Below are 71,523 nucleotides of genomic sequence, written 5' to 3'. Positions count from 1 at the left end.
GATTTCGAAGGATAGGGAGGGCACCTGAATCGTTCATGCTTCCAAGCAGTTACGTCCAGGAGTTTAGTTATTTCAAAAGATGGACTGTTATTGAGGCTGCACTTTCTCGCAATATTTGTTGTGGGATATAGTTAGTATGTCAACGGCAAGGGCAAAAATGTCAAATGCAGCTGCAGAAGTATCATTTGATACAGGTGAGTTCTGATGAATTTGGGGTATGTCTGTGTGTGGACGTTTTATTTTGTAACGAAAATTTGAAAAATTAAGCACAATGTAAGAGACTTTGAATGAAAGAGAATTTGGAATCCGACAAAAAATTAATTTGATAAACCCCGAACTTTTAGGAAAAAATGAACTAAAAAAAAAAACCTCTGAATTTTACGAGAAATGAACTCCGACGACACTGAATCATACCCATAAGCCCATTGATAAAATTTCCGCCATCCGAGGGTTTTAGAACCAAAATCTTTCCAAAATAAACGCCTACGCAGCCTCATGCCAAATTTGTGTGTCACATTGTACCAACGTCTCGTACGATATTAACGAACACTCGTTAATATCTTTTTTTCCCTTCATCGGCCTCGAGAAGGCCGCCATTAGTTTGCCACAGACGCCGTACACTGAGACAACGGTAGCCACCAGGCCGAATTTCGAAAAAGGTCTATCGCCACCGTACTTCACGGTGACGGCTGCCGTAGGGTTAACGACGTTTGAACGGGTCTTAAAGGGTACTCCGGCCGTTTTGTGAGCTACCCCCAAAAAAATTGCATTCTCCGAATACCCGGACTTTAGTCTTCACGCTATGCTATTTATTGCCTCGAAACTCAAAATAGCTATTGACAAAACCGTAAATGAAGATGATGCCGAAACCAGCATTCAAATATCCGCACGTTCTCCAGTGGTGTGACGTCACAAATGGCACAGTCTTTCAGGTTGCGCAGGTAGTTTTAAACAGAGTATGTCGAGCGTTGGTTTCGTGCTTGTCAGTGAATGAGCTTCCGAGCATTGTTTTCCCACCATCAAACGTCTTGTAATCAGTTGGTTACATGATTTACTGCCCCCTTGGTACCATTTCCGTCGTCACACTTCAGTGTTGCCAGTGGGGGCTCTTGGTTTTGTGAAACACGATAAGAACAAAATGATAAAATTTTTTTTTTCTTTTTTTGACAAAATATTTGGGGGACTGATACAGCTGTGTCTATCAGTGTGTTGAGCCAATTTTGAGGCAAATGAACGCCCATAAAAAAATCTCTAGAGAACACCCCTTTAAAACCGACCCACTGCTTCTCCTTCGGCAGGTGTTCTTCACGCACAACGGTGTCAACGTGGGTCGGCGGGAAGTGGCACTTCCCCGCGGCGGTCTCTACCCGACGGTGGGGATGCTCAGCCGGAAGGAGAAGGTGAAGGTGGACCTGCACCCACTCACGGGCTGAGCGCCGCCCGCCTCCGCCAACTCTCCTGCGCCATCATCTCCGCTCCGAACTCTTGGGGGTGGGACCGATCGCTCCAGCGAGAGCCTCCCGGTTTTGTCGGACGTTTCGAAAATACCCTTCCTATAAACAAAAACTAAACTCCCAAAATTTTTTTTTTTTAAGTGCTCGGATAGGGGTTGTTACGTAAGTCACGTTTGGAGCGCGGGTTCTCGTACAAACTGCCAAATTTCTTCGACCGTCTCTGCCGCTAGGTAAAGTGGATTTCCAGTTTGAGCGCTGCTTTAGCAGATATAAGCCACTCACTGGTGCGTAACAACGTGCCAAGCATTTCCTCGTGTGCGCATTATTGTTTACGAGGCCCGGAAACTTCTGTACCTGTTTACCGCGTTGATGTCGAGACTGCGAGGGGTTAAGCTGACATCCGGGGGCCGCCTTTTTGTTCCTGGTGCAAAGGGGGCGCAGTTGGCGAACGTCGCGATTAAAAAGTGTGATGTCTCGTGCTCGAAGGTGTGGATTTGACGAGTTCGGGCATCGTCGTTCCGCCCCTTCGCGGACGTTTGTAATGCTTCTGGAAGACAGAAAAATATTTCCCACCATTTCAAGTAACTGGCAACTATGATTTTAAGCACTGAGTTGGCTCGAGTGCTTTCCTTTGAACCTTAGCTTGTTTTGTGGCACGAGATATGTGCACGTCACAGAAAACTTCCCGAAAAAAAAAAAAAAAAATTTTAGTGCTATATGTATCTTGTAGTTAGGAGGGATTATGATACATGCTTTTTTAATGTTGCGCTCAAAAATTTTTCTTTCTCTTTTTTTCGAGGAAAGTTTGCTCTGTGACGTACGCATCCTATCCAGGTACTTTCTTTAGTGGGGACACTACCCAGAAAAAATATATTTCTGCCAAAAAGGTTGATTTGAAAAATGCCATATTTACATCCACCAACATCTAAAGAGTATTCCCAAAAAATTTTATTAGTTTACACTGCATAGTTAGTTTTTTATAAATTATTTTTGGTCCACCAATGCTAAAGAAAAGGTAGAGGTTGGAGCACTTTGAACGTATATTTCTCAGTTCAGCTTTTTGGCAGCGAATCCCACCTTATAAAACCATCATTTCAGTATGAAACTATCGAGAGACTTAATATTTGCGGCTTATGTGCTGAAATTTGATGGAGCCGGTTACTATGAAATTAGATTTTGCATTTTCAATCCGTGAGGTTTTCCCGGAACTGCATTTCACTAGAGCAAAGGTTTTGCAGTATGCACGAGATGAAATGTACATTCTATGAGAAACAGTCGTTTATAACTTTGTCAAAAGTTTTCGAGCCAATGAAGAAAGAATTATGCGTAAAGAAAAGTAAGAAATATAGGGAACTCGCGAGTGTTCGATTAGCCGATGGGCGGTGCCACCACGTTCTGTTGTCATGGGAAATTTCGAGAGGTTTTTAACATACTCGGTCGTAAGCAGTCGCAAATGTGCAAATCAGCCTTTACTAAAAACTTTATTCCTTGAATTGCAGCTTTTTTTTTAAAAAATGCATATTCGGAACTCCAGAGTTTTGGCATGTATGGATAACAAGGAACACTCTCACAGAGTCTTGTCATTGTGCACTGAGAAATAATGTCAAAAATAATTATTCTTTATATGTTGGTGAGGAGTGCTGCACTGCGTAGCACTCATGATCCAAAAGTGAAAATAGCTGAAAGCAAGGTCAGTATATCAGAAGAAGCTTGAGGAAGACATCACCTAGACTGCTGGAAAGGATTTCCGACATTTAAGATGCAAAAATTAATTTTTAAAGCGTGTTCTTGAAACTTCAAGTGCATTTATCTCAGCTTCACTTTTTGGCAGCAAATCCCACCTTATAAAACTATCGTTTCAGTAGGAAACTACGGAGAGACTTGATATTTGCGGATTGTATGCCAAAATATTTTCGAGCCGGTTACTGTGAACTTAGATTTTGCATTTTCATGTTCCTTTATTATGAAAAATTGTAATTTGCAAAACTTGGCAAATGTAAAAAAAAAAAATTCATAATTTTTTTTTATCTGAAAAATGCATATTTTTTTATTTCTTTTTATAGTAACCGGCAACAAGCGTTTCAGTATGCATTCCACCAGAAAAATATGTGGTGATCAACACCATTTCTCAACGACAAATTCATTCAGCAGATTCCATGCAAAGCTACGCTTTACTTCGTTCTGGGGGTGTAGAACCTCATAAAATTGGTTCACAGGGCTGAAACTTTGCATGCCCTCCTTCTATATGGCTACAAACAGCACCTGCAAATTTCACGCCGATTGAGTGAGCGGTTCAAAAGTAGACATGCCCAGGTAGTGTCCCCCCTTAGTAAAGTGTTCATCGTAACCGACAACATCGGGCCTTGGTGTCGACTGCTTCGCAAGGCCAACTGCATTGCGGAGGGTGTTTTTTTCGTCGCATAAAGCTGAGTTTCTCCAGCTCAATCGTGTCGAGGAATGCCCGTCTCTCTCGATTGAGAGCCGAGGTACGCCTCCCGGTCTCGACGTTGACACAGTACAGTACCACAGAAGTTTATGGCCTAAACATCAATGTGTCGGATTGGAAGCGTCCGACACATAGTTACGTGTCGATTGGTGGCTCTGATCCACTGCAAAAGCGCTTAAGCCAGGAGAACACTTCACTAAAGGATACGGACGGCTGAGAAAATTTGGGAGCCCGGGGAAACTGTCGAGGGTAGCTCCTGGGTTCCTAGCGACCCCGTTTGAGAACCCGTGTCGTAGAGTGTCGGTACGATTCTGTCGTAATATTGTATTTTTTGGACTATAGTCCGCGGACTGTGCGCACTGAGAAGTTTACGTTTTAACGCAAAAGCGTTAAGGAGCTCGTGAAGCAGAAAAGTCGGTAGCGTGACGAGAAAATCACGGACGCGAAAATCCTGATTGGTCGATAGGGTCACGACATCTCAGCCACACGACCTCAAGTGGGAATTTCTAACTACGCTCACGTGAAACGTGACGTCACGCGTGGAATGAAAGTGATAGAAAGACGAGACATGTAATGCGAATTAAAGGTCGCTGCATGTCTCAAACGATTTCACTTTATGAAGTAATTCATTTGCCTTAAACGAAAAATTGAATAATTTTAGGCAGAATTTTATCCCACGAACCTTCGGTTGGGAGGCAAACACAATACTGACTTGGCCACTGTGTTCGCCGCACTTCCTGCTTACTGGCAGGAAGAGCATGAGAAGCGAATGAAAAGGCAACGCAAACGGGGCCCGATAACGCTATCGTGTTCCACTCTTAAAGGCGAAGCTTAAGTTTCCTTTAAGTTTTTATGTGGTGCAGACTCTCTACGAGCAAACTATAGTTACTTGTTTTTTCGAGGTTCTTCGTGACAAGGTGCGACAGATTTTGTGGATGACTGAGTATGTTATTGAGGATTTATGCGCAATAAGAGCTTTTTTGTGAGCTAATATAGTGGGCATTTGTCGAGGTTTGCGGCGTAAAAACATTTTTATGTGCAGACAAGGCATAGAAAGAATGTTTTTCCTATATAAGGAAAAACATTTTTTTTTTTTAGACTGAAATCCATTTTTGCAGACTACACAGGGACTATAGTCCAGAAAATACTGTGCTAGACAAAACCTGTCAACGATTTGTTTTTTTGGTGCGTTTTTTGTGCCGAACTTCACGAGTGCAACTTTCTCCACTTAGAAAGATGAGGAAAAAATACCTTTTATTACCGATTGCAGGGAGCGTGTTCAACTGGGATGGATTTTATATTCTAGCTTTTTACAAAATGATTATCGGTGGCTATCGAAATATAACCGAGAATAATTTGAGCTTTATTGGGGAAGGTGCTTTTAGCATTTATTTGACGGCACGCGACTACGAGACGTTTCTGGCATCCTGTGATTGAGACGCGAGGCTTCCTTTTCTCTTTGGAACAATGTACAAATATGCTTATAAATGACGACGGTGTGCGATTTGTGTGAATAGTAGAAATAATGTGAGACTGTAAACTGCCTACTGTAAATATTTATTGGCGTTAAGGTGGCGCGGACATATTTGCGAACTTTTGGTACCGTTCAGAGGAGCGTAGTCATAGTCACGACACCCCCGGTAGTTTTTCTCTCTCTTCGGTTGCTGTAAGAAAGCTTCAAATGTGGCGTGGCTAAGCCTGGCCTCTTTCATTGCTGGCGTGCGGCAGTTTTCAATTCCAGTCTGTTGCTCCATCTTGGTGCCGCCTCGACGACTTGTGAATGATGCATTTCATTTGAGCACACTACTATTGTAACTGGTTATGATGTCGTGGAATGGCAGAATGCGTGTTTTCTACGAGAACATTCTGTATAATGGTGACACCCGTATGGGCGAGGAACACTAGAGTTTCATATGTTAGTTATTCGCGTACGTTTTCAGTAACGATCGTCGAGATCAATGATGTGTCTATGCCCGTTTTCACCTCAAGAACCGTGGTAAAAAAAGTCCGGCTTCTCGCGGAGCTTTACTGATTTCCCCCTTTATGTAGAGAATTAAGATATATGTAGGTGAAATGTAGATTAGATATACGTTATCTTATTAAGACGTACACGTTCCAAACGTCAAAAGAACCACTTTTTCTTCGACAACCAAATCTCATAAGAACTACTTGGCGCCGCGCATCAACAATGCGCAAAACTAGCTTTTTTTCTTGAGGTGAAAACACATATAGCTAGGTACTTCAGATGGACATCCTTTTTTCTTTTGAAAAGCACTTCTGTGTTGTTGTTTTTATTTTTTGGAAGGGCAGAAAGTTAAAACTATAAATGTGTTTTACTGGTTTCTTACTTTGCTTAATGTTAAAGTAAATGAAGCAGTTTTGTCGAGACCCCATTCGCGGCTCGACCTTAACTGACTGGAAAATCTGCACGTTGCTAACAGCTAGGTACTAACTTCAGCTTGTATGTAATATATATAGATAATAGGATTGCTAGTCAAGGTATACTGTAATCACGTTTCTGCATCTGCTTCGCCTTGAAATGTTGAGTCATTGTGGTCTAACAGAGATGACTGAACACTTCATTTTGTTTAACCAGGTGTTGTGGTACTATGAAGGAAAAAACCAAAACATAGTAGTGACATAAAGAAAGCTCCGCACAGTTGCTTCTCTGTCTGTGCTTAGAAGCAGCGACAGATATTTTCTTCACAGTGGAAATGGATGTGTGGCCATTATAGGCATTAATGCGTGGCTGGTTCGAGATGCTATACATGGCTTCTTTTCTCGAAGAATTATTGCAGCAATTTTCACGGGCCAGCTTGGGGCAGCTATATCAGATATGCAGGCTTTATTTTTAAAATAAAAATGAATACTATGCCCATATTGCTTTGTCTTCATAATTACAGATTTCTTTTTTATCTTGGCTAGGGCCTCAAAGTCACCAAGTAATTGTCTTGGGTATATTTAGCCAGCGGGAAGTTAGTCAGCCCTAAATCTCTGTGCCTCTGCCCTTGATGTGAAGTTTTGTCAGTGCAGAACTAAATTTGTAGCATGTGGTCTTTGACATGCGTCATGCAGTAGTGATACGCGACTGCATGCCGGTGCGGCGCTCATCCAGATTGTAACGGAGAGGGGCAGGCATTGAACCCAGGATCCCTGAGTTCAGTCACTGAGAGATTATAAAGAGGTGACAAGAAATCTGAAACTCTGCCAAACTTGTTATCGCAGCAACAGCTAAGCAAAGATGACTGTCCTACCCAATCAGCAGTGTTTGCTTATCTCCCCCCAAAGGTAACTTGCCCCATTTCTGCAGAGACCACCACTTACCCTAACACTGTGATTACTAAAAGTGAGCTATCTTTCAGTGTTCTGAAAAAAGTAGCAAATCAAGCCAAAAATAGAGGGCGAGTTTCTTTTCGGGGATGGGACGTCTTTCCAAGATATATCACTGTAATAGGTATTGATGCAACTTTTTTTTTTTTTTAATACTTGGCATGATTGCAGAATGCTTATAAAAGGAATTAAGGCGGCTTCTAAAAATAACTGGCTTTTCTACTTGAATTTTATTATCTTCTTAACACAGAAACTTGAAAAAGTGCTTTCCTACTGCATTGCATTGTTCCATAGTGTTTTTCTTGTTTATTTTTTAAGATTTGGAATCATTGTTAAATGAGAAACCCAGCAAGCCAGTTACATTTTTTGTGTCTAACTCGGTTTACTATTAACCTTTTTCACAACTACGAGATGAAAACTCTTGCCGAAGAAACAAACTATAAATTCTCTTTCGGATGCATTTCTTTTTTTGGCAAACTGCATACTGGCAAAACCTGCATGCCCGAAATGGCTGCCGTTAGATCATACCCCAAGGGTGGAGAAATGAGGGATATGGGTAATTGATAAGAGCGTGTAAACATGACACAGGTTCTAAATCAGAAAGCAAGTCTCAAAACGGTAGTCGACATTTCATCGAAGGTCTTAGTTTCAAGACATCTTCTCGAAATTAGGGTGGGGCTGGTGTTTCGGGCAGGTTTTAGTTACAGCGTGGCCCGTTGACTTTTAAGCATTTGTCTTTTTGATGTTGGGGAGACCTTTTAATGCTGTGGTTGCGCAATGACTAGTGCTTTTTTTGTGCCGCCGGAACCGCAAGTGCCTTGTTAGCTTTGGTCAAAGTGCCCCTCGGTGGTTTGCCGTGCAATCTCTAGATTGTTTTTAACTAGAGTAAGGTTTTTCTCTCAGGTGGCTGCAGCCGTGCTTGTCGACCGATGGCACCGTCAGATTTGTGCTTAACAAATCGATCCAATTCGTTCTACCGCTGCCAACTTTAGTCCTTGCTATTTGTGACTGCTTGTAGCTAGGGTTCCGTTTTCGTGGGGTTTATGTTTCTCCGAATCGGGGATGTTTCTTCTCTGACTTTCTCCCGCAGATTCGGTGTTTTTCAGTATCGATTTTCGGTGTCGGGCAAAAAATTGCTTTTGTCGGGGCCCACGTCGAAGAAAATAGGGTTCCATAACCTGCACTGAACATGCGCGAGACCCCGAATACTTGGTAAACGACCCAGTACTGCTAAGAAAAATACATAAGAGGTGTGGTTCCAAAATAGCTTTGTGAGCTGTGTTCTAAGGCAATGCAAAACAAAGCTATAAATAAGAGATAGTTTTTGCGTGAAGCTCTGGTTTTTCTTATTCGAGGGAAGCTTCAATTCGAGGGTTTTTGGTTTTCCCCGGTTTGGAGGAGACTGGCTCAGGGATTAGGGGGGAGGGGATTCATTTTTGGGGTTTATCGGTATTTATCGAAAATACAGAACCCATACCAAGCAGTCGCCTTTGCTTGTTCGCCTGCCAGCTCCCCGGCTCTCGGTGAAATACCATCGTGAAGTGGGCGATACGAAAAGTGTGAATACCAATTACGTCGTGCCAGATGTTGGTGTACATTTTTTTTTGTAGGTATTGAAGAAAAAAATATTATACGGTATTATTCTGGCACAATTGCTTCCGTAATTTTTACATCTCTATATTTATTGCTAGCCTCTCTACGCATTTGATCTGTCTGAGGACACATTATGCCGAGGCATTTGTGCAGACTTGCCCGAATCGCTTCGGGGTAATCCAAGAATACCTCATTAAACAGCCTACGGTAAATCTTCCTCTCAGGGTAGTGGCCGACGGCTCAAGAGATGCGAGACGTTGCTTATCGGGTTCGGACTTCTCGCTTTAGGATTTGTTCTACGGCCACTGCCCCAATCTGACTGGCACGGAGCAAATAGGATGCCCTGAACTTGCCGCAGCCTGCTTTTCTTGAGCCGTCTGTGACCAGAGTAGTGCTGCTAGGGCTTTGCAAGTATTTCAGCTGCTCAGTGGAAACACTAGTATGCACTCCCACCCCATTTGAGTAGTCCTTGCTGCAAACATACTTTCTGTTTGGAGCTGCCGGACGGTACCGCGGCATTTGTCCCCAGTCTTATTCAACGGATTACGAACACTTACGCGAGATTCCCCATATTTTATTTAGAGAAGGAACACTAATGGTGCGATTACGAGGTGTGACATTTAGGATTCCTCATAAGTTTTGCTGTAGCCTTTTTTTTCAGTGCACTTAATTTTAGTTTTTCTTTGGCGGAGGACGTGCGTCAACTGCAGTAAACTGCGATGCATCAAAGTTGCAGAGTGTTTTCGCATAACGAAGTGGAAGACACAAAAAGTACCAAACTAGCACCAATCCGATGGAACGTGCGCAGTATCCAGCAGCTTCTCACGTAAGGAACCCTATGCGCAGATGGTGTCGGAACACGAACGAGCAATAGCCTTTTTTTTTTTCGCATGCTGCAGGCCAGGCGTTTGTTCCCTGCCCTTCTTGTTTTGTTACTATAGCAGAGTAAAAAGTGCAAGAAACTGCCACTTTTGCACAGCACCACGTAGTGTGCAGCCACACTTTTTGCTAGACCATAGGAGTGAATTATAATGTGGGGGAACGCTAAAGCGTAATAGCACCGGGCCATATTTATGTGAATTAAAAGTACATTGTGCATAGATGTATTTGCTTCAGTTACATATATGATTCAGACTAGGTATGCCTCCAGGGTTAGTTACCAAGTAATGCGCGTGTTCCAGACGATTGTCACTATACAGTCAAACCCGTTTTAACGAACAGCAGGAAACGCTATGATCAGTTCGATATAGCAAGTAGTTCGATATAGCAAAAACCATTTACGACGAACTTCCACGATGTGTTCGTTGTAAGGCAAGAGCTTCTCTTTCTTTCTTATCTCTTCACTTCTGCCTTGTAACAACGCACTGAAAAGTTTTTTTTGTTTTTCTTTTGCATGCATGCAGAGGTTTTTTTTTTAGCTTATCGCCTCTTTTGAATTGATACTCTTCGTAGGCAAACGCTTTGGAGTGAAAAGATTTTTTTTTTTCTATGTGTGCATGCAGAGTGTATTTTTTTAGCTTTCTCCCGTTCTGAGTTGCTTCTCTTCGGTCAATTTTGTTAGCAACTTGAGCTTTTGGAATTTTCTTTCTTTCCTACTTCTATTTTGGGGGAAGGGACAGGCTAGAAGACGATTGCTTGCACAGTTTTTGGAAGCCTTTCGGGGGGGGAATAAAGTTTGATATAGCCAATATGTTGTTCGTTATAAAAAACACTTTTTATGTGCATTTTTATTTAAATTTTCCGCGAGTTCGATATCGACAATAATTCGTTGTACGGGGGTTCGTTCTGAACGGGTTTCACTGTACTACCTAGTTTGATGTGGTACCTTCGACATGTCTGCTTCTATGTCAGCCTGCTTTTACTCTCATCCTTTTACCATATATGTTTGGGGACGAGTGCTCACGTTCATTGTCGCTCGATTCGAAAGTTGCATTTCGATGCTTGCACCGCTGCTTCGGTGGTTTGTTTAGTTTGCTTGTCGTTCATTGGCCCGTTCCGAAAATGTGCTGCTACCTATGCAAACAACTGAGCAGGTGTAAATAACTTGTTCCAGCTAGAGTGTGCCAACGTAGGAGGTTGTAAAAAAAATACATGTTTTATCAACACTGCAGTTCTTCATTCATAAGCAATTTTAAATGAAAATGTGTCATCTTATGTCTGAAAAAAACATGTTCTTTTGGATACATTCGTATCCTGTTGGTGGAATGACCATTTGGATGACAAATTATTAAGTTAATTGGGTGTTTAGTCTTCATCCAAACGGTTTTATTGAGCACAGGTTCTGTTTTAGTCTACTTATGCAGGACACGATTGTATTGAAGTTATTTATCTGAAAATAAATTTATCAAATTTATGAGCAAAACTTTATTCCTGTCAGTCTGTCATGCGCTTCTTCTATGGAGAACGGTTGTTCCTGAGAAATTCTTTGACGAAAACATTCTCTGCATAATTTGAGCCATGTTTTGTCGGCATGATGTGCAACTAAGGGTCTGTAGTAAGGTCATCATTTCTAGTCTTAGTGATCAGTTACTGCTGCATTTGCAGCGTATAATTGCTGCCATGTTTCCAAGTGTCAATAAACCGATTGTTACCTTCCGTTGTGCTTGTTCGTCACTGGCTGGGGAGAAGACGCTCGAAACGGATTTTGTGGATAACGTTGTTGACATTCCATTGAAGCATCTGCCATTTTCCTTCTTGTAATGCCTGTTCACTTATGCTTGAATTAATGTAAATGAACAGAAAAACAGGTAGCATCCATATGTTAACCACAGTTTTCAGTTTTACTAATTTCTTTTTCAAATAAAATACAAATTTCGGTTCACAAAAAAAAAAGAAAGGCTCGAGGTACACCTAAGCATTCCTTATGAGTTGTCAATGCGAAAGCATGCAAGCCGCTCGTATCGCTTCCTTATTTCGTCTGCTGCATACTTTTTGTCGCCGGTCAGTGCACGTGCTCCTCTGGTAACCTTGGACGCTCCGTGTTAACGGCGCGCTGATGGACATGCAGTGCTATGGGGTGAGTGGTCGTGGAAACTTACAAGCGCAGCGGCCAATGGGAGCCCCATCGACGTGCGCCAGCCAATGGAACTGAAGGCGAAATCGCGGAAACTAGGTGCCGTTTTCGCGCTTCAGACTGATGACGGCAGCTCGCTTCATGGAACCAGTTAATGCTTCTGCATTAAAAAAAAAATCAATTTATTGGTACTTGTAGAAACAGCACTAAAAAACACTGACAGAGCAGAAGCATGCAAAACAGCATTCGTCCTGTTTGCGTGTTTTCTCTGCCTTCGTCCATGTTCTAATGTTAACTGGGGGTCCCGTGGAGTGAGCGGACGTCATCGGTTTGAAGCGCGAAAACGGCACCTAGTTTCCCCGATCCCAAAGGACCAAAGTAAAGCTGATGGACTTCGCCTTCAGTTCCATTGGTTGGCGCGCATCGGCCACTGCACTCGTCAGTTTCCACGACCACTGACCCCATGGCACTGCATGTCCATCAGCATGCCCAGGGGAGCATGCGCGCTGACCGGCAACGAAAAGTATGCAGCAGACGAAAAAGGGAGCGGATGAGCGGCTTACATGCTTTGGCATTCACAACTCTTAAGTAATTCTTAGGCGTACCTCTAACTTTTTTTGCGCTGTTTCTACATTATGGTCAATGAAGATCAACTAGCCCAACTCTCGATGTTACTTATTGGTACTTATTATTTCCCTGAAGCTACAAAAGCGCGTGAAACTAACAAAAATAAATAGGTAATGAAGTGAATGAGTAAAATAAGGAAACACTCGGCACTACAAAAAAATGCTTTTCTAAGGATGCCACAATCCTTTCTGATCATAGTCTGCAGTATCTACATGCCAAGTAATGCTTCATTTATTTTTCTATCAACGTAAATGTAGGTATGTATAACATTTATTAGTAACATCCTTGTGACCTATCGCTATATTCTTTAGATACATTTACTTTTATCTTAATTATTTCTTTAGATGCTTTTAGCCTGCACTCAAGCTTACAGAAAAGACTGCTGAAAAAAAAAAAAAAAAAAAATGTTGACAATACCTGAAAAAAATGTTCTACAAAAAAAAAATAATCCCGCTTCACTATACATTTTTTGCTATAAAGGCTGCTTCACACGCTTTTGTTCGGTTGTAGCCAAGTGCACTGAAAGGGGTCATGAAACGATTTTCCTACTTCTTCCTCCTTAGCTTTAATCCTCAACTCAAATGCGAATTGTGAAATCACATCCTCGTGACATTCCTTCGGCACCGGTGTGATCACTCCTAGCTTCCACCGTGCTTTTTATGCACAGCATAGAACTTGTCATTCCCCAGTGACAATAAGTTCCGTCAGGGTGCTCATTGGCCACGAACGCGAATCCAAATATTCGTCGACCGATTGATTGTTGACGAGCGCATACGTCCGAGTGACGCAGTTCTCGTGTCCAATACGTGAGCTGGGCTCTGCTGACGTCAGTTTGGCGCCGGTGACGCGCTTCTGGAACCGCGGATGTATCATAGTGAAAAGGCGGAGAGCTTTCGAAGGCAAGAAGGTACAAAATAGTCCGCTATATTTTCAAATGCTCGTACCAAAAAGCTGCTCTCTCTAGCCTCTTTCTTTTGGCCAACAAAACAACATGCGATTAGTAAAGTCCCAATTTAAAATCATTCATCCCAACACAAAATTCGTTTCATGGCCCCTTGAAGCCTTGGGATCCCCTACAGCAGTTGTTCTCAAACCAGATTCCGTGGAACTCGGAGGTTCCGTGAGCTGGTCTCATGGGTTCTGCAAGCACCCAAATTGCAGTGCCCCCCTCCTCCTCTAGTATAACCTTCCACGGACCGAGCCAGGCATCGAGTTGGTGTTGTGGACAAAGCAATCTCTTCCTTCGCACTAACATGTATAGTATATATTTTACATTGTACTCCAGGTTAACCCCTTTGCCTTCTCATTCTGTCTTATTCCGTCGGTGCAATAAACTCTCGTTCACTATTTATACATCTTTATTGCCCAGTATTATCGCTTGGCAACAAGTGGGGAGGGCTTGAGGCTTGCTGGGGTTTCCTGGGACGAAGAAGTTTGAGAATTTGCTTTACGGCAAGAGAATGCACTGCTACCCTGGCACCGTCATGAGGCAACCCTGCAATCGCATTTAACTAGAGCGAAGGTTCTGCAGTACTTGCGAGAACAAAAAATGTATGTGCTGTCCATGAGAAATGCTGTTTTATAACATTGTTAAAAGATTTTTCAGCTCGTGGTGAAAACATGAAGCGTAAAAAATAAGTCTTGCAAGCTATCCTGAGAGGTCCAAACGTAACAACAAACTTGTTGCGAAGCGCAGAAACAGCAACGACACTGCAGTGAATCGAGCATCATCGTCGTTTATTCGGAGAGACCTCCCGTTTTGCGCGCTACAGAACAGGCAGCTTATGTACATCAATGTACAACAGGCTACGAGGAGGACGGGATCCCAAAGAGCCGATTGGAATGTCGCATATGTACACGCACCAAGCGGACAAAAACCAGAGGTGAAGCAATGGCACCAAAACAGCCCCAAAACGAAAACTGGAGGCAGGCTTTTTCGCCCATGGTGGTCGGTGGGGGGAAGTTTCTACGAGCTGCACCGCCGGAAGGAGCGTCGCCAATCGTCGAGTTCGGAGAGACCCTTGGATTTGAGAGCGTCGTCGGTCAAACTCGGTTAGTGTCTTCAGCCGTGGTCACCCTGCTAATATGTCGTACAAAAGACTGTCTGCAAACAGTTCGAAGCATACGAATGTATGAAGGGAACATTCTTGGACCATGCCGAGATGTTTCCACACATACTTCTGCCATCGCGTTCTACAGCAAACACAGTCTTTTGTTTGATGTATGAACAGTAGAACTTTGATTTATAGACTCTTTTTATGGCACAAGCTCGAGTCTACGCACCCTAATCAGCCTCAAAAATCCAAAATTAGGGTAGAGCGTGGTTGTTTTCCGTGCTGAAAATGAGACTAAACGTCGCGACGAGCCCTTTCGTATCTTGGAAAAAGGATGTGTCGTAACGCGCTTCCATTTCTGAGACGCATCTCTGAAAGGGAGCCAATTGCGACGGGCCTCTTTATATGAGTATCACTCGAAAAAAGGGGACATCAATATGTCTGATTGCGCTTTTAATGGGGGAGAAAGCTAGGCCACGCATGATCATACTTTTTTGGATGTTCTGGAATGCTCAGGGTACGTAAACTGAGTTTGCGCCGCAAAAAGGCAATCATTCAATCGAATTAAGACGTTCGTAAGGTCACCAGTGAAAGGAAGGCCCGAAATAACGGCGAGGCAGCATTTCATTTTGGATCAGGTTCGACAACACTAGCCTAACAAGAGGCAGGCACCCGTGCCTTTTCGACGCTGTTTCTGGGCTCCACGACGCCGAGAAGTTTCTGGGCTCCACGAGCGGTGAAACGTGCACTGAACAGTGCGTCGCCCAAATGGAGTAGTACCGCGATCTATGTGCCTTAAAGAAAGCCCAACACACAAAAACGTTGCACTCTAACTCCATTCCCCCATAAAAAAAAACAAAAAAACTGCAATCACTCTTTTTGGGCTTGGCTCGTGAAAATTCAAATAAACCTCAATTCAACATGCTCTCATTGAATTGAAGTGAAGGTGAAGGGTTTTGGATCGTATCCTTTACAAAACTGAGGTCGCAGTACTTCGCTATCCTCACCGAGCTAGCGAGGCGATTTGTGTATTAGGACAACGCAACTTTCTCTCCAAAACCCTTCCCCATATCCATGTTCATTTCTACCGACCCTGTGGTTAAAGAAATAAGTTGCTTTAGCAAATTCTTTTTTTTCTTTCTTCACACATTTGACATTTTTTGCGTGGTACAGATGCGGTGCTTCCTCCATTTGAAGAAAGTCTAAATTTCTTTTAAAATGGATCTCTACGTGCAGGTGAATCCATCTTGGGCCAAAAGGGGGCATGGAAAAAAAAAAGTATTTTCCAACAACGGATGCCTCCTTCGTAAAAGCTATCTCTCGAAAAGGCACAGGAGACGGGGCAACACAGAGACACCGTAACCAACACATACCAGATAATGAGGCGGCACTGCTGGATTTTCTATATCGCCCACGCCAGTGGCCAACACAGAGCACAGAATGCTTACGCAGCACTTTCTTTTTTGTTTTTGCAATATTGCAGATAAAGGGGGAAATTCAAGCAGGAGAGGTATATAATCATTAATATAAACAATATATTTTCATACATGCGTATATAAAAATAAAAAGAACATACAGTATGTTCTAGTAAAGCAACAACAAAACACCAAAGTGAAAAGAAAACAATAAACCTGTGCCCCATGCTGGTTTTCCATAGGCAATAGACAAAACGCAATGCTACAGCCCGGTTATGTAGGAGGTGTCGCACTAACACCGCCGGGTACAGGGAGAGATGCGGCGGAGCAGGTGACAATTTCATCTCACTCTTTCGAGGGGAGGGGGGAAGGGGTTTTTGTTTGTTTTTGGTTTCCGAGAAAGAGAAAAAAACATCCTGTACAAACTTACAGATTATATAACAAGCGTACGGTCGCCTACGATGCAAAATGGGTCGCACCGTACGGAAAAAAGAAAAAGGTCGGCTCAGCATACGCTGCGCTTGGCCAGTCTTCCGCGGCTCAAAGTTGCAGCGTCTGCAACCGTACGTACACAGCGTATAGAAACTACATTTGCCTCGAGTGGCAGGGGCTGCCCCGTTCTTCGGGGCGCTCCAAGAAACCTCCGCGACGCAACAGAGGCGTCGCGGACTACATGCCGCCGTCACCCGCAGCTTGGTCGGGTTGCTGGATCGGCTTGCGAGTCTTCTCTCCTTTCCTCCAGAGCACGATTTCCTGAAGGCAAAGGTGAAACCCAAATTTTAACATGGAACGCATTATGGGACTGGCTCCTGGCACTTTCGTGTAACACAGATACCTGTCGTGAAAGAGCGTTGCAAGATAAAACATTTACAGTTTTTGTTTTGCTTTTTAATCAACTCTTTTTAGCAAGATATAAGACAGGTGCAGCATTTTACGGCATTCTGAAGAAATGCTCAGTTTGGACACGTTTCTAGGTTTCGGTTTCTCATTGGAGAGCATCTTTGCACCAGCGGTCCTGCTCCCCTGCGGTCGCGGCGCGAAGCCAGGCCCTCACCTCCCTCGCAGAATGGAGGGAAGTAAGGTGCACGTGTGTTGCACGTCTCGGTGACTGCGGAGCAGGACCACGGGTGCAGAGATGCGCTAAGATAAGAAACCGAAACCTAGAAGCACGTCCAAATGTAGCGTTTTTACGTAACTCCGTAAAATACTGCCCCTGTGTTATAGCTAGGGTGACCACCCGTCCCGAGTGGCGGGACTGTTCCACATTGAGGGCTCGTGTCCCGCGTCCCGCAAGAAATTCCCAAATCTTCAAAATGCCCTGCATTTCACACTGTCGTAAAATTCACTACGCAACTCATGGCGCTGCTAAACGACGGGGCACGGGGAAGCACGATGGTACACCATTTTCTATGCAAGCATTGCAGGAAGCGACCATAAATCCTGCAGAACGACGTGCATGTGCCGTTGTGACTCTCTTTTCTTGGTGGCAAAGTATTGCGAAAATTGCTCGCCAAAAGTTAAAAAATAAATCATTGTAATTATTTTCAAATCGTGGTGTCAATGTAAAAACATTGTGGTAAAAAGTTTTTTTTTTGTGAAGACGATTACACAAGGTGAAGAGACTGCAATTCAGAACGCTCAAAAACAACAACATAAGGGTTCAAAATTTGTGTAGGAGCATGTTGGTAAAAAGAAGAATCGACAGGAAAGAAGAGGCCGTAAAAGATTTCTGCTTCTTCTATCCTTTTGATGCATTAAGTTCTGCTGCAGTCAATTTTGTTTTCAACTTACACATTTATTAACATATGTGACATTAAAACTTGAAATATATCACTGGGAGTGAAAGTTACTTGAGCTTAATTGCCACAATACAATTTGCAACCGTATAATATCCTTTCGGACAAGACAAGATATTAAATGTGTTAGAAGAGCCACATTTCGTGGCGTGTGTTGATGAATTTCCTCGGATAGTTATTTTATTTTTTCTACAATCTTTTTTTAACCCGAGACTAGCTGGGGCAGAAGGAGAAAAAAAAAATGTTTCATCCTCCTGCCCTTCTCATTTTAAAAAGCATCATGGTAAATTTCCACCAGCTCGATTGCGCACCAGCTCCTTTTTTACAGTTGCCGCAGTTAAAATATAATACCATTCTCTTACAACCCTCGGTCAGCGTGTCCCGCATTTTGCTAGCAGGAGGGTGGTTACCCTAGTTATAGCTTTCTAAACAGAGTTGATTTAGTGGTTTTCCATGAGGCTCAGCAAGTTTCTAATTGAAATTATCTGTCTATTTTCACTAATTAAAAAGTTAATTAACGCATTTTAATTAATTAGTTGACTGATCATTATGATTAGCCCCCTGGCCGTATAACTCACCTGCACAAACCACATAAGTGTAGCTTTCACAGCTTTTTTTAAACAAATCTCTTAAGCTTAAAAAACAAAACAAAAAAAAACACCCTGTACGACGGATTGTGCCAGTTGGCTATTTACAGGGTGTTTTTCTAAGGCTTTACAAAAATGTTTAAAAAAAAACGCTGTGAAAGCTGCATTATTTCGGTTTGGGCAGGCAAGCTACACAGCCAGGGAAATATAATATAGAGGGGGTAATCATCACAGTAAGTCCAACGACTAACTAAAATTTATTTTTTAATTAGTGAAAATAATCATATGGTTCCAATTAGAAACTTGCTGACCAATGGAACTTACCTAATCCATTGATTTCAGCTTCACTGCTCTCCATTGGGAGCGGGAAAACTAGGTGCCGTTTGGCTAGGCTTTTCGCGCAACTTCAAAGCTAGGAGCCACCAGATCGCGGCTACACTTGGAGAAAGGAGCTTAGGTGCCATTTGGCACGGCTTCAGAGCTGATGACGTCGGCTCGCTCCATGGGACCCAGTTAATGCTTTCGCATTAAAACTGCGCAGGGGTGTTTTTGCACCGCAGCCTTACGCCCGTTACATGAATGGGAACTTTAGCACGCCTCCATGCTTCCCACATTTCTAAAATGTACTCTTCCAGTAGTTTTCGATGACACTCCGCAAGTTTCTAATTGGAACCATATGTTTATTTTCACTAATTCAAAAATGTTAGTTAAATTAAATTTCAGTTCATTATCGGACTTATCGTGAAGATTAGCTCACTATATTACATCCCCTGGCTGTATAACTCACCCGTACAAACAGCAATAGTGTGCCTTTTGCAGCTTTTTCTATACAGATTTCTTCGAATTAAAATCAAATGCCCCGTATATCGCCGTACACTGCACACGAGTCTTGTCTGCCCCACCTGCTGCTTGAAGTAGCGTCGTTCCTCTTCGTCCACGAGAACGAGGTTGAGGTAGTAGCGCACCGAGAACTTCTTGTTGATGTCCTTCATGGTCGGCGTCAGGTCGTAGCCGGCCAAGAACAGACGGATCGGTATCGACTCCCCTGCAAGAACACGCACTTCCTTCAGTCCGCACGGCCAGCAAGTCGGCCAAAACGCGTCCCTTCGTGCACGAGGGGGGAGGTACGAGAAAGTGAGGAGTCTTTCCGCGCCTCAGATGGGAGGAGCGAAAAGCTGGGAGGGAGTGATCACATGCACAACCAAGAGAATAGCGTATGCTGCAACTTTGTCCACTTAACCCCCACCACTCTTCACAGGCATATGGTAAGAACTGCGCATTAGTACTATTGCAGCTTCAATGCATTTAACTGATGGCCTAAACCAGACAGTCCTTTTGAGTACCTAGTACCCTACACAGATACCTTTCAGAGTTGAATATTTACTACATACTCTACTCACTACAGCATGCTCATGAATCTGGATGAAGCCTTCAAAAGGACAGCATAAATTGGCTTGGTAACGTATCATGCTACGATTTACCACGAAGGTGCCTGAAGGTGGTGCAAGCATTCAATCAAAATTACAAAGAGCAAACTTACCCGAGTAAGAAGTAAAAAAACAATAACAAATTTTTTCTACCTACAGTGCCCGTCTGCTATCCACACACCCTCTGACTGGCGCAACAACCGACAGATGGCGGCGGCGGCCCCTGCGTAACCTTACCACCCGATCATACCAAAAGCAGACTATGTTTCTGAATAAAAATGGACGCATCTCCACGTGGTGAACGGTGTTGATTGGGGATTGTTGTTGTTGTTTGCGGTTTTAATGGCGCAAGAGCATCAATGGCCATACTGCGCCAAACAAGGTGAGTCAGTAAAAAAGGGTGAGTAGAATTAAACTATGGGGAGCAGAATAGTTCTAAAGTTTGTTTAAAAATCCGGTATTTTCAAGGAAATCAAAAAGACGTTTGAATGAGATTAGTGGCCGCCCACCAAGCAGCAAGGCAGGGTGGAATGGAATCCGATACTTGAAAAGATCAGGAAAAAAGAATTTGTGCTGCTGCCGAAGACCAGGACAAAGAAATAAAATATGAACAACAGTCAGAGGTTCACCGCAGCGCTCACAGGCTGGAGGTTCTCCACTAGTAGGCAGGTAGCTATGGGTGAGGTAGGTGTGGCCGATTCTCAGGCGGCATAGGAGGACCTCGTGGAATCTATTTTTATTGTAAGATGTTTCCCAGGTACCAAGGTCTGGCTTGATGGTGTGAAGCTTATTGTTAACCTCTACATCCCACTCAGACTGCCACGATTGCAAGACTGCAAGTCTTATAGGCATTTTTAAGTCTTGGTGGGGGATGCGGACATGTGACATGGAAAGATTTTGCGAAGAGACGGCCAGTTTATCTGCAGCCTCGTTGCCTGCAATGCCCACATGGCTAGGAATCCAGCAAAACCTAATGTCGCGCCCATCCTGTAGGCCCTGCTGTACCTTAACACGCACAGTCCGGGTCAGCCGATTCTTAGTTGATAAAACAGAACAAATAGCCCGAACAACACTCTGAGAATCTACAAAGATGATGGCTTTCTTAATTTTACTCTGAACTATATGGTCAAGCGCCATCATGACCCCATACAGCTCGGCAGTAAAAATACTGGCAAGAGTATTTAGACGAGCGACTTTGGAAAAACGAGAAGAGTATACAGCCGCACCAACATACATTGACGACTTTGCACCATCAGTGTAATAATGATTATAATCTTTGTATTTTTCCTTCAATGCAAAGAATTCCTGTTGTAAAATTAAAGGTGAGACTCTTTGCTTCCTGAATTTTGTGAAGCACCAGTTACAAAAAATGGGTTTGACATTCCATGGGGCAGTATGGTATGAACTATTCAAGAGGTTAAAATCAAGAGTCACATTGAGGGAGGAGCGAAGACTCTCGACACGAAAGCTCAAGGGCCGCACAACAGTTGGCTTATGGTTAAAGAGGCGAGAAAACCTAGTTTTGAATACAACTATAAGTGGGGGAGCTGGGGTTCGACAAAATTTTGTAAACATAGTTGAGGCTAAGTAGCTGTCGCCTTTTTTCAAGCGACATTTCATGACAGTCAACATACAAGCTAAGCACAGGGGAGGTGCGAAAAGCACCAGATGCCAAACGCAGCCCAAGGTGATGTACTGGATCGAGCATTTTTAAAGCAGACGGTCTCGCAGAGGCATAGACAATTGAGCCATAGTCAAGGCGGGATCGAATGAGCGAAGAATATAGACGAAGGAGACATTTCCTACCCGAGCCCCACGACTTGTGCGAAAGAACTTTGAGTATGTTCGATGCCTGCAGAGTTTTTTGCTTGAGTTGTTTGAGGTGCGAAACAAAGGTAAGTTTACGGTCGAAAGTAACTCCTAGAAACTTGTGCTCCGTTTTGACAGCAATGTTGTTTCTATTTAACAGAAGTGTAGGATCTAAACAGAGGCCACGCCTTAAAGGCCGGCCCGCAAGCAGAGAGAAGGAACCCGACCCTCACTTTCCTTCTCGCCACTGTAAAAGGAGGAAATCGCCTCTCGTTTCCTCCTCGCCATTTTCCGACTTTTTTTTTTTTTGCAACTGCCTGTTTTTTTGTTTTTTTTTTACAAGTTTGGGGTGGAGGAAATGAAAGCTTCAAGGATTTGAAAAGATTATCCAGAAGCCAGCCGGCACACCTGCGACAAGGAGCTGAACCAACCAAGTAGCTGTTTTGAGCGAGCTTGGCACTTGCTCTCCCCAACGAGTTGCATTGGCTCTTTTTTAAGCATTGGTTTGGAAGACGATTCTTTGCTGTTCTGAGAGCACAAATGCCTTGCTTTGCTCAAAGAAGTAGTCATTGAAGTATCAATTTTAATATAAATATCTGATTTGGCATCTTTCGTTGTTTAGGCGGATTCATGGCGACAACGGGAAGTACGAGCGGCGTTTTCTGTATATCAGGGATGGCCCTCCATAGACCAGTGATTCTGAATCATTATGGTTCGTAAACCGGCAGAGGTGACGGAGGATCCCATCCGTAGTGGGTCTAGTACTTTTCGGTGTAGAGCGTTTTGCTGTAGGGCATTTCGGTGCGGACTTTTTGGTGCATAGACATTTCAGTGTACGGACTTTTTGCTGCAAAGACTTTTCGGTGTGGGACTTTTCGGTGCGCGGATATTTCGGTGCACGGACATTTTGATGCATGGACATTCGACGCTATGGTTTGCTCGCCGGTATCTCTTTTCCAACGTACGCAGACACGCTTCACATCGTGTTTGTGCGTTGAGTTGATAGAGATAGTCTCCTCTATAAGGTTTTGGCTTTATTATTGGTCCTGCGTGTAGGATACGACCCAAACAGCAAGACGTTTGAAGTTGTTTGTGTATTCAGAACAATTTTAAATATATTCAAATGCGCCTCCTCCGCGTAATCGCATAGCTCCGATTGCTAATAATAAATTGTGATGACCTCGCACAACAAAAAAAAAAAAAAAAAAAAAAAACAATGTAATGATCACTTGTAACTCATTAGGGAATGAAGTAGGCGTGTGCGGGTACAAAGTAAGTGTAATCACATCAAATATCGATTTGAATCAAGTAAACAAGCCGAATTTGGTGAGTGCTAAATCAATTTTATTTGGTATCAAAAGTTTGCTCATTCTCGTACGAAAAAAAAAAAAAAACAGTGACCACAGATCATACACAGAGGATGATCTGTGGTCAACGTCTCCTTCCATGCCGTAATGATGTCGCCGGACGTAAAGAACTGCCTTACAATCGTGCTATACAGGGCGATTTTTTTTTTTAACGACTAGACATTTTTTTAAAAAAGACGTCAGAGTTACTCAATTGCGGTTTGTGCCTTATCTGTAGTCATCAAAAACACCAAATCATTCATTTTTAAACAGATGTAGTGGACGTGAAGTGGCTCACGACGTCCTAAAGTGCCTAATTTGGACGCGAATCGTGTTACCGCAATCTTTTCGGCCACCGCACTCCTCGCCCCTTCTACAGTGGCGTTGTCACAGCGATGCGCATGATTTGTCGCTTTGGCTTTATGGCGTTAGGCTGTGCCACGCGGAGATGGAGCCCACATAAAATCAGAACTATATTTTCGCGCCCAAATTAGGAGGACGCCGTATAATAGTGTACGCGCGTTACATCTTTTTTAGAATGGACGGTTTGGTGGCTTGCGATTATGGCCAACAACTTTCTAAATACAAGATACCGTTTTATTTTCTAATTAAAAGGTTAATTAGCGAATTTTAGGCAATCGGTCGGTTTTAGTTGCGTTCGTTATTGAAACTAATCCTCGCCTGGCCGTATAGCTCACCTACACAAACCGTAATGGCGCTAATTTTCACTGGACAATTTGGTGGCTTTCGATTACACCCAACAACTTTATAAATCAACTATCCCGTTTTCTTTTATAATCAAAATGTTCATTAACAAATGTTAGGTAATCAGTCGGTTTTTGTTGCGTTCTTTCTTGGACCCAATCTTCGCCTGGCCGTATAGCTCACATCCACAAAACGTTAATTTCCACGTCTTTTCTAATATCTAGTAGGTGAAAAAAAAATAAATAAATAAACGTTGTATATAAACAGAGGGCGGTTCTTTTCTTATACAAATAAAGCGTGGGGCACGCGTCTTGCATGCATCCCTTTTTTTTTCCAGCCTATGAAAACAAATCCCGGGACATTCGAAATTGAGTTTATTATGGGGCGGGCGATTTATCACGGGGTATTTTGTCATGTTTAATAAGCTTTATTACTAGTCAGAAGAAAGCCACGCGAGCCGTATCACGTTGCAAACAGCTAATCGGGTGTTTCTCAAGCAGCTCTAGAACTTTCCAATTGACATTTTGGTTCTTAATACATCTAAAAAAGTTTGGTACTTAGTCCTAAACATTTAATTTATTAGGCATAATTAATATACTGCAACTCTCGCAAGACGCCTGCCCAAAACATAACGTTGGTTTCATTGGCGTAAAGTGGCTGCGTCTTTCATTTTTATGCTTGGTCTTTAAAGATTCGTGAAAAGCATTCGCGACCTTATCTGTCAAGCCGCGTACGCGGACAGCGCGGCCTCCTCGGCAAGTTGTTCCCTCATCGAAGACGACAATGAATAAAAGGTACAATGAAAATATTAATGCCTGAAGAAAGCGCAAGCTTAAAATAATTCTAAGGGTGTCAGTTGATCTTATTTGTACTATATTCAAATTTCAACACTTGTCGCGGGCAACATGAAAGGAAGCACTGCACTCTTGGTGCAAACCAGTGCCCAGTCAACGGTCCTACACTCAAACACGCATCACCACCCGACCTGTTTGAAAAATAAATAATTTCCAGTACTTTTGGTAGAAAAGGCGAATTTTCTACTGAGCGTGATATTTTGTGAACCCAAAAGTCCTGTAGCCGAGATCGGTAGTTCATAGCTTCAGGAAAACGAAGAACGACGGATGCATTATTTACCGCGGAAGTACTGTTTTGACTTTGAATTCCACATAAAATTGTATATGCACAAATTGGTGGCACGATACCGAACTTGCTTGATTACTTTTCTTTTAAAGACAACATAACCAGGCATAATCTACAGATGTTGCAGAATTCATTTTAATTGGCGTGGAGCGCGAAAGACAAGTATGGACGTAAAGAACACAATAGAGCTCTGCATTTCATTTCTTTCCGTACTTGTGGATCGTTAGTCCGCACGACTATATTCAAAAACTGCCAAATCGTTTAAGCCTACCCCTTTTTATAGTTTTTTTCGTAGATGAATTGTGGCGAATCCCGGCTGGGTTCGGGTAAATATCTCGCACGTGTTCAAGGACACATTTCGGCATGATTTCCCGCCTGGTGACGACGTTGAGCTGACCGCTGTTCCGCTTCTTTTCTAAGTAGGCGGGGAACGCCAGACGCTTAAATTAGCCAAGCAGCCCCAAAACTTGCGGTAGGACACCTTCCGAACTCCTGATTTTTTTTAGAGATGATCGCTGGCCTTCGCCCACCCTGACAGAGCCCCGAACAATTATGATGCAAGGGCTGCAGAGGCTATATGGGCATTCCATTTCTTCATCAGCGAACAAATGCGAACAGAAGAGAATGAAAACTTCGTAATACCTGCTGTCTTTTAATAAATGGCATAATATGCTACTATTGCTAGTTGCACTATTTTACGCGAAGAAAATTGTGATTTTGCGGTTCAATTTCCGTGTTTCCCTTTCTCTTTGCTGATACGCAAGATATTTGTCGGGTGTCAAGTTTTCAGTTACATTTGTTGACAGAAACTAAATGCACGTTTGGCCACGAAGAACTTTTTTCAAAGGCTGAAGATAGATGAAATATACCATAAACCATTTCAGTTTTTATGGAAGTTTGTTTTTACTCTTCTAATACTTCGTTTCAGCTTCCGTCCGAGCGCAGCCAAAGCTACGTGTGGCCGGAGCCAATCACACGCGATCTTGCCTGCACTTTTGTGCAGGCAAGATCGCTGCGCCGCCGGTCGTCCGCGCCGCCCGTGCTCCGAGAGTATTTCGTCTGCTACGGGTGTATCAACGGTTTCGTCTGCTACAGGTTTAAAAAGAGCTCTTTCACGTTCTAAAATTAAGTCACGGGAAATGTCAGTACGTCGGCTGGCCGCTGTGTCCGAGCTTTCCACCTGTCTGGCATTTAGGCATAGTTTCGATATATAAGTACAGATTGCAAGGTGCCCGATGACCCGGCCGTTGATGTTTCCTTGTATGTCTGAATATACCAGGGCTCGAGGCACAGTCCTTTCCCCCAGTTTCTCGGCGTTCACCGTGGTCGCTAGGTAAAGGGGTGCCCTGATTTCGCCGCCTATCTGTGAATTGTAGTGGCCCGGACGTTTTTCTTGTTTACAACGCATTCGCGGTACGACGCGGCCGGAGTCTTCTGCCGAATTTGAAAGTAGACATTCATCACGACCGCTCGCGCCTGACGCCCAAACGTGCATTTGCGAAAGGACGCTCTGAACCGACTCGGTGAGGAAAGCAGCGAAGCACATGATTCCGCTATTATGGGAATGAAATGACACAGAAGAACTGAGCGCTGCAGCCGTGTTGCCAGCGTATGTGCGCGTTTTCACCAAACCACATGCATTTACATATATTAATAAAAATGTGAACTTCAGAAATTTAATTCCTTTCGTTGCAAATCATTCTCAACAGTAGACATCTGGAATGTTGTGCATTGCTTACGCACAAAACAGATATTTTAAAAATATTACTTTTGCAGACTACTTTGTGGTGCGCAGGAATGCTCTTTTCGAAGTTGTGAACCGTCCCTCAGCCTTTGGCTGCGCTCGGACGGAAGCTGAAACGAAGTATAGTAGCTTCAACGAGGCGGCCGTCACTCTAGAAAACACCTGTAGTACGAACCTATATATTATGCCCCAGAAATGGCCAGACTGTGTCCCTCTGACTGCAATATGTTTGACTTGTAATTACTCATAATAATTAGTTTGTACAAAAAAAAAAAAAAAAAGAAAAGAAAAAAAACACAATAGTGATACAATCACTCTTCAGTGTGCCGTTGTTAGAACGACAAATTTTCAACTCTCTGGGTAGAGCTGAAAGTTCGGATAAAAATACCCATCTTTTTTCCTTCTGCTGTGATGTTCAAGTTCCGTTCACTCGAGATAAATATGCGGCGTTGTAGCGAGTGTGGCCGCATGCGGAAGTAAAAGAACTTGTTGTTGGGTGTTGACTATCTGAGTGTTCTTTAGAACTGCAGAAAAAGAGCAAAAAAAAAAAAAGAAGAAAAGCGAGCCAGCCTGAACCCTTCCGAGCTCATATCCAGCCTGCCTAACTAATCCCTGGTGTTTGGGATTGAAGCAGAGAACCTTGAAGGGTTACGGAGATTTTGTCGGGGGGCCGGTAAGCCCATTAGCACTCGTGCGAGAAGACCGAAAAAAGCGAGGAGGAAAATGGAGGAGGAAAGGGGAGGAGGAAAAAAGAAAAGAGGGGGAATCTTCTGCCACGCTGAAGAAAATTTTGAGCGCCCGCCTTTAAAGAAAAAGGAACACAAACAGTTTTATCCGGAGAGAACCTAAAACCATTCTCATCAGCCCATGTAGTCATTTTATTTATGGCCAGTTGTAGCTGCCGCTCACAGCTAGACATATTACATGACGCTACAGATATCTGAATGTCATCGACATATAGCGAGTAAGATACTGAAAGAGGAATGACTTTGCTAAGAGAGTTAATTTTTATTGCAAAGAGTGTGGCACTAAGGACTCCACCCTGAGGAACACCATTCTCTTGAACAAACCAGTCTGATAAAGTTGTTCCCAACCTAACTCGAAAAGTGCGTTTACACAAAAAGCTCTTTATACACTGAAGCATTCTACCGCGTACTCCGTACATAAAAAGGTCGTGCAAGATGCCATACTTCCAAGTGGTGTCATAGGCCTTGTCTAAATCAAAGAAAACAGATACACAATGCTGCCTGTTGACGAATGCCTCGCGCACAAAGGTCTCCAGCCGCACCAAGTGGTCTGTTGTAGAGCGCTCAGGACGACAGCCACACTGATTAATATCCAAGATATTATGTTGCTCAAGAAAATAAATAAGACGTCTGTTAATTAATCTTTCAAAGGTTTTCCCCAGACAACTTGACAATGCTATTGGTCTGTAACTTGCAGGAAGGGAGGGGTCCTTGCCAGGTTTCAACAGCGGTATAACTTCAGCCCGCTTCCATTCAACAGGGAGGTAGGCATCACACCACAGGCCATTGAAGTATGTGAGAAGAGCACTAAGTGACTCTCTAGATAAGTGTCGGATCATGTCGTAGTGAATTCTATCGGGACCAGGGGCAGAATTCTTGCGGGAGTTGAGAGCCACTTCGAGCTCAACCATTGTAAATGGCTGATTGTAAGGTGCGGACGCTCCCCCTGTGAAGCAGAGCCTCGTCTTTTCCATGTTTGCCTTACGCTTCAGGAATGCTGGAGAGTAATGTGCGGAGCTTGAAACAGCAGCGAAGTGAGTGCCCAACACGTTAGCCTGGTCTAGCAATGAGGCTCCAGAAGACGGAAAAAGGGGGATTGTAAAACAGCGGTATTTCCCCTCGACCTTGTGAAGTCGGTCCCACACTTGCTTTGCTGGAACATAGCTGCTGATGGAGGACAAGTAACCTCGCCAAGATTTTCCTTTAGCCTGCTTCCGAGTCCAGCGGGCACAAGCTCTGCGTCTCTTGAATTCCATTAAGTTCACAGATGTCGGGTATCTACGAAAGACACTCCAAGCCTTATCTTGGTTATTCTTTGTGGTGGAACAATCCTCATTCCACCATGGCTTACATTTCTTGGGGATGTTCGAAGAAGTTTGAGGGATGGAGCAAAGAGCAGCACCAATTATATGCTCTGTGATGTAGGCTGTGGCATCGTCATGAGTTAATGAAGAGAACATTGAGGGAACAAGCTTGGATTTTTGGCTAAAAAGCGCCCAGTCTGCTTTTTCTAGCTTCCAACGTGGAGTTCGTTTCATAAGACTGGGAATGGATTTCACGCTCTCCAGAGCAACCGGAAAGTGGTCGCTTCCAAAAGGATTATTTAAAACGCTCCATGTGAAACAAGACACCAAGGATGGAGATGAAATGGAAAGATCAATGGATGTAAATGAGTTGTGAGCTGCGCTAAAAAAGGTAGGCTCTCTGCTGTTCAAAAGACAGAGATTAGATGACAGTAAAAACCGTTCAATGACCCCACCACGCGAGTCCTGGCGTGTGCCACCCCACAAGGGATGGTGGGCATTAAAATCTCCTAAAAGTAAAAAGGGGTGAGGGAGCTGAGTAATTAAATCATGAAGATCATGAATATGCAGTGGAACATTTGGTGGAATATAGATGGAAACAATGGTGATGAAGCAGTCCAAGAGGAGACGCACAGCTACAGCCTCTAGGGGTGTAGAAAGAGGAATCTGAGAACAAGCAACTCCACTTTGGACGGTTATGCTACTCCACCAGATGAGTTTGATGTGGAACGATCTTTTCTAAAAACTTGGTGACGACGTAAAATAGACACATGATGATCATTAAGGTGCGTCTCTTGTAAAGAGAGAGCTATAGGACGGAGGTTGTCCATAAAAAAGTTAACATCGTCAATATTCCTTAAAAGGCCGCGGCAATTCCACTGCATAAAAGTAAATTTAGCCATTATTCTAAAACTAAGTTAAAAATTAGTAAATCAGTAAAAGTAGTAAGGTACAAGTAAAACTAGAAACGTCAACTCTGCCGCGCAGGGCAATAAAGAATGTACATCACGTTGGTGGGATCACCGGTTTTTTGCTCTTCTGCTTACTCTTAGTAGTCTGCCACTCCATGTCGTCTTGGTCAGACGCAGGAGTGGAGACTTCACACTCATCCATGGCCTCAGTTTCCTGAGGCAAGGCTTTTTCTGCAGGTTTCTTCGGGTTCGGGGAACGGGGCGCCATGCGCCGCCCGCGACCAGACCCAGCCAAAGGGGCAGAGGAGGTGCTAGGCGAAGCGTCGCCCAAGTCCACCCGTACCTGTTCTTTAGGCGCTGCAGGTGCGGCACGAGAGCCATGCCGCTCCCCCGATGATGCTCTCTCCAGGGAGTGTGGGCGAGAGTGTCGACCCTTCTCCCTGGAAGGAGATTGCAGAGGAGGGACGGTTGCGGCAGCCACCGACCCATCCTGGGTTTGGGAAACAGCCTGAGAAGATACAGGCTGTTGCCCTGTTGGAGTGCGAGGGTTCGCACTCTGGCTGGAAGGGTCCGTAGACCGTCCAGCCGAGATTGCATGCCCCGGAAGCTGAATCTTCAGCTGGGGCGTGGGGGACTGCCGCGGCTTCCCATAGTCCAGAAAGGACGTCTGGGTTGCCACTGCAACCTTCAGTGGTGCAGGTCCCCGCTGCACCACCTGCGCATAGCCACCCTTGCGCAAGAACGCAAAGCGACGGCGCGCTTCCAGGTAAGAGAGGTTTTCTTTGACCTTCAAGTTAAGCACTTCTTTCTCTTCTTTCCATGTCTTGCATGAGCGAGAATACGCTGGGTGTGGATCACTACAGTTGACACAATGGGCTTCGTTGGAGCAGGAGTCTGCAGAATGGTCATTTTTCCCACACTTGGCACAAGTGGCCTTACCACGGCAGTTCTGAGAGCCGTGGCCAAACCTCTGGCATTTAAAACATCTTCGAGGATTAGGCACATAGGGCCTAACCCTGCAGTGGAGATAGCCAGCCTTAACAGCCTCAGGAAGTGTGGTAGATTCAAAGGTTAACACTATGTGTTTAGTTTTTCGCTCTTGACCGTCCCGACGCAGGGAGATGCGCCTCGCAGCTACAACTCCTTGGTCAGAGAGCCCTTCAAGTATCTCAGTGTCAGAGGCCTCAATCAGGTCATCTTCGGAGATAACGCCCTGAATAGTATTAAGTGTACGATGGGGTGAAACAGTCACTTTGTGATCAGACACAGAATTCAAAGCAAGGAGTGCAGTACTCTGCTGTCTGGATTCAATTTCTACGAGAAGGTCACCTGAGGGCATCTTTTTGGCTTTGAAGTTCTTTCCGACCACACTTTCTAGCACTTTAGCAACTAGAAAGGGGGACATCTTGGAGAGTAGGGTGTCATCTTCAGAGTGAATAACTAAAAATTTGGGGAATGTAGGGGGAGATGAGGTTGTGTCTTTCAGAGGGACTTCGGTGCGGACCCTTTTCAGGGCCCGATCAGAGAGAGGTTTTACTTTGGAACCCATGAGAGATGGGAGGAGATTCAGTGCCCGGGTGCACCGCCCACCACGGAGCCCAACAAGGGGGTAGGTAATGTGCCATAGCAAGAAAGGCTTGGCTGACACAATTACACTACCAGTGCTGCCCGGGCACTATAACCGAGTGTGGATGCAGGGACAGGACCTGTTTCCACTCAAGGTTAGCCCTTGCCGCCTAAGAAGGCGAAAAAGGAAGGAAGAGAGCGTAGAAGAAAAGAGAAAGAGGTGGAAGGAAAAGTAAAAGAAGGAAGAAGAGGGTAGAAGAGGCGACTGACTGAATCATCCTGGTCGGGCCAAGCCAGGACACCCGTCTACGAGAAGCAGGGGTCGAAGCGGTGTATTGCCTTGCCCGGGGGGCCCCGAAGGGTCCAAACATACCCCGGGCTCAGCTCAACCACCAGGGTCCCCTTTTCAGCGGACACGGGTACGCCACGCACAGCCAGACGTGGGTGGGCGAACCCACATGGCTCGGGGTTCGTAGTGACGCCACTCACCAAGCACCTACCAAAGTAGGTGCCCCCTGCGTGCGGGTATGGTGGCCCACGTGGCTGGGGTCCGTGGTGACGCTACTCACCAAGCACCTAGCACCTAAGGTGCAGGCGCCCCCTGCGGGGCTCGGGGTCCGTGGAGACGCCACTCTCCAAACACCTGCTTTCACAGGTGCCCCCTGCGGGGTGTTGATTGGGGAGAAACTCTGGTGGTGCTGATGATACTGATTTTATTGTTCATAGGTAGTACTGATGGTGCTGATTTTCTTTTTTTTATTGCTCATAGGTAGTGCTGAGTTCCGGGTTGCGTTTCGACTTCATTATTACTGCTTTATGGTCGGTGAAATGCAGAGCCAGTGGTTCTTCTAGCGGATCAGCTTGGATCCGCTAGAAGCCGTGGGAACGCATCTCCACCGCTTAAAGGGACACTGACAGGGTATTTATGCTCGCCGAGGTTTTTAGTTGTACGTGACATATGAGAGCTCAACTACCCAGAACAGAATTTGCGGTTCGAAATTCGGTTTCTTTCCGCCCGAAAACCACCGATCAAGAACTGGCCAATTCGAGTCTCGCTCACTCTCTTTTTCGCGGTCACGGGCCGTTTTCTAAGGTATCGACGCGACCACCAAATTTAATCAAAGTCGTTGGTCACTGAAGGCACACACTCAGTATTAAAAATAGAAAAAAATATGAAACCCATTTTTTGTGGCTTCTAAAAAGCTGTAAATACGTTGATTGAAAAAAAAGTTCCACAGACAACCGGAAGCATTCTGTGCGTTCGTCGTTTCGCGTATCGTTGGACTCGCGGGGACGGCGATGGTAGCGGACGACGGGCGTGGGACCTCTATTTTAGAACTGTCGTTCGCGGTACCGGCGAATTCTGTCTACCGTTAAAAGAGAAATTTGGGGCTGATCAAAAGAATTGGTATTCATCCCGTACGACACGCCCGGCCACCAAGCCGATTTCTACGAAGACGTCGCCGAGCCGTCGCTCCCTTCTCGTGGCTGAAGACATTGCTCGCGCAAACGTCAAGTACGACGTGTCTACTTCGAGTTGAATATGCACGGGTATGATTTCTTTACTAGGTGCGAATGTCCCCAAGGCATGGTGCTTCCCGACTTCGACGCGGGAGTGCTTTTGCTAGAGAAAAATCGGCAGCAAACTTTCCAACTTACAGTTTACCGGCTGAATTATTACTAAGGAAAGAGATCCACCGGAGAAGAGATGCCCCAGTAGCTTAGTGGAAAAGACGTCCGGTTCACACGCGGTAGAACCGGGTTCGATCCCCTGTGAAACTTTATTTTATTATTTTTTTTCAAACATTTTCCGATGTTTACATATCGTTTTCTTTTTTTACCAATCATCACTGAAGAAACAAAAAAAAAAATAACAAACAAATGTTGTGGACGATACTTCGCTGAATTAAATGGTATGGGATTTCCGTTTTGACACCTGCGAACTCAATGCAATCACTTTCCACAAAATGCAAGGAGCATATAAATCAGGTAGCGTCCGCTTTCCGAGGTGCCCGTATATGTTCAACAGGAATTGCAGCCAGCCATCGGTCCCGATCCCGTTGATCTTTCGGAAACTCTGTCGCACAATGCCACTTTTTTTCGGATGCAGGACATGTGAGCCAGCTCTTCACGCAACATCTTGGGTGTATTCTTTTCGGAGCCGATCATGGAAATTCACCACGGGCACTCACTACTCATCTCCAACTCCTCAATGTACAAAACGACTCATCTTGGAGTACAGAACAACGAGCGGAACAAACATAACTGCAAAAAAATCGCACGACGAGCAGTTCCCGCACGCCGCATCGCACGCCGCATGTCGTTTCGTCTGCTACGGAGAGGAGAAAAAAAAAAAAAACGCACGGTCGGGTGTAGCCACGTGACTTCCGCCACTCGCACCTCTTCTCTCCACTTCTCCGACCTCCGTCGGGTTTCGGTTTCGAGCAGTTGCGTCTTTTGGCTTTATTAAAAAAATACGCTACTCTGTTGCAAAATATTAATTGGGTAGTCCTCCGACACCATAATGAAGCGCCTGGCAAAAAATTAAAAAAAAAATTTGGGGGGTGTCAGTGTCCCTTTAAGTCAACGGTCCATGTCAGAAAGAGAATGTGTGGTATGGATCGTGGTTATATACGCAGTTGAGCATTTGATCGCAGTGCACTCTCGTCTATAAACATTGAGCCAATGCATGCAAAGTTTAACGCGATTATATACGCATTTCACCGCAGAGCCCTCTCCTGTATAGACGTTGAGCGGCTACATACAACGTTGGAGTGTAGCGTACTGGTTAAGATGTCTGCTTCGTAAGCAAGCAGTCCTAAGTTCGAACCCCCGTGCGGGCGTACGTTTTTTTTTTTTTTTAAATGGGCCGATTCCGGAGGCAGTGCAATCGATGTGAGCATGGACGCCAGACAAGGCTAGACCCTAAGGAGCTTCGCCCCTAAAAATGGCATATGCTTAGTAAAGCACATTAACTGGACACAAAACAAATAGAACTGACAGTTTGTCGAGCAAGTTGAACCACATGTTGTCCGCTTTTGACGCGACCGAGCAGTAAGCTTGCGTCGGGGCCGTCGCCGCCATGGGATCTGTTATTGCTATTATTAGGCAAGCGACTCCCATTTTTAGATGTGCTTATTTGGAGTGAGGTGAATGTTGACGAGGGAACTTGCGCTATGTTTTCCTTACGAGGCTTTCATTTTTCTAGCTTATGCCGAAAAGGTAGGAAAGGTGGCGGCTTTACAATATAAATAAATGACCAGTGCTTCTCCGAAAAAAATTATGTGTCATTCCAACAAGCAGAAGTGTGCGTTGCGACCATTAATAAAATTAATGTTTCGTTTGTGGTGTGCACGGTTTACAGACCACCTAATTCAAATACAGACATATTCTGCGATGAATTAAGCCAATTACTTCACAAGTTCAATAACAATAAATACATAGTTCTTGCTGGAGGTTTCAATACTGATATTTTAAATGAGACAAAGCAAGGAATATCGCACTATTTTGACACCCTCTCGTCGTTTAGCTTAGCAAATGTCATTAACAACTATACACAGGAGGAATACTATACTAATCAAATTATGAAATCATGTATAAATTATATAGTCACGAGAATCGGTAATTTAAAACTATTATCCGGAGTTGTTAATAAAAAGGTAGCTGATTATTACATTACTATACTTTTAATACTAGGAGAGGTTGCTGAAAATTCAGATACAGAAATAATACAAAGTGATACTGGACAACAAAAAAACTACCGCATCTCCACGTGGTGAATGATGTTGATTGGGTCGAAGCTCTGGTGGTGCTTGTCTGCGTAGACGCTGAGCCGCAGCATGCCGAGCCTTTCGTTCGTTTTCATCCATGTCACGCTGCGGTCAAATGCTCAAATGCGTATATAACCACGTTCCATACCACAGATTATTTTTCTGTTATGGATGAAAACGAACGGAACGCTCGGCATGCTGCGGCTCACCGTCTACGCATACAAGCACCACCAGAGCTTCGCCCCAATCAACATGATTCACCACGTGGAGATGCGCTTGTTTTTTTTTTTCCCTACACGAGCACGGGAGCACATGCTCACGTTCTCGAGAGCTCACGAGCAGGAGCACGTGCACCCGACGGCGGACGGACATACGGACATGGCTTTTAGGGGAGCTTGGCCCCTAAAAAATTGATAACTGAATTCAAATGTTTAACTGGAATTCTCTGTTACAGTAGTATCACACTAGAGCTTCTGATAAACTTGTGGAATATTTTCAAAATATTTATCCCAATAGTAGCAGAAGAGTAAAGATGACAAAACAGAGGCCCGAGAATATTGAGATCAACGAAGAAATTTTAGAATTAGGTTATTATAAGGACAAACTTTGGTATATATGTAACCAAAATCCAAGAAACACCCAGCTAAGAAATGAATTTCGGAAAATTCGTAACAAAGTGTAGCGAAAAGGAAACATTATCTAAATCGGTTCATTCAATCAAGAAAAAATTCTAAGGAAACCTTGAACTTAGCAAACAAAGTTAATTGGCAGGAAATCTAAAACTAGTGTGGACGACACAATTCAGAAAAATTTCCAAGGGTCAACTTGTTATGCGGCATTAGCAGAGTCTTTTAACAAATCTTTTATCAACTCCGTAAAAGAGATAAAAAATAAAATTCCATCGGTTAGTCACGTTTTTCCTGTTACTCTACAAGTCAAGTGCTTTAATTCAGCGTATTTGCCTCATATAATAAAAGATGACCTTCTGCGAATTATTAATTCTATGTCAATAACTAAGCCACCAGAGTTTGACAACAATAGGATCTGATCAATATCAGGTATAATTTTGATAAACTGAAGCAGATCTCACAAAAAATTATTAATGGCGTCCTTTGTACCGGAAGTATTCCCAAGAGCCTAAAAGTCTCTATTATATGTCCTACATAGAAAAATGGAAAACATCAGGAATTAGAAAGCTACAGACCAATTGCTACTCTATCTTTTTTAACTCATAATTAGAAAAATGAGGTGCAAATTACAATGACTAGCTTCTGCAATAAACCTTCTTTTATTAAGTAAAACCTAATATGGGTTCCAACAACAAAAAAGTACTATTACACTATTAGAAGATTTTGCAGATTGTGTTAGTGAAGCACTGGACAACAATAAGATTACGTTAGCACCATTTATAGATCTATCGAAGGCTTTTGATACTACTGACCATTCTCTAATACTAGATAAGCTTGACAGATGAGGTTTCAGAGACCCGTTTTTTTTTGTTTTTTTTTCGGGAGTATTTTAAGGATAGGTTACAAATAGTTAAAATAATGAATAATGTAAGCAGTACAGTTCAAATAGAATGTGTGTCCCACGGGAAAACACTTTGGGGGCCCACATTATTTAGTAGTTGCATAAATGATTCTTCGAGTATTTGATACGAGCGTGGGAGACACCCACCCCTGACCGGCGCTCCGTCCATGATCTCGTACTTGGCGATGGTCTCGTTCTCGTTGAAGGTGTTGGGACCCGACCCCGTGGTCTCCCGCTTGATGATGGCGATCTCCATGTGCTTGATCTTGATGCGCACCAGCAGGAAGTAGATCTTGCCCACGATCACGTCCTTTAGGTGGTACCTGGGACCGCACATCACCGTTCGTCGAACACCACAATGTGACAAAAACACTAGGCCTAACTGGCATCCGCCGCAATGCAAGCGCGTGGCTGGAGACGTTCGGCACACGCCACGCAGAGTACCAGAAGTTTCTTAGATTACGAATCGAGCGAAGGCATGCGAGCGTGTAGAGACATACTGTCTGCTTTATTCTAGTTAAATGTATCGAAGCAGAAACATTGTCACCGACCCTGCAACTCTACGGAGGAGAATCGGTCGTTTTGGTTCGACTTTTAAAAGGAGCTTGAAAAGCTCGTTTTAAATAAATTTCTTACGAGTTGTGAATGCGAAAGCATGCAAGCTGCTCGCCCGATCCCTTTGTCGTCTGCTGCGTACTAGCGCGCGCGCGCTTCAGGATCTCGGAGGCAGCGGCCAATGGGAGCCCCGTCGACGCGAGCCAGCCAATGGAACCGGAGGCGAATCGCTCGTATTGGGATCACAGAAACTAGGAGCCGTTTTCGCACTTCAAACTGATGATGTCAGCTCGCTCCATGAGACCAGTTAATGCTTTCGCATTAAAACTGAGCGCCATCTTGTCGCATACGTGGCAGAGTTGGCAACGCATGTGGCTGCCATGCAGAGGAAGCGGGCTGAAACCCTGCTCAGCCCGGTTCTTCTTTTTGTGGAAACTTTTATGAAAAGTTCCAGCTTATTTTCGTTTGTAATCGTGTGTTCTGGTTCGGAACGTTCCCGAAAGTACCGCGCGCACAAAAGCGGCGGCAACGACCTGTTTCGGAACGGTTGCCCTTCCGTCGCCGTGATACCTTCCTCTTTAGTTTGTAGGCACAAGTTTGCATCATTCAAACGTTTATTTTCAGTTCTGAATCCCTTTTTACTCGTAACAATACATTACACCATTTATTCATTTGCACAGACATCGCGAAATATTCTGCCTGTCCGTACATCGCAGCCCGATGGCCAAGGACAAACAAGTTTGTCAAACGACAACCAGAGTTGCCGGTTTCTCTATTGTTTTCGACGGGAGATTACTCGGAGGGGCACACTCACTTGGACTTGTTGTACTCGAACTCGATGTGGAGGCAGTCCTCAATGCCCACCTCCATCTTGATGGAGGAGTTGATCTCAGGGTAGGAGGACAGCGTGTGCACCACCATCTCCATCTCCTTCACCAGGTCGGTTAGCCGACGCACCAGGGTCACCCGTAGGAAGTACCTGCGGGGAGCCGCACCGGGCATCGCTCATTACACTGCCCCCTCCAGGGACGTCACAACAGCTCCCGGGTACTTTATAACTTAAACTGCCATGTTACATAGGCGGAAGTTGCTAGTGTTTGTTTTTAGAGTGCAGCTCTTAGGGGCCCGTTTCCGGCTTGAGCGGCGTCGCCGTCGGCGTAACCGCGCGGTGCATCATGGGAAATGTCCCATAATGCACCGCGCGAGCCCCCCACCGGGTCACGTGACCTCGTGGGGGGCACGTGACCCCCGAAGTCACGTGACCCCCGAGGTCACGTGACCCCCATTGATGTCGCGTGACCCCCCGATGACGTCATCGTAACTGATGACGTCACCGGCATCGTCATCGTCATCATCACTGATGACGTCATCATCCCTGATGACGTCACCGGCATCCACATCGTCATCATCACTGATGACGTCACCGGCATCCACATCGTCATCATCACTGATGACGTCACTGGCATCCACATCGTCATCGTCATCATCACTGATGACGTCACCGGCATCCACATCGTCATCGTCATCATCACTGATGACGTCACCGGCATCCACATCGTCATCGTCATCATCACTGATGATGTCACCAGCATCCGCATCGTCATCATCACTGATGACGTTACCGGCATCCCCATCGTCATCATCACTGATGACGTCATCAGTGACGTCACTGATGTCGTCACCGGCATCCGCATCGTCATCGTCACTGATGACGTCATCAGCGACGTCACTGATGACGTCACCGACATTCGCATCGTCATCGTCATCATCGCTGGTGAAGTCATCAGTGACGTCACTAATGACGTCATCGGTACCCGCATCGTCATCGTCATCGTCACTGATGACGTCATCAGTGATGTCAGTGATGACATCATCGGCATTGGGGGTCACGTGACCCCCAAGGTCACGTGACCCCCCCCTGGTTAGTTTAACCCCCCCCCCCCCCCCCCCCAGTGCCCTTCCCTCCTCCTCCTCAAGAGCTGCGCTTTAATTCGGCGTTACAGGGAGTTGTAAGCGGCTTTCACTTTTTTTCCTCGGAATCAACAACATGCATGAGAACTATAATGCCTGAAACACTCCTTGAAAAGCCACTTATAAGTCTGTGAAAGTATGTAAGTGTCCGTGAAAAACATTTGAAGGCTGTTTTTACCAAAAAAAACTAACTATATGCTTTGCCACCGGATGCTCAGTGTCCGCCCAAAATGTAGCACTAGCGGTCGAGGCCATGTGTCAAAGTTTCAGAGCTTACCGTTATCTGATCAATAAGTTTTAAGTAATTTTCAGAAATTTTCAATTAGGAAATGGGGCCCATTCCTAGACAACAAAGCCATTCATCTCTACATATTTGTGGGCTTTGTCGGCCACCTTTTTCCATTCAAACTTTTCAAAAATTGCTTGTAGCTTTTTAATGCATAGTTTACTTTTGCAGCGAAAAAACAAAGATTGTAAACGTCCTTCACACACACTGCAGACACGGGTTAATGAATGAAACTGTGCGGTGTGAATGCTGCAACAATTGTCATAAAAACAGAAGAAGACAAAGGATTTTCTTTTCCCTTTCATACTCTTAGACTTTGTTGCAGCATTTTGAAAAGCACAGCTCCAACCAGGAAAATTTCTTATGCTCCCCTTGGCAAGTCACGAAGCGCCTTCGCCGACTCACTAACAAAAAAAAACCTGCAACGCAATCACACCTTTTATGTTGTCGCATTATGGGCGTTACCCAAAATGAAAACAGCACTGTAAAGTATTAAAACTCGAAATGTGTGGCTACATCAACTTCACACCATTACTATACTCTATCGTAGATTAAAAAAATGCAGGACATCACCGATTAACGTTAAATATTCTTTGGCTAAGTGCTCGGCATTTTGTGAAGCCCCAATAAAAACGTGGTTGCGAAGCTCAACACCGAGTGGTTGACGGGTGGGAGAGGGGGAGCAAGATGCTCGAAGCTTGCGCGAAGAGGTTGCGCGACCAGAGGGGTTGGCAAAGGGGAGTGAGGTAGGGGAGGAGGATGGAGCTCGACCACCCGTGCTCGCAGAGGGAGAGGCGCTCGAGAGTATGGAAGGCTTTGGAAGATCTCCGGGTTTATCGGCCCGATTAGCGGCAGTATCACTTTATTCTAGAAACTATCGAATGTACACATGGTGCACGCTAAACTATCTGATGAAGAGCACCGTGAACGTAGGTGTCTGGCGTCTGGAAACTCGGGGTATTGCCAAACGTTTGTGATGCTCGAATGTTTCACGTATGCAACACAATTGCCTAGCAATTTGCTAAAATTTTTGTTATTAATTCACTCCTCGGTGCCTCGGATTCAGTCTCGGGAGTTCTTATCGACCAACGTCGGAATCTCAATGGCTAGTGAGCGACCGTGAGATGCATGGGACTCGCCTTTCTTAAGGGGGACTCGCCCGCAATATATTTGTAGCCTTTTCCTCCTAGATGGCGCCGATTTTTTTTTTTTAACAAATGACTTGCTCCCAGTTTTGAACGCAGCTCGGGTGCTCTGGGTCGGCTCGGGCCACGGGCAGTTCGCCGTCGATCTAGGCGAGCTGGAGCTAGATGTTGTTCGCAGGACACGAGCCGGTGATGTGGAAGTGGCTCCGATTACCAACTGACTATAAAGTTAGAACCATGTTCAAATTGTATAAAGTTAGAACCATGTTCAAATTGTTTGAACCTATTTGGGGAACACCACATCTGCCGATTGTGCTGTGAATCGGTTGTGCAAGCTGGCTGTCAGCACACACTGCCACGACTTATGGAGTCACTAATGCAACTGACGCCTCGGTCGCGTGTACCGGCTTCGGTGGCGTTCGACGTCACTCGTTCGTCACGTGGAGCTTGGTGCCAACAAGTTTGAGGCTTAAATTGCTTATCCTCCACAATTTCGTAACCATCACCAATATGACCTTTAGGGAATCAGGCAGAACAAACTAAAAAACTTGCCACCCGCCTCTTCCCCCCGGCGAGGGAGTCGCCAATTTTCGTCGGGTCAAACCCAGACGGCGTTACCCCGGCACTGGGCGCACTGGAAGACAGGATGGAGACTTTGGGCCAGAGTCACGTGAGAGGGAGTCCCAATTTTCCTCTGTCCTGTCTATCCCCAGCTGTGTCAGTTAGTTGTACATCATTCAATTCCCTTAGATAACTTTCACCAGTCTTCCAATCTCCTCTTTGTTATTAAAATGCATTTATTATCCATTCTTTCATTCTTGTCTGCAAACCCCAGTGCTCCGGCTAAATCAATTTGCCCCTTTGGGAGGGCTGGAGCTAGCCCTGGGCACCTCAACACCACATGTTCAAACCCCACTGGATTCCCACAGTTGCCAGACGAAAACGAAAACTTTCCCGAATACCAATTCGTTTGCAGATTTGTTCGCTTCAGCGCAGTTTGGCGCAACTTTTCTGTTTGGGCGCAGCAAGGTGTAGGCAAGCGGGAATTGATCAAAATGTCACAAACGGCACAACTGGACCACCCCTGCAAGTACCGCCCGACAATCACTGTTGCGCGATTGTTCAAGACATGAGCCATGAGCAACTGCTGCACCATGCACCATTTGCTTCAAAGGTCCTCATGGGGCACGACCATTGAGCATTGGCTCATTTGACGCTTCTGGCAAGAAAAAACAAAAGCACATCGAGGGACCTTACTGAGAGTATATACTTTTTCGTTTTGGTCTGTGGGCTCGCGGAGCGCGAGGTCAAGTGGCATGTTCTTATCACTGGATTGGTGGCATAGCTCACAGCATCAACCACGGTCTATTTGAAAATTAAAGTGCCGTATGCAGCGGTGGGGCATAGCAATTTGCACATTGCCACAACATTTTTATGTCATACAGTCTAAGCTCCTTATAACAGACCTGGTTACAACAGACATTTGGGTATAACAAACCGATTTGTGAAGTTTGGTTGGTTTTCCTTTACGTACCATTGACTCAACTTCATATCTGCATACAACATACTGCTTTTACAACAGACCGAAATCTTGGTCAAAATCAAGGTCTGTTATAACGAGCTTAGACTGTACATCTGTTCCCTCTCATTGGTCGCATTTATTGTGCGGCGCAGCAGACATAAATCACGCACAGATTATTGTGTGGATGCAGGGCAATCTCGCCGATGGGCCAAACCAATCTTGGCGGCAAACGTGTGCCACAAGCCGCCATCCATGCGAGCTTGAAAAAAGAAAACAACGAACGCTCTTGCTTGAAGCACACGGTGCTGGTGCCGCCATCTCGTTGAACTTGCTGAAAATAAATCTGTCCTGTCATATTTATTCACACCAATACCGAAATACTAAAATATGCACTCTTCTCGCCATGGTCTTAAAACTAAGGTTGGAGAAGCCTCTGGTACGTACAACCATACATTTTGACAGTTTTGTTTTCGTCTAAGTGATGCAAATCTTTAAATTGCCTGAAAATGTGCTCAAAACAGTCAAAGCAATCATATTTCTGGATTTTATTTAAAATCTTAGGCGCTTTCAGGAGAAAATCCGAGAGCCGTACAACCTTCATTACGTCTTCATAATGACCCTCCGAAAGAATCAACATTCGTGCATTCCTGAAACTCGGGTTTGCGTGGCGAAATTTTCCCCTTCAGTGACGAGCGTGTGAATCTGTTCCAAGCTCTCAGCGACCATAGGTGGGTGAACCTACCTCAGCCTGACATTGGAGCCTGTGTAGGATTCGTAGGGCTTTTCCACATTGACGAACTCGAAGCTGTAGCTGGCGTTTTGGGTCAGCTCTCCGGGACGTGCCAGTTCCTTGACGAGCGATGCAAACTCGTGGTGGTTGCCCCGGTCGTAGTACAGCTCTGCGAGGGAAGGAGCGCCAAAGTCGAGACTCGAGAACACAGCGGAAATCGTATTTTCTTTGATGATAAGAATTAGAATAATACTTTTCTCTCGATGTATGCTTCGTTTATTTATGATTCATTGGGCAGCTGTTTACTGTTAAAGAGACACTGACATCACCCAAAATTTCTTTTTTATCTTCTACCAGGCAATTCATTATGGTGTCAAAACACTACCCGGTCAATATTTTGTTACAGTGTCACATATATTTTTAATAAAGTCAAAAAATGCAACTGCCCGAAACCGGACTTGGGAGGAAGAAGAAATATAGAGGAGGAGAGAGTTGGCGTTAAGTCACGTGGCTGTGCAGCTTTTTTTCTCTCCAATCAACGTATTTCCAGCTTTTTAGAAGCCACAAAACTGGTATCATATTTTTTTTTGTATTCTTAATATTGTGTGTGTGCCTTCGATGACTAACGACTGATTACATTTGGTGGTTGTGTCTAAACCATAGAAAACGGCTCGTAACCACAGAGGAGAGAGTGAGTGCGGCTCAAACCGGCCAGTTCTCGATCGGCAGTTTTCGGATCAAAGAAAACAAGTTTTGAGCCGCGAATTGTTTTCTGGGTAGTTGGACTCCCCATTAAGGGGGGATACTACCCAGAAAAAAATTGTAGGCAAAAAAGGTTGATTTTTGAAAATGCCATATTTACATCCACCAACATCTACAGAGTATTCCCAGAAAGTTGCATTAGTTTACACTAAATAGCTATTTTTCTAGAAATTATTTTTGGACCACAGATGCTAAAGAAAAGGTAGGGGTTGGAGCACTTTGAATGCATTTTTCTCCGTTCCAGTTCTTGGCATAAATTTCACTTTAGGAAAACTATCGTTCGGTAATGGGACAAAAGGAAAGACTTGCCCAGTGTTTTTTCTAACTGGAATTTTATGGAAAATGCAATTGTGAAATTGTTTTTTTTTTTTAATCTATGGAAGTCTTTTATGAGACTAAGATTTTGTCAACGACATAAAAGGCAAACAATTTATTTGATTTAATTGTCACCGTGATGTCAGCATAAAATAAATTACTTTTAAAAAGTTTTGTTTTCACAGTTATACTCACCAGGCATTCTGCTGCAGGTCTCGAGAAGAAAAACGTTGTGTATTACATTAGTTTTCTAACGATAGCTTTCCTAAACAAATTCGTCAGTGTGTTCCTGATAAAAACAACTATAATTTCTTTTAAAATTCAGGTACACAGATGAAACTTTGCACTGCATTCTGCCTCACAACTGCCAGTGTATAATGCACATTTCATTCATATTAAGCCAAACATCCAAAAAGTTGACCCTTTTGGGTTGTTGTACCCCCTTAATGCAAACATTTTATTTGATTATTTTGCTTTTTACATGTATAGAGATCTCCACCCCTGTAATCACCCTCAAGGGCATATGGGTCTCTAAATCCCGGCCCGCGGAAGTCTCCCAACCGGCCCGCGGCGGCTATCTGCAGTCTTTCCCATGAAGCCTGGCTTACGCACCGCTAGCCCCAGCTGCTGCTGGCGGGGTCTCCTGCACTGCTAGCAGCTGACACCCCGCTAGTGGTGCAAAAAGAATTGCTTGTAAAGGAAAGGTGCCGCGACGCACACCAAATGCACAAACTAACATACCAGGAAGATGAGAGAAACTAAATCGTAATGCAAGTCCTCTAGCCATATTATTAACTGAACATGGTCGTCACCAGCACTACCACTCTTAGACCCTTCATGTCTGTGTAACCGCATTAAAATTCCATTGCAATCCCTATACAATGCGCTTTGTGCCCTCTGTCGCAACTATCGCATATTTTCAGCATTAGTTTTGTCATTCTAATTAGTCCTTTGCACTGCGCGAATGTGCCAAATTTTCCACACACTCTAAATAATCACTGGCGAGTTTTCTTGTCTACACATGTTGCCTATTGCCATAATTCAATTAATATTAAACCTCAAATTCAAGCAAATGGATTAATCCACTTAGGGTTTTTTAATACTTAATCTAACATTCATTTGTATATTTAAATGTTTATTTAGGTTTATCCATCTAGTTTTTCTTCATTTATGATCACTCTTTTTTTTTCTCCGGCCCTCGAGACTGCGACAGACCTCTAACTGGCCCATTAGCCAAAAAGTTTGGAGACCCGTAGTTTAGATGGCCCACAAAAGCAAGCGAGTGCTTGTGTGGAGACAATTGCATCCAGTATCATACTCAAAACATTGTCTTATTAAATGGCAACAATAATGCTAATGAACAACAAAGAAAGAGAGAAAATTGTGAATGACATTATGAAAACACAAGAACGCCACTCCTTCATTTTCTGTTTGATGCAATCTTGAGGACTTTGATTGAACAGCGAAGGTTTTTGAACATAAAAGCAGCCATGCTCAGTTAGTTGTGCTAAGCATATCCACTACATTTTGGAGGGAGGCAGAGGATTACTAAGCCCAATAAAACACCCCCACTCCAACTACGCCTCTGGCTGCATGGTATACAACAAAACACGCCCGTGTTTGTCTTCTATCTTGCGTATGTCTTTTTTTAGCGCTTTTAACCATGGTTCAATACAGTCAACACCAACTAGCCCAACAAGTTCTTTTACAGTACAAGTTCCTTTACAGAACAAAACGTGGCCTGGTGTGGCCATACCCAGACTTGTTTGTAAAAAGTGGGTTGGTCTATAAAAAGTGCTCGTTCCCTTTCCTGTGAGCCAAACACACACGAAATATTTTTTTACGTTCGCTCACCTCGCACCGAGCGCAGGGAATATACGCAGCAGCAATTTCACCAATTTCACAAACTGGCAGATCGATCGTGTTTTGAAATTCAGCATGAATGGAAGGTTCTTTTTGCACCGCCACGCAAGCGCATAGCGGCACTCACCTATCTGTCCGATGAACTCAATCTTGATTCCCTGGTGCTCCAGCTTGGAGCCGGGCTTCTTGAGGGTCACATTCACCTTCCCCGAAACCGACTCGCCGTCGTAGAACAGCAGGTGCTTCTCCTTCTTGCCGTCCTCCGTCTTCATCTCCGCCATCTTCCGGTTCTCCGTCCCGCTCAGGATGATGTCGATGTCGGCACTCTGGCCGAGTCCAAAGAACGCCTGCGGCCGAGGAGAGCCGCGACGTCAGCGGGAGGAGGGCCTCCCCCGAAATCCTCGAGGTGACCACTTTGGTTACGATCAATAGCGAAGTAATTGCAAACGCAATGTGTTTCGATCAATGCCATCGTCGGGGCGTAAACGAGAAAAACGTTGGGGCTCGGTTGGTCGTCTCCCCTTTTTAATTAGTGAACAAGGTGGTGTGCCTGGCAGCCACAATTAGCAAAATTAAAACGAAACAGTTGACGCTCTCGAGCTGATCACTTCGGTTATAATTAGGGTTCTGGGTTTTCAGGGTTCATCTCTCTTAAAGACTTGAGGATGTTTTTCGGGGTTTATTTTGTCCCACAGATTCGAGGGTTTTGCAATCCCAATTTTTAGGATCAAACAATAAAAAATATTTTCATTTATCCGGGCTTATTATAAGGAAAAAAGGAAAGAGATGGATGGGGATTTTCAAGCTCTAGGAAACAAGCGCATGACCCGAAACTTGGGAAACGTCACAAAAGCTTGCAGCCTCGCAGTCAGTTCAAAGGGGGATGTGTCCAGGTAAACACAAAATAAAGCTGCAAAAAAGTTTATTTCAATAACTTTTTTTTTTGTAGGACAGTTTTATTTATTAGGTGTTTTTCGGTTTTTGACGGCCGACACCATCAATATAGGAGAAAACCAAATAACACATAATAGTTAAAACTGTCCGACAAAAAAAAAAAAAAAAAAAGAAACCTGCTTGGGGCCAAGTTTTAGGGGTTCACTGGTATTTATCGAAAACACAAAACTCTAGTTATAATAATAATAATCAAAGCACAAATCACAAATGCTATGTGTTTTGAGCAATGCCACTGTCAAAGCGTAAACAAGATAGTGTCACTGGCAACTGCAATTAGTAAAATTTCAGAAATTAAGGTGCTCCGTTGCTTTATTGCCCAAACTTACCAAAGGTAGAATGCGCATTAGCGACAAATGCTCAAATCTGGGCAATGCAATGGCACGACACTACTGTGACGCGATGCTGCCAAGTCTTAGTGCCACGGACGGACGTCATGTCACGTTGCACCACGACAGACTCGACACCTAACAATACTATTGATAAAATAATGTTATTGGTGCCTAGAGGTCAAGTGACATCACGACTTTGCATCGCAAGTCATGCGACACCATGATATGACACGTGATCCGCAAAGGCGTTAGCTAGGTGACCGTATGACCCATTTTGATGTCTCGCTAAGTTTAGGGGCCTGTTACTCCGTTAAATGTATTTATGGCTACGGCTACGAGATGGCTACACTATCGTGCAATTGGTCAACAGATGGGCTCTTGCAGCCCATCTGTTGACTAATTGCACGATGGTGGTGACATCAGAACGGCAAAACGCTTTCAGAAACGCTTTGCCGTTTCATATGGCTAATGTATTTCTATCCTGCCAAGGGCTGTACAGTAAAACGAAGGTTGTAGGGTTCAATGGGTTTGAATAAAACCAATAGTCGTTCTATTGCTTTTCTTTCGAATAAACCTTTTCGGAAGATTTATTTTTCTCTTACGAGTCAAGTAACTGCCAAGTCTGTCTTCAATACTTGTAAATATCTACGGCGTTACTCATCTCCACGGGGTCTCCTTGCTGGCTACGCCTAGCATCGCGACGTAGCACGTTGACAACACCGACGCTTTCACTCGAGCATCCATCCCGGATAACCTCGCGGATCATCTCACGGCTAATCCGAGGGAAGATCCACGGGGCTGACTTCGCCGCTCACCACCACTCGGCTACGTTGTTGTGACGAGGTCGTGTTTATCGATAGCTATCGCGAAGAATTCGAGTCGACTGCGCTCAGGGACGCGCACGGCGCGAACCATCACGCTTACTGAAGTCGGAGATGGTGATAGCAGGCTGAGATATAAATATTAAAGAAAGAAGCTCGGCATTATCAACGAGCGCTAGGTTTCGGCTTCGCAGTTTTTGCGGTGAGTGATCTAGCTCAAAGCGCATGCCACAGTCGGGTAGTGGGCGTCATCGCCGGTCACGCTGGCGATTGCCGGACTGACTGTCTCACGAAATACGTTCAGCGCGGGCCGAACACATTAATTTAGCGCAGGATTTAAGGAACAGTTTGTGGTTTTGGACAATAATGCGCTTTGAAAGCAAAGTGGTCTACGTACCATTTTGATCCGCTCTCAGGCCGCCTGCTTCGAGTGCCTGCCTGGACGCCGCACGCACCCTCTCTCAACGATCCGCTCTCTCAAGATGGTAGACAGAAATATCGCTTGTTATCGCCTTATTCTTCCCTAATCGACGTAATTCGTGCAAATCTGGCGGTTGGGCTGAGCGAATGCGACGGCATAAACGACTCTTCCTCGCCAGCCCACCTCGCAATTTCGCTTGATCTCTTATGTTTGGTTTAGTTTGTGTTTTGGTTGTTCCAGTTTTTCTGCCCACTATTTTTTGCACTTTTCTTACAAAAATAGGTCTCAGTTTGTAAGTAATATAATATTTTATTTTTTTAAAATTAAGTGTAATTATTTATTTTAAATGCATGCGTGTGTTACAGCTTGTTCTTGTTTGTTTGTTGTTGTTGTTTGTTCGTATGCCTACTAGCGCCACGTTTTATTGCAATTGATAACAATACTAATACGTCCAGTCCTAGAGAGCGTCGACTTTCGTTTGCCGGTGTGCGAGTGTTGGACACAGAATGTGAGTTTGTCGCATTGTTTTCCTTCAAATAGTATTGGCATTACCCCGACAATGCGACTTTTGGACATCTTATCATTTTGCCATGGCGTCCGCGCATTTTACAAAGTTGTACTGCCGTTTGCATCTAGGGGACGACGCTCTCGGTTTGCTTACCGGCTTGTCACGTTAGCGTTCTTCATTGTGCGGTCTAGAACACCGCCTTGGCGTAATCGCTAACTGTTGGCGTTATCTGTAACTTCTTCCGAACAGAAACATGATGGATATACGTCCGAACCACACGATCTACATCAACAACCTGAACGAGAAGGTCAAGAAGGATGGTAAGTCCTACCGCGTTTTCCCGGCGTCTATGTTGTCAATGGACCTTGTGCGAGAGTCTGTAAATCGCTGGAAATGAATTACGTCTGCACTTGCGTACCGCGGTCCGCGTTTTCCGGGCGTGTCACCGTGTTGTCAGTAAGCATTGTGCAAGAAGTCTGTAAATGGCTGGACATGAATTACGACTCTACATGCGGGCGCGCTCCTTGCACCTGGTGTTCAGCCAGAGTACTTCGTTTGGAGGCAACTTTGTTTGAAGCGCGTTACACTGTCATCGTCTACTACCAGTAACCTTCTGGGACGGAATAGGACTTCCGAGGGTATATACTCCGTCTCACTGAAGCCGTGCAATACAGCCAAAGCTACAGGGGAGAGAGCGTATGCCAACCTGTTCTAGAGTAGGGAAAGGAGGAATGGGAGACAAGGGCTGGGATTCCCCCGTTCCTCCTTTCCCTCTTTTTGAACAGGCCGGGATACACTCTCTCCCTTGTAGCTTTGACTGTACTGCACGGTTTTAGTGAGACGGAGCATCGAATAACAGTTCTTACATTTATGGCAGTATTACCAGGCACAGTACATGGCTTGCACGTGATGTCATCGCATGATGTGGCTGGTCGGTCAATCCTACTTTGTGAGAAAAACAAATTCAATGGTGTAAAATGGGAGCTGTAGAAGGTTTGTGCTCAGCATCAAGGCTGCCAAAATGGCAGCTGATGTGGCATCAGTGCAAGCCATGTGTAGCTTCTTCACTATATTCTGTTTCACGATAAGTTGGCAAACTGTGGAGACTGCGGCCCCCGCAACCCATTAAGGGCGTCGGAGCAAGGCACGTGACAACACTTCATGGGTGAGGCCATGAAGTCCTCATTACCGCCACGGCAACAGTGTCGTCTGTGACCAAAAAGTAGTTCGAGGCTTTTTCTTTTTTTTTTTTCTAACAGCAATTGAACTCGCGTGATTGCATCTTTATCGACACTGCGCTACATGATGCGGAAGAAAGACGAAGGCATGTTATTTTTCAACGTCACTTAGTTGGGATCAACTCTTCTCCGAGAACAATGTGGCTTTTGAACGATGTTTGAAGGATCGCAGCACTACAATCGACCACTTCCGCTCAAAACATCACCCTGGCATTAGCACCTGGCTCAGATTTGCGGGTAAATTGAGCGTATGGTTCTCTCATGAACTGTCCTTAAAGAGCTCGCTACTCTAGCAGACGGCAATGTTGTGGCAGTGGACGCTCATCCGTAGTTGGTCGATTTCGCAGCAGGCGGCTCTTGGCCACCAGACAACAGCCGGTTCCTCCGGGCCCTCATATGGCGCAGTGACGCAAGCGCTCCTGTGACATGGGTCACGTGCCTTGATCCGACGCTCTTATTGGGTCACGGGGACCGTAACCTCCAAAGTTTGCCAAGTTATCATGAAACGGAGTATACACTCCGTGCGGGAACTATAGGGGACGCTTTGAGAAACGCGCGCAGCGCCGCTAGCGGAGGAGCTGGCGTTCGACTGTGAGGCGCGTTCAGCAGCCTGCGGCGCCTTTTCGCATGCCAAACTGTTGCGGCGGAAGCGCGCGCGGACGAAACTTTTGCTTTTTGAGCCGATAAGTTGAGGGTGACGTTGCATGAGTGCTGGAGCAGAAGGGCATTTAGCTGTTCTCCACTTCTTATATATTGAGTTTGAGTCGTTATTAGGGGTAATTTCTCTAGTTGCGGCGGAGCAATTTTCCGAAAAACAAGACGGCCGCCACCATAATTGCTCTGAGTGGGAAATTTATTTCACTCGTCGCTGTAAACCTAGGACTGCTGGAACCATGATGTTTGGAGGCGAGTGAGATGTTCACTAAGTTTGTGCACGAAGAGTGCCAAGTTTCTTTAAGACAGCAGGTGTGAAAGTTATGTTTCTAACGAATAAAGAAATAAAGCTGTCAGGAATATCCAATATTGGACCCAAAATGTAGTGTTATAGCGGGCTGTGCAAAATGCAGATTTGGGCAGACAGGTGCTTGGACTTGACAGTACCATGACATAGCACTTATTATACAAAAAAAAAAAAAAAAGGTGGCATAGGGAAACCAGGTGAAAATTTGGTTTGGACGGCGTAACTCAATGGGAACCGGTTTTGACCATGAAAAGGCTGTCAAGAGAATACCACTGATTGTGGGAGGTGGAGACTTTACAGGTAGGAAGGGACTGGTGGACTGTGCTTCCAATTGAAACAACTTTACGAAAGGTGGTTCCAAAGCCGAGAAAACAAAGCTGTCGGCCAACACACGGTTTGGCCGCCAAGGGCTTTTGCGGTCAGCTGTTGTGTAATAACCTGTTGTGCGAGGTGCTGATTTTCGGCGCACAGGTACTTTGACATGACCGTCTCTTGGCACAACACTTATTATAACAAAAAGAGTTGGCATAGCGAAACCAGGTGGAAATTTAGTTTGGGCGGCGTAACTAAATGGGAACCAGTTTTGACCGTCAAAGGCTGTCAAGATAAAACCACTCATCGTGGGAGGTGCACACTTTACAGGTAGGAAGGGACCAGCGGACGGTACTTCCAGTTCGAACCACTTTGCGATAGGTGGCTCTAAAGCCGAGAAAAAAATATTGTTGTCTACAGAACTCGGGGTGTCAGCGTTTTCACATCCAAAAGGAGGCTGATCCAGAAAGAAAGCACACCACATAAACTTCCATACTCAAACGTCGATTCTCCAGTGATTCCGAGTTTCATTGTTGTTTTCTTTAGATTTATATTTGTCACTTTTTTTATTGTTCGAATCTTTCTTCATGAAGTACAGATTGCGCGCCATACTTGTCCGGAAATATCAATGACACGTACGATGGGGACAAAACTTCTTTGGAGGGCATTCCTCCAACGAAATTGGCACTTAATACCCGCGAGTGTGGGATGGCATTTTAGTTCGTCCCATCGGCGCTTACACAAGTAGGCGTTACTGGTACAAAAACAAACGCAGAGCTCAAAGCGGCAGTGTAGAATATGTCAGCCGTGATGACACAGTGGCTGACATGATCGGGAGACCAAATTTCTCGCGTCGTACGGCACGACTCCATCGGTGTCGCTGTCCCAGAAAACATCGGCGAGGTGAAAAACTGTGAAACTTTGTCCTCACGAGATACGACGCATAACTATTGAAGCAGTTAATGACGCAGCACAGGCAGCACTTCATGCTGTGAACCCAGCGCAACCGCACCATTCCGACTTCAATGCGTACCAACGTACGCGGCGTGGTTTCGGTTTCGTTTTCTCCGGGGTTCTCACTGCCTACCTTCGCTACCGGCCGCGCGGCGGCGCGCCAGTCGCGTCGCACGGAGTGTATAGAACACCGTACTACGAGCTCCTTGGCTTTTACGAATTGGAAGTGCTGTTTTGTAGGTTTTGTCTCAATCTGAAAAGTATTAAACCACAGGATGGCTCTGACGTTTGAACGGGGTTCAATGGGCAACTGACACTGACGCCTAGTCCGTTGTCATAGCACTCCATTGTGTTCCGAATTTCCACTTTGAGAGCTGTTGGTGAAGAAGGAATGAGCCTGTTGGATAGGGACATTCCCTCAACTGAAATGCTGTAGCTCACTCAGCCACGCTCACACACGGCTTATGCTTCCAAGCCTGCGGCTTCTGAAAATGGTGTATTCCTTTTGAAATCATAGATGTAACAACAGCCCTCTTGCTTTGGTCAGCTGCACTTATCCCATGAAAATGTATTACTGGCCTCAAAGCATTTCCCATCAGATTGTTCTGCTGTTTTATCTCCGCTGATTTTCAATAACGGCACTACGTTCTGTGCTTGTTCCTCGAAGAGATTAACATATTTCAGGGCCATCAGATGCCTGCCATGTGGGGACTGGACATCTTGGCACTATATCTGCATTGTGTGGAAAAGACAGAGCATGAACGGTAGTACTTGTAAACCTAATGAAGAGATTGTTGTCCAATGCTTTAAAAAACGGTAGAGCTACGTACACTGCGAAGGTTGGGCAGTATAGGCCAACGTGCTGTTTACAAAACAGTCCACGTTTGCCCACTTCAGGCTGAGGGATATCCCTTGCTGCTACTTGTCTCGGAGAATGACACGACACACTGGTTGGACAACACATGGTCACTTATTGACTGTCAAAGACTCCAAAAAGTCTTTGCACACACGCTGCGACGGCTTTTTAACGGCGGCAGAGCGCCGCTCACGTGGCCAACTGCACTTGACCCTCTTGAGGTGGAAGTGACCACAGGTAATTTGGCATGTGGGCAACCCGGTCCAAAAGTTTGGATTCCGGTGCCAGTGCAATGCCGACTGGATTTAAAACAGAGGAAAATTGGCGACTCCCTCGCCGGGGTAAAGAGACGGGGGGGTGATGTTTTTATTTTTTTTGTTTGCCTGATCCCACAAAGGTCATCCTTGTGATAGTTACGAAATTGCAGAGGGAAAGCGAATTGACGAAAAAAGGAAACCATACTTTTGATTTTTAATTTCTAGGCTAGGCGGTGCAAGTTACCGCCTGTTATAAAGGGTACAGCTGTTAGCATCCATCCGTCCATCCTTCCCCAGGTTGTCCACAAGGTGTGGGCATTGCACATGCAGAGAAACCAGCATTTGCACATGCACTGCACCGACAGCACTATTGCTATCGCTGTGGCATGACATCAGCACTGCGCGTTGGTGTATGATTTTAAAGATGCCAACAGCCTAGCGATTGTGGGTAGGGAACAGTGCTATCAAATCACCAATCAAACATCTTGTGTTATTTAATGTATAAAAAAAAAAGAGCATAGCCATGTTACAGTAAGATTCTACGAATGAACATGCACAGCAGTGAGCCTCGAAGGGTTAAGCATCTCTTTAAGACTGTGGGGAAAGAAGAACCGACGCATCAAGTCTAGCAAACTCCTGGGGGTCTGATTTCTTTCAGTCACTGTGAGGGCGAGATCTAATTTGCCTCTCGCGGAGTGATCGAAAATAGCGTTCATAGACAGTTGTCTGCAGTTTGTCTGCTATGAAGCGCCATCCACATGTGGAAATAAAAAGAGAAAACATAGTATGTCGTCTGTTAACGGATCGGAAAAGAGATTGCTTGTCCACTAGAAATAAAACGCCGCGGCGAAGTGAGATCGGACGCAAGCTGAATATGGGATAGTCTGCTATTTCACGTTGGAAGCTATTGAACCCAACCAACGCTGCCGTACACAAGCCGACATCGACCGGTAGATGAGCAAGTACTAAGGGAAAGCGCATTGAAGGCCTCGAAAGACCTCATTATTTGTACATTGGTGAGACATTCTGACCGAAATATTGCCCAATTGGGAACTCGAGAACAGGTCTCAAATGTCCCTTCAGTTGATCACGTGCAAGTTATGGCACCATGTCCTATCCGCGGCCGAGAACGCGCTCGCTCTCACCTTGACCGAGATCGTATCTCTGGTGCGGACTAATATTTGTGCAGTCCTCTTTTGGTGCGTCTTCCTCACCTTGTTTCTCGCATGTTTTGCAGAGCTGAAGAAGTCCCTGTACGCCATCTTCTCCCAGTTCGGCCAAATCTTGGACATTGTGGCGCTCAAGACGCTCAAGATGCGGGGCCAGGCGTTTGTCGTCTTCAAGGACCTCAACAGTGCCACAAATGCACTGAGGTCGATGCAGGGCTTCCCGTTCTACGACAAACCGATGGTGAGTGTGATCATACTTCCCAGACGCTGGGCATTCTTCTACTCACCGTGCTAGAGCCACAGCCGTTTCCTACCCGGAGCATGGGAAGCACGGCATCTTTAATGCCGGAACCACACTGCTCATACATGCCAACTCTCCCGAATTGTCCGGGAGCCTCCCGAATTTTGATCACATCTCTCGATTGTACGGCCGCGACCTTAAATCTCCCAAAAAGTATCCGCCGTAGTTGTTTTGTTTTTGTTTTTTTTATGACGCCTTATTGCTGTAGTCATGACAGTCATGACGCGCGTGTCATTGCAAGTTACTCGAGAGTGGGTTTAGGTTACTCCAGCGGGTTACCACGTGACAACTGTGAGTAGTAGCGAGGGTAAACTAAGGTAGATTTTCAAACGCCAAGGTACGAAACCTCCACTCCTGAAGTTAGAGCACATTTTGGAACACAGCTTGTATGACCATGGGTGCGCTGGGCTTCAGTTGGCTTTGTCAGGTCGTCGAGTGAGGTGCGGAACGTCGAACTACTCTTTGTGTTTCCCCGAGCTTAGTTGGAACCACTGATCTGTTGGAACGATCGATGGCACTTTCAAAAGTCAAGAAGAAGTACTTGCAAGTATTTCTGAGATCATACGCGACTGAGTTTCCGTGCTTTGTCGCTTCGCGGAACGCTGACAAGTAGGGATTCTGTAGCAAGTGCGCCTGTGATGTGCGAGCGTTATGCACGGCGGCAAGCTTGACATCAAGATACAAATCGCTTCACGAAAGCATCAGAACCCTTCTCGTGCCGTAGAAGGGCAGTAGAAGGGACTGCTTAGACAGCGCATGACAACTAAAAACAAAATTAAGGTTTTTCATTGGGCCAAGACGCTGGCTAACTTGAACTATTAAGCAGGGGACACACAAACAATGAAAACTGGCACTGTGTGGCAGTTTTTATGACAACTTGCGTGTATGCAGCGATGTGGGCCTATTTCCTTCCGCCACGTCACAGCGTTGGCGCAAGTTGCCACGGAAGTATCTGCGTGGTTCCCGTTTTCGTAGCTTACGTGTGTCCTGCTGGAGCCCCATTAAATGCGCTTCTCGCCGAGCACCGGTGCACCGTGGGGAAGCAACACCCGCGGAAGCAGGCTCCGCAGGTGTTGCCCCTCTTCTGCAGTCCACCGGTGCTCGGAAAGAAGCGCGCGCAACACGGCCACGAGAACTAAAAGCATGAATTAAGGCTCGTTCACACATCTGTGACTCCTTAAAACCGAGTGCCTTAAAACCTCGTAAATCTCTTATAACAAGAGGACACACTGGCGCCATCTATGCGGTGACCCTGGAACTGCATTTCAATAGAGCGAAGGTTTGGCAATACTTGTGAAGTCAAATGTATGTACTACTAATGAGAAAGGGTTGTTTGTAACATTCACAAAAGTTCTTAGAGTCAAGAAAGAAAGAATGACGTGCAAAAGAAATAGGAAATATACAGGACAGTTAAAGGTTCCACCGCTACCCGATAGTTGGCAACACTGTGTCCTCTTGATGTAAGAGATATTAAGAAGTCGCAAGTGCGATGATGTGATTGCTGCACCAATTGCGCCAAACTGCATCAAGGGGCTAACCTTGCTACATCTTGCTACATTTTTCCAAAATATGGGTAATCTGCACCAAGCTTGTGCCGAAGCACCAATTTTGGTCACCTTTGAAAACCGAAACTAAGCTGAGTACCGTAATTGAGCACACATGAGCTAGGTGGCGCAACTGGCCGCCTGACAAAAAGTACCCTGCATCAATCGTTCATCCGGTCCTTGCATAATGTTTCCCGCCGTCTTTCGTCTTGCGTCTTCTTTTAATTTTTTCAACGATAGACGCAGGCGTATGCGGACGCTCCGACGCTAGCGTGTTGTGTACCAGCCATGGCTGTGAAACGAAACCATGTTTTTGCACGGCGGGAGTTACTTTATGAGCTGAAGCACTCTCTCCTAAAAGCAATGGCCGTGGCCTAACTATATTTGGTCCCTGCCTGCCAGTCACCGTGGTTGCACGACGTCAGGTGTTGCCGTCCCGCGTCGCTGCAGGTATGGCGCTTTCTAAACTGAAACGTAGGGTTTCCTGCATATTCATCAACATTCTTTTTCTTGTTTAATGCGCTACTACAAAAATCCCTTTAGCTCAAAGGCTGCTGTGTCGAAGTATTGATTACCTAGGTTTCTCTCGGTAGGCTTTCTTTAGAGACAGACCCCGGTACGTGAAAAATCTGCTGCGAAAGAAAGTTGGTGAAGAGAAGTGAGCTAAAGCAAAGAAGGCAATGTCTGCACGCTGAACCTGCACAACCCGCTTGTTTGTCTCGAGTTCAGTCGTTGCACAAAGCGCTCCAAGAACTTTTTGACCCTGGCTCGCGATGTCTTGCACCGATGCGTTCAGGTTCTTTTTTTTTTTTTTCCTGTGTTTAGCTTGTACCTCGCCTGCCGGCCTGGCAAGCACATGCCGCTGGACTGTTTTTTGTCGTATGCTGGACCGTTACATTTTGCATACAATTTTGGGAATCAGTTGGCGACGGAGAGCGGACTGACACGGTTTTGATCGAACAGCCATCTCCGCTCTCGCGACAATTTCGCATTGGGCGGCAGAAGTTATGTGTTTTATCAGTTGGAGGCTGCTTCTATTTATTATATTGCTAGTCAACCTAATGCTGTGATATTTACTACTATGCTGGTCATTTTCAAATAAATTTTAATTTGTGCAGTTTGGTTCTTATTTACTGAAGCATTGCAAAATGTGTAATGTCATTGGCATTTTAGTTACATGTTGATAGACTCCCAGGGCCCGTTTGCTCGAAGCCGGTTAACTTTAACCGCACTTAAAAGTTAACCGCCCTTCCCTACTAGGTACCTACAAGTACAAAGCCAAGTTTAACAAGGGCTAGATGAGCGATAGCTCCGTGTTTTATTATGTAGTGTCACCTACTGATTGTAACGAATATATGTGGCTTCCGTGGAAAAAGTTTCCCGAAAAGGGGGGACCCAAAAACGCGCGCTACCAGGTTTTCGCGACGCAGCGCTGCATACAGTGAGCCTAAGAAACACTTTTTGTTGATCATGGTACATATATTGATTAAGGTAAAACTAAATTAACCCTTGCTTGGAAAATGTTTAAATGTTTGGCTGTCTGAATTGAAGATAAGCCTCGTTGAAATTTCCTTCCAAGTTCGAAAGACGACGAAGTTCGGTCCTAGTAACGAGGAGGAAGAAGTGCGCAGTGAAAGGCAGGCCGTACACTGGCAGCATGGCTGGCCAGCATGCAAGAAGTGTACATAACACCATCATAAATTGAAAACCGTGTAATTCGGCTCCAGTAAAAATAGACTTATTATTAAATTACCCAAGCATCGAGGAGAACGCTGAAAGTGTAATTCTATGCACCGCGCGCGCTGGCCTTCCCAGTATACACCGACACGCGGGCTTGACGTCACGGAGCTGCGGCAGCGCTGCGATCGCGCCGGAGCCGGGGGGTGTGGGCAAAAGCGCGCACGTTTCGCATGGGCGTCATAGCATTTCAGCATGCCGCGAAGCTGTGTTGCCGTTAATTGCACCGAAATGTACAAGAAAAGCAGCGGAGTGAGTTTCCACAAGTTCCCGGCAGACTCTGAAAGGCCGAGAAGGTGGATAATATCCGTGGATCGAAAAGAATGGTCGCCTCGCGCGAATAACCGTTTGTGCGGCAAACACTTTCTTGGAGGCAAGGCCGGCTTCCATTTCAATCTCCCTCCCGAGGCTTGCTTATGTGCAGGGAAGCCATTGTCTGATCGAGATCACCCGGATTTTGTTCCCTCGGTGTTCGCGCACAAAGCACCGGCCAAGCGCTCGTCGGAGGCTCGCTACGCACGTGCTACCGAGCAGAAGGGGATCGGCGACAGAACGGCAGTGTTGTAGGCGTTACCGAAAGAAGTAATGAAATATGTTACTCGTTACTTGCAAATAAAAGGTATGCGTTACTGAGCTACGTTATCTCAAAATAAAAGGAACGCGTTACCGCCACCGATAAAAAGTAAGGCACGTTACTTCTGCGTTACTCTTTTAAATTATGATTTAACACATTTTACGGTTTTGACGATACAGGTCATATTCGCGACTCCAGCAAAACGGACGCCGCCAAGCTGGAAAACCGGGAACCAGTCGGTCCAGGTCGCTCCGCGCCCCGCCGTGTCTCTGATGGCTTTCGCGGACGCGTGCTGTCGGCGCAGGGGCGAGCAATGTAATTTGACGAAGGTCCGAAAATTTCTTAAGTTTGCCTGAGTGTTCATTAGTGTGGTGAAGCCTCAGTAGATTGTTTCTTTCCATCACGTGTTTGAAAGCCCGTTTACTCCACAACACACGGTCGCGTGCTTTCAATTTTTTGGATGAGGAGGAATCACGGAAAAACTTTTTGATTTCTCGTCTGTCTCTAATCTAATTCAAAGTGACGACTGCTTGGTAACTGATAAATGGTTTCTTTATAAGGATGTAGAACAGTGGACTGGAGGTCGACAGACGAAGTGTTTCACTGGAGGGAACACCAATGTTGCAGTCAAGTGAATGGAAAGGTTCGATAGCTGCTTTCCTTGAGTTTGGTTGTGCTCGATTAGCTTCAAGTTAATTTGAGCCACTAACGCCGGCCGGTGCGTTGGCTATTCATCTTGGCGGCTTTTCGCCGAAAAAGACCACATTGAAGGAGTTGGGCTAATTTCGCAATTACTTGATTCAGAAAACCTGCTCGCTGCATATGATTAATGAGGGAAATTATCTGCTTTCAAAAGGTGGGGGACGCGTCTCGCAAAGTTGGAAGCTGTCACGTCATTAGGATCTATCGCGCCTCCAATATTTATATTATAACCCCTGTCGAAGCCAGCAGGAATATACGTCTACATCGCTCAGGTTGACCGGCCACAAAAAAATACTTATTTTATCCGTTCAGGATTCGAAGTCAAGTTCAATGCAGGGAGGTCTGAGTGAATCTCCGATGAAGACTCTCCTCAGTTTGTCCGCATTCGTCTCCGTTCTACCGGCTAGAACCATTTGGCTAAGTTTAAGTAGTATCTCTCTGTCCGTCAAATATACTTTTATTCAGCAGTTCACCTAATAGTTAGTTAACTAAGTTCATATTTCAACCCGAAGAATATGCTAATATCGCTTTAGGGACATAGTACGTAATATGATACATAATCCGCATATTCGTCAAAATGACTTCTCGATTGCTACTAAAACCTGAATTGAAATACGAGTATCAGCTGCTTAGTGAAGCGCCAGCGAGTTGACATGCTCCTTGGCTCAAAAAGCGCTTGCTTAATTTTCGTAATTTTCCTGCAGCCTGTGTTCTTGACCGAGCACACGACTGGAGCTTTTTCTTGAAACGCGGACAGGCACGAAAGCTCCATTTCGCGGACAGATAAGTCGCATGGTCGAGGCATGCGAGTTAGCTAAAAATTACTCTTGGTGGAACAATTTTGTAGCCTTCGCCGCTTTCCTTAGATGATCAAACTAATTAGAGTCTATTACCGTTTCTCCGGAGCCCATAGTTTCGGTTTTGATCGAAGTCTCCGAAACGAAAGTTTGACATGAAAAGAAAAAAAAAAAAACACCGGCAAAACAAAACTATGCTCGGCAAGTTTATGTGCACCGGCTACACTTAACTGTCTCAGTTCAAATACCCATAAAATTGGGCATTCAACAAAAGAAAGTTTGTTAAATTGAATGCACCACCCATTCAGGCAGCCCGGCCAAGCCGACGCGACCTGGACTCAGCCGCCATGTTTGTTTGGTGGTGGCGCCCCCTATAGGTCGCTGGAGTCGCGAATATCAAGCAGAAGCTGAACAAAACTAGTCTATCTCTTTTTACGGTTTCACCTAGATACTTACGAGAAAAAACGCAAAGAAAACATGGCTTGACGCCTAAAACTCGGAAACAATTGAAGTGTAATTAGGGAAGTAGTAATGACTAACGTAACTACGTTACTTGAAATAATAACATAAGTATGTTACCCGTTACTGTGTCAAAAACGTAACGAGTAGGTTACTACGTTACTGAAAAAAGTAATGCGTTCCTGGTAACGCCGTTACTTGTAACCTGTTACCGCCAAGACTGCAGAACGGACAAACCTTTACTGGTTGTAATGCCTTGTGGTCACGAGGGTATGAAAAATATCATACCTTGACTTGAAGACGCTCTGTGTATTTAATCATTTAATGAATACACACACTTCCGCAGGCCCACAGTCTGCTGATCCCGCCAGCAGTGCGGAAACCGACTCAATGTAATCGTAGGCGTCGAGAGACTTGTAGGCCTGCACCGTGTCGGCCGTGAACTGACTTGGCGAAAACTAAATAAACGACGACCTGAGCCGTCGACTTCCGTGGCAGAAACTTTACGTTGGAAGTCCAGCACCTAGGCCTTGTTTGCGGCGTACGGATCCTTGTAGGCAACGCCGTCCACGCACAGTTTGTTTCGATACCGCTACCGTTCAGGATCGGGCAACGAGCTCAAATAGTTGGGCATAGCATACGACGTACGTTATGAGGAAATACGACGCACAAATAAAGATACAAGCGTCCCTACAACGTCAACAACGAGCGCACGCCATAGAGCGCAATGGCGAAAACACGGAGAGCCGGGCTGCTTTTGCCCACATAGCTACCGCGCATGCGCGGCCTTCCGGCCGTGTTGGTAAACAAAGCCGCTCCGCTTGTCGGTCTATAAAAGATTCAAACTAAATAACCAAAATAGAGCGCTAACGAATGTGCGTGCAAGATGGAATTGGTTGTAGGCATTTGCTTTAGAAAAGTTACCTGCATTCTCCTTGATGCTTGGGGGACGCTGTCTGTTTCAGTGTGCTATCAATACCCGGTCAATTGAGTCAAGGCAATCCACTTTCCAAAGACGTTGCCATGCCGACAATTATCACATTCATTTAGGCTTAGGAAGGGCCAGAATCGAAAGACTACCTAAAAAATGTGGCATGGTCATTGCTCATGCTTTGCGATTTAAGTGAGGTAAGGCAAAACGAAAGCCTACTGCACCATTTATTGCTGACTAACGCGCTCGATATTGCAGCTACTACGACATATTAGTTCCAAAGCGAGCGGCGCTCGCTCACCGGGGCACCGCCATGTTTCCCCGCCGTCCTTACTCTGCCGGTCACGTGACCTAAAATTCCCCCTCGTAGGGAAATGCGTTAACTTTTAACCGTGGTTAAGGTTAACCGGCTTCGAGCAAACGGGCCCAGGGGGTCGAACTTGGCTATAATTGGTTTATTGCGGCGAGTGGTGTGTCCTTCGTTTGTTTACCACTTGAAATAAAAATTTAAATTTTTCTAAGAATATCTGCTTCAAAAGCCACTTTTGCTGCTCCAAAACACTGTTTTGGCTGCTCCAAAGGCCACTTTTGCTGCTCTAAAACACTGTTTTGGCTGCTTTGAAAGGTGCTCCAAGTCGGCTTAGGCCAATCACATCACTGCAAGTGTGTGAATGGGTCTTTACGCAAAGACGTTGTTTGAATAGAGTGGTTTACGAGTACATTAAAGACATAGCAGGACAACCAAAATTTTTAAATTTGTTTGAATTAACCGGCAGTACGAAATATCCGCGTTTGAATTATCGCGAGCCTAAAGTATACTCCGTTTCACTCTCAAGTTTGACTGCAAGCGACACTGTGATCCAACGGAGCAAGTGGCGGCAAAAGCGCGTCATCTCTGCGCGTTTGCCATCTTTGGCTAGACCAACTGCATGCGGTAAATGCCCCATGATTCTGCCCTTTTTTTTCTGTGCATTACTGGCTTGGTCACTGATGGCAAACTCGCAAAGGTGACAAGCGCCGTGATGACGCACTTTTGGCACTGCTCGATTGGCTACGTCGGAGCGTAGCGTCGGCTGCGGTTGGACAAGTGTGAACCGAAGTATGTAATCGACGACGAGGTGAGAACGGCAAGGAGGAGCTTGGGTTGCCCCGCCTATGGCGCGAGTGTCCTACCTTCGACGAGGCTTCAACCTCTCGTGCCCCTCGAGCAAGCGTGCTCTGCCAAAGCGCGGCAAAAGGCATAGAGTGCGCACTGGAGGCCGGGCGTTCGAAAGACGTCTTCGCCATTGTCATTCTGGCGGCAACTGTAGACCGGAAGATGTGCCACTAACTGCGAAAATTCTCTTTTTTTGTCTATGAAGCAAAGTTTGTGAGCAGCGTGTACGCATCCAACCCTTGCCTATCTCGACTTTTCCAGTTTTAAAGCCTGCCGCGCTCAAGAGCAGTGCCGCGCGACCTAGGAATGGTGCGAGCCAAACCATTTCTGGGTTGTCTTTTAAGTTTATGTCTGTTTTTGCTGCCACAGAAAAATGCTGGGGTTTACATTGAGGAACAGGACACCGGCACAAACTTCACAGACTTTTGGAGCCCCTCGGTGGCGAGGCAAAGCGCCAGCCTAGAGATCCCCAAAATGCGGTGTCGAATCCCGGTTGAGGTGCCTGCAATCCGACGGAGGCTTATTGCGGAGAACCGAAATGTGGTGAAAGACTCTCCTCCTACTCGGATAGGAGGATCTTTCCTCCTACCCTTCTTCGTTTGTCTCAAGTGTCACTTTTCTCACCCTGGAAGATTAGCCCATCATTAAAAATTTGTACAAAAGTGGCTTCCCTCTCTCTTCCTCCCGTGGCTCCGTCAGGACTGTGCGCAACTAGTGAGATGGAGCGTAAGTTACATATCTCCCTCCATTGCACCATTTGGCTCACTGGGACCATAGTCTTCGCAGTTTGCCAGGTTACGGCGAGACAGGGTATGGCGGTTGACAAAGATGATGGCGAGTGGGCCAGGGCATGCGAGCAGCTCCGGTACCCTCTTGCTTTCTTTAGCATCACATGGTAGATGCCGTGGTGGGCCTTAGGGGATTTTTGTGAAATGTCTGTCGGTTACCTTTTGCAAGACTGGGCGGCTAACCGGAGACCTTGTCTCCTCCAGCGCATCCAGTACTCCAAGACGGACTCGGACGCAGTGGCCAAGATGAAGGGCACATACGTGGAGACGCAGCGCAAGCGCCCGGCGGCGGACGGCGAGGCGGCCCCCAAGAAGAGCAAGAAGAAGAAGGCGCCCCAGCACGTGGCCAGCGCCACCGCGGCCGTGGCGGGGCCCCACCTGCAGTCCCAGCCCATGATGATGATGATGGCCCCGGGGGCCATGATGGGCTCCCTGCCCGAGCAGCCCCCCAACCAGATCCTCTTCCTCACCAACCTGCCCGAGGAGACCAACGAGATGATGCTCTCCATGCTCTTCAACCAGTGAGTCTCTCTCTGCTCCAAGGGAATCCCCCGCGGTCGCGCTTCTTTATCGTAACCGTGCTAAATTTAGCGGGAAAACTGATGTCCCGTGACCTCAACACCAATTCAATCCCCCAGCGGACAAATTCAGTTTCTCATCTAGATTTAGCAGACAAATTCAGTTTCTTTGCTAGAATTAGTGGGAAAATTGACGTCACGTGACTCAACACCAATTCAATTCCCAGCCAAATCTAGCGGTGAAATTCAGTGTCTCCGCTAGATTTATCGGACAAATTCAGTTTTTTTGCTAGATTTAGCGGGAAAATTGACGTCACGTGACCTCAACACCGATTCCATTCCCTGCTAAATCTATCAGGGAATTGAATTGGTGTTGAGGTCACGTGACGTCAATGTTCCCGTTAAATCTAGAGGAGAAACTGAATTTATTCATAGGTGACGTCATTTTCCTTGCTAAATTTAGCGGGGAAACTGAATTGGAGGAAGAGGAGGGGTATAGAGAAGGAGGAGGAAAATACCCTCCCCTCCATACCCGCCCCTCTTCTTCCTCAAGAGCTGCACTCTAATTGCACATTATAGATATTTGTAAATGTCTCATTTTTTATTTACGTGAACATGAAATGGTTCGCCGTATCGCTTGACGGTAGTCGTCCGAAACAGTGGCACAACAAGGGAGAGAGGGTCGCATGTACGAGGGGAGCCTTGCTGCTTCGTACGAAGGCAAGCACCTAGTCGAAAACTCGTTTCCAGCGGTCGGGCAGCTTTGCGAGGTGCTTAATAGGAAGCGTGCGACGAGACGGCGGTGCCACGATGTAGCTCCCACCAGAAGCATTTCGCGTAAACGTCGTGCATAGCTTGCCAACTTTAGTTTGTGGTCGAAGTCGGCGTACCCGAGCACAGCGCTATACAAACGTTGAGAGCCTTAGTTGGCGCCAAGTTTTTGTGCGCAACACCTGGAGGTTCAGCACAAAGACCCCCTTTGTTGTGTGTGGATGTGTAGTTGGCCTGTAAACCTGTCTAAAGTGAGGAGTGTTCCAACACATATCGTTGCACTCCCGTTTTCCCGTTTTAGGAGTCGCATAATGCATTGGCGTTTGAAAACGTCTTGCTGCGACGGAGACTCGAAAAGCATTTTGAAGCAGCTTGACTTCCTGTGGTCGAAATATTACGATACAACAACAATAACTTTTTCCTCATATTGTTAAATGGGAGGTGGGGAAAAAAGTTATAAAACAGATTGTAGGGGGTCCCCCGGCCCCCTCCAATGGCAGGCAAACAACAGCTCGTGAAAAAGAAAGTCTTTCGCTTTGACACATGCATTCACAAACACTTATTAGCGATGTGCATATACGAGGGTGATTCTAAAATTATTTGCACTTTGGCTGTAGAATTTACTTTAATCAAAGCCTTGGCTAATTTGTGAATGATTTGTCGCATCATCCCCTGTCCCTCGTCTACCCATGTGGACGAGCTTATTTATTTTTCCACAATAAGCTCGTTCACTATCTCTGTGGACGAGCTTATTTATTTTTTATTTATTTGTTTCAAATACTGCCAACCCTTAGGGGTTATTGCAGGAGAGGGATCCAGAACATGCAGTCAAAAAATGTATGACAATAACTTATACACGTAGGAAACCTAGATTGGTTATACATAGAGTTCCATGTTTTGGGAGTTTATTTTTTGTCAAATTCAATGGTTGTTTTTCAGAATTTATTTTTGTTTGATTCCCAATTCTCCGATATTCTGAGTTTTCACAGTGTTTCTTATTAAAAATAAATAAATAATATTCGGGTATAAATAAATGCAGAACAAAAAAAAAAAAAAGACACGATTGTATCAATTAATATTTTCTTCAGTTGTATTGGGCATTGGTGCTATTACTGCTGGTAGTACTAATGTGTCCTACAGCGAAAGTTACACACAAGTGTTGCTTCAATAAATGTTGACACCTAAAAATCAATAAACTCCTGGAGGTAGTCGCTGGGAAGTTTGTATCCATTCCATACTATTCCATCAACCTACCGCACGAGGAATTGTGGTAAACGATGTAATAGAGAAGTTTCAGCTGTCCCTCTTCCCCACTTTACGCAATCTCTATGGTCCATAGCTTTCACTGTTATAAAAACACAAATGTTTCCTTTCTCTAAAGCACAAATAGTATGACCCAAACTGGAAACATCAACAGTGACTTTTGTCATGACCCGAAATGACCTATGGACCAAAATTTGAAACAAGAGTGTAGTGACATTGTACCAGGACCAGCACTGCTCAATTCATTTATTGTAAAATACTTTTGTGTGTGTGTGGGGGGGGGGGGGGGGGGGGGGGATTGGCACATCAAATTTTGGGGCTTATCGGATAAATCCGAATTGACCAAAATTTTACCGGCGGGTGTTTTTCTGAGTTTTTTTTTTTGGATCTGTTCGAAAACACGGAACCCTAATCATACATTAAAAACCAAATTCAAAACTTTTCCTTCAAATAATTTTTTTTTTTTTTTTATGGAAGAAACGCCAATAAAAACACTCTGTGGCAATTTGTTCCGGTCTTCGATAGTTTTGATGAGAAAAGAGTATTTTTAAACGTCAACATCGGGTAGGTGAGGTTCAACTGAAAAATAATGATTTAAACTCTGAGATCGCCTTCCAGGCGGTTTTATGTAACCTTGCGTGTCAACAATTAGTGCTTAAAGTACAACATGAAAAAAAAATTGAATTCGGCAATTTTATGTTTTGTTAGTAAGGGAAGATAGCTTTTTTCCACAAAGCCGTAACAATCTCCAGCCCATTGCACAGAGAAAAAAAAAAAAATCTAGTATGAGTCTTTGAATGCGTTCTGTTTACCTATTTGAGTTTGTGAATGGGGAACCCAAATTGTAGATGCATGCTCTGTCACTGGCGCACCAGAGTTTAATAAACATTAGCTCTTATGTCACAGTTTGTCTTACTCAGGATTCACCTCATGAAGCCAAGCTTGCAATGTGCAGAGCTACTGACATTCTGAATATTGCTTAGAAAGCATTCCATGCTTTGATACAGTCATGTCTCGTTATGTGGACTCCACTATATGGACACCATTTTCAAGGACAAACTGGGGAAATACATACATTTTTGTCTCGTTGTTATAGACAACTCACATTATGGACGATTTTTTTGTGGGAACGGAGGTGTTCATATTGACGAGACATGACTGTACCACTTTTATCATCGTAGAATTGTAGTGATTGGTGACTACCAAGTGCCTTTACTTTGACCGCGTGCAGGTTCCCCGGATTCAAGGAGGTGCGGCTGGTTCCCGGACGTCACGACATCGCCTTTGTGGAGTTCGAGAACGAGATCCAGTCGTCCGCTGCCAAAGAGGCCCTGCAGGGCTTCAAGATCACCCCGACTCACGCCATGAAGATCACGTTTGCCAAGAAGTAGCACACCCCCCCTCCCGTCTCCTTCTTGTGTACATTTAGAGGGCCGAGACGGCCTTCTCGGTTTCCGTTGACGTTCTTTGCCCATTTCTACGCAAATAAAGACCATCTTCATTCACGGTTTGTGTCACGGTTTTCACATTATTTTTTTAACTCAGAATGTGTCACTATATGATTGGCTCGAGAGGCTCTAAATAGGCTACGCTTTAGAGTAGCGACTCTCCAGCCATCTTGGTGCTCGAAATCATTGTTGCCAGTTATCTAAGGCTGTACCTGAAGTCGCAGGAAACATCCTTTCGCCCTCTAAAAATGTGAAAACAGTCTGCAACCGAGCAAAACTATCGCCCAAGCTTTCCGACACCGCATTCAATGTTTAGGAAGACATTTTTGAGTTGTAATGATCACCAGATGCGCCGACTCTGCACTCAGCACCAAAATGGCGGCGCCCACTAAAGAATGGGAGGATGGAGTTCCAATACCCTAAGCATAGCTATTCAGTTACCCTATACTCTGTTTTACGACAACTCGGCGAACTGTGAAGTCTGCGGCCCCCGCGACAAGGATACGGAGGCCTTGTCACCGCCACAGCAAATGCGCCGGCCACAGCAAAAAGTAGTTCTGGGCTTAGTTTTCTTGTAACGGCAATTGAACTCGCGACATTGCATCTCTATCGACGCTACGCCACACAACACGGAAGAAAGACAAAGGCTCGTTACTTTTCGGCGATACTTAATTCGGATCAGCCTTTTTTTTTTAGAACAATGTCTGAATGATAACAGCCGCGTAATCCGTGAGCTTTCGCTCGAAACATCGCCCTGGCATTAGCACCCGCTGCAGATTTGCGGGTATATTTAGCGTATGGTTGCCTCATGAACCGTTCCCGAAGAGCTCGCTGCTCTAGTAGACGGCAACGTTGCGGCGGTGGACGTTCATTCGAAGTTGGTTAGTTTTGCAGAAAAGGACGGCCGGTTCCTCTGGGCCTTGCATTTGGAGCAGTGACGCAAACACTCCCGTGTCGTGGTGTCACGTGCCTCACTCCAATGCTCTTATTGGGTCGGAGGGGCCGTAGCAACCATAGTTTGCCAAGTCATCGTGAAACGGAGTATTGTTGGCTCCTGGCCACTTCCTCTAATCCAGGGCGAGTTGTCTACCAACCGTGATTTGTCAGCGAGATTGTCAAGACCAAAAAAGTCGGAATTTCCACCCCAACCTGCTTCAGTCGGGGAAATTGAGCTCTCCTTTCACTGATCCACAGCATAGGTTGGGGGCATGGTTCGAAGCAAGAAATGGAGACTTCTGAGCGAGAGGGACTCACGGGCTTTGATTTAATATGAAATCAACTCTGAAGCAGTGAGAGAAGAACACAAAAATGGTGGAGTCGTGTGGAAGAAAGATTACTTTTGTTGAACTATCAGTATGACTCTGGGCTTATGTTTGTCATCAATCTCGACTCTTGAGTGCTTCAGTGTGCCCTGTAATGTGGCATTTACGTTTGCACCTTTTATTTTTATTTTTTATTTACAATACAAATTTCATTTGCTTTTTAAAATACAGTTTAAATGTAAATCCCACATAAGCCAATACTGGCTTGTGCGTGGGATGGTGGAATGTCTGCTCACTTTGAACTACCGCCGGCTGCATGTATGCCCATGCTGCAGGCTGTCGGGAGACTGCCATAGCTTTAAGGTTCTTTTTGGACAGTGTTTTCCCGTGGTTTATTTAAAAGGCAATGACTTGGTAAAAAACTATTGAAGAATACAAGTAAAGAACCCTTGACGGTCCTGTCCCCTTAGGAGTCGGTCAGGTGAAGTTGATAAAACAGTCGGGGAGTTCGAAAACGTTATTATGGTAGGCACCCTGCACGCGTCTCTTTTGATTGACACGCGAGGAATCCGTCCCAGTCTCGGCATTAATGCAATAGAGCGGCGCAGAAGCCTGTAGACCTTGTAACTTGTAATACACATACTATTGCCATTGAAAAGGCTAGAACGGCGGAGATGTAGGCACCCTAGATGCGCGATAAGAAAAATTAAGAGTAAGCGTATTGTTTCATCTAGAAACTTGCTAAGCATCGTCGAAAAGCAATAAATCAATTCATTGGGCCGGGGGGCGGGGGGGGGGGGGGGGGGGCAGCATTTTACGGCGTTCCAAAAAAGCGCTCAATTTGGACGCATCTCTAGGTTTCGATTTCTTATCGCGCATCTAGGGTGCATGCCTACATCTCTGTCTGTCTGAGGGTGAAGACATCCATTGTTGCCCTGAATGTGCACGCGTGACGCTCTGGCGCACTCGGTGCGGGACTTGGGCGGTAAAATGGCGTCTATGCATCAGCCAAAGCTACGCGCTCGAGCTGAGTGACACCGGATTGCGCGCGCTTCAAAATGCATAAAAAGAGAAAACGATTGGGCGGGAATATGGCTGAGATGTCACCACTCAAGCAAAAGCGCGCGTGTGTATGAAGGCACTCCAAGCGCATCTGTGCTCCAGCGCTTCTGCTGCCCGGTGGCCGAGAGGCGCAACGCACGTGCGCCATACTTCCTTCCATGATGCTCCTCTTCATCCTACGAGTGAGGCGAGGCGGTAGTTTCGCGACTTGGCCGCTGGTGCAAAGATACGCTCCAATAGGAAACTGAAACCTAAAAACGCGTCCAAATTTAGCATTTCGGAACGCCATAAAGAAAGCTGCCCCTGCCCTATATCTTTCTAAAATGAGTTGGTTTATTGGTTTTCGATTATGCTTAGCAAGCTTTTTCATTGAAACCCGATGTTTGTTTTCACTAATTTAACGCTGTATCTAGAGTGCCGTCCGACGGCACTCTTCCAGATCATTCAAGTGCAGATCGAAGGCACTCCACTCGCGCGTTTAAGTACCGTCCGAAATTGTTAAAAGTCACGCTCACTCTGACATGTGTTCCACCAGCCGCTCGCCGACAATTTGTTTTAACATAAAGCGCGTGCGAGACAAACGCTACAGCGCAGGAGTGAGCAGAATGCTTTCTTCTGTATGTTTATGCGTGCGCGATGCAGGTGCGCGATCTTGGCAAGTTTCCCGAAGTGGCACTCTCGAATGTTGCGATTGTGATTGAAAACAAATGTCAGTTTCAAGCTTACGTTCTCCAGTAACAACCTCTAAAACAGAAAAAAGTGAGGCACACGTATTGAACCTAAAAGTTTGTGAAAAAAAAAAAAATGGAGTGCCAGCCAGGCATATGCTAAGATGCCATTCTTTGGTTTTCATATAAAATTTGTTGTAAAAAAGTTTTATGAAATCTGTGTATACTCGTAATTAGCAAATCTGACACAAAAAAGTACAGCGAGTGTAGGTATCCTAATTTCGTCCACAAAGTGCCAAAAGCAAGACATTCTTCACTAAAGGACGGGATATATGCTCGGTAGGACGGCACTTGAATGCGGGCGTAAAGAGCGGTCGGACGGAACTCTAAACACTGCCCTAATTGAAAAGATGATTAGTAAATTGTAGTTAATTAATTAGCTAATTGTTGTTGTTTTTCTCTCAATGCATTCAAGCTGAGTGCAACAATGTGAATTTTCGTGATTGTGTTTTAGTGCCCATTTTCGTGTTTGTTTTCGTTGTGTTTACAATGCTGCTTTCCCGCCAAACTGCGTTAGGGCGCCAGGAGCTCGTCAAGCTGCAACCGCAGCTTTTTGTCCTGACGTCCTTCTTTTTTGTACCAACCAGAATGGGAAATAAAATGCATTATGATTATTATTATTTTTATTATTACTTCAGCTCCGCCGTGGCTGGCAGTTTGTTCCCGGAAAGTTTCTTCTTCGTTTTTTTTTTTCTCAACCAGGCTATTTTTAGAGATTTCTGAAAGTGCTCGGCTGAAACACCCGGTATATAATGTTTTATATATTTTTACATATTCGAAATTTGGCAAGGATACTTGAGTATTGCTAAAATATTTATAGGGACAGCTCTATAGCTTTATCTTTTTAATGTCAACTCACTTGTTTAGTTTTCACCTTTGTATGGATTCATGCAGAGGCGTAGGGTTTTCATTTTCCCGGGGGGGGGGGGGGGGGGGACATAGAATGTGGCTCAAGGAGGGTGACAGGTGGTTAGGAAGTGAAGCGCCTAAAAATTGGTTGCGTGAGCAAGCCAAAAGTGCGTCGAGAATGAGACACAGAAGAAATTGGTCCTTCAGTGAGCAAGCCAAAAGTGCGTCGAGAATGAGACACAGAAAAAAATTGGTCCTTCAGTGAGCAAGCTCTGAAGATTTTATTTCCGCATGGTGGGTGCATTCTTTATGAAGTGGGGCACATCAATGATATACAAATTCAACAATTATATTTGTAACATTGAATAACAGCACATACCATTGAAGAAAC

At 45.2% G+C, this 71,523-nt stretch overlaps 3 protein-coding genes across 4 annotated transcripts in view; 2 read left to right on the top strand and 1 right to left on the bottom strand.

Annotated features, from left to right (window-relative positions):
* LOC8052623 (SPRY domain-containing protein 3) overlaps window positions 1-11,418 on the top strand; it is a gene marked incomplete in the record, with an annotated part of 35,808 nt that extends 24,390 nt beyond the window's left edge. Inside the window, 1 exon segment of the mRNA XM_042293147.1 lies at window positions 1,299-11,418. Coding sequence (XP_042149081.1) covers window positions 1,299-1,433 — 135 coding nt within the window.
* Window positions 11,419-14,179: 2,761 nt separating this feature from the next.
* On the bottom strand, window positions 14,180-48,577 carry LOC8052626 (vacuolar protein sorting-associated protein 26B-A). Of its 2 annotated transcripts, none has more exons than XM_002435804.4 (7): window positions 47,964-48,577; window positions 45,590-45,809; window positions 42,535-42,691; window positions 37,683-37,847; window positions 36,461-36,636; window positions 19,218-19,360; window positions 14,180-16,685 (listed from the first exon to the last, which is right to left on the bottom strand). In XM_002435804.4, exons 1-7 carry the CDS (start codon window positions 47,964-47,966, stop codon window positions 16,602-16,604), a joined length of 948 nt encoding a protein of 315 aa, XP_002435849.1. In that variant the 5' UTR covers window positions 47,967-48,577; the 3' UTR covers window positions 14,180-16,601. The 2 variants fall into 2 exon arrangements, with proteins under 2 accessions (XP_002435849.1, XP_029834585.1); XM_029978725.4 differs by lacking the exon at window positions 47,964-48,577 and adding an exon at window positions 47,348-47,609.
* LOC120847393 (U1 small nuclear ribonucleoprotein A) lies at window positions 48,406-67,288 on the top strand. Its single transcript, XM_040219133.3, has 5 exons — window positions 48,406-48,495; window positions 48,745-48,815; window positions 54,311-54,483; window positions 63,436-63,752; window positions 67,015-67,288. The coding sequence occupies exons 2-5, from the start codon at window positions 48,749-48,751 to the stop codon at window positions 67,172-67,174; spliced, it is 717 nt and encodes a 238-aa protein (XP_040075067.1). The 5' UTR covers window positions 48,406-48,495; window positions 48,745-48,748; the 3' UTR covers window positions 67,175-67,288.
* The last annotated feature ends 4,235 nt before the right edge of the window (window positions 67,289-71,523 follow it).

Source organism: Ixodes scapularis, unplaced genomic scaffold, assembly GCF_016920785.2.
Source record: "Ixodes scapularis isolate PalLabHiFi unplaced genomic scaffold, ASM1692078v2 PGA_scaffold47__10_contigs__length_4178495, whole genome shotgun sequence".
Classification (NCBI taxonomy): Eukaryota; Metazoa; Arthropoda; class Arachnida; order Ixodida; family Ixodidae; genus Ixodes; species Ixodes scapularis.
Note: the sequence above shows the minus strand (reverse complement) of the source record. Positions and strands in the feature narration are given on the sequence as shown.

Excerpts from the sequence above, each read along its gene's own strand:
- LOC8052626 (XM_002435804.4), bottom strand. Across the intron at positions 19,361-36,460 it reads GGACGGAGCGCCGGTCAGGG|GGGAGTCGATACCGATCCGT; the intron begins GTGGGTGTCTCC and ends GTGTTCTTGCAG. Across the intron at positions 16,686-19,217 it reads GACGCTACTTCAAGCAGCAG|GAAATCGTGCTCTGGAGGAA; the intron begins GTGGGGCAGACA and ends CTTTGCCTTCAG.
- LOC120847393 (XM_040219133.3), top strand. The coding sequence starts at position 48,749 with ATGATGGATATACGTCCGAACCACACGATCTACATCAACAACCTGAAC. Across the intron at positions 48,816-54,310 it reads CGAGAAGGTCAAGAAGGATG|AGCTGAAGAAGTCCCTGTAC; the intron begins GTAAGTCCTACC and ends CATGTTTTGCAG. Across the intron at positions 54,484-63,435 it reads CGTTCTACGACAAACCGATG|CGCATCCAGTACTCCAAGAC; the intron begins GTGAGTGTGATC and ends TGTCTCCTCCAG.